Genomic DNA, 68887 nt, shown 5'->3' with positions numbered 1-68887 from the left:
CAAAGACATCCAGATGGCCAACTGACACATGAAAAGATGTTCAACATCACCCAACATCAGGGAAATACAAATCAAAACCACAATGAGATACCACCTCACACAGGTCAGAGTGGCTAAAATTAACAACTCAGGCAACAACAGATGTTGGCAAGGATGCAGAGAAAGAAGAACGCTTTTGCACTGCTGGTGGGAATGCAAACTGGTGCAGTCACTCTGGAAAACAGTACAGAGGTTCCTCAAAAAATTAAAAATAGAACTACCCTACAACCCAGCAACTGCACTACTATTTATTCAAGGGATACAGGTGTGCTGTTTTAAAGGGGCACATGCACCCCACTGTTTACAGCAGCACAATTGACAACAGTCAAGGCATGGAAAGAGCCCAAATGTCCATCGATGGATGAATGGATAAAGAAGACGTGGTTTATATATATACAATGGAGTATTACTTGGCAACCAAAAAGAATGAAATCTTACCAGTTGCAACTACATGGATGGAACTAGAGGATATTATGCTAAACGAAATTAGCCAGTCAGAGAAAGACAAATATCATAGGACTTCATTCATATATGGACTTTAAGATACAAAACAGATGAACATAAGGAAAGGGAAGCAAAAATAATATAAAAACAGGGAGGGGGACAAAACATGAGACTCTTAAATATGGAACAGAGGATTATTACAGGGGTCGTGGGAGGGAGAATAGGCTAAATGGGTGAAGGGCATTAAAGAATCTACTCCTGAAGTCATTGTTGCACTATATGCTAAGTAACTTGGATGTAAAATTAAAAAAATAAATAGCAAAAAATAAAAATAAAAATTAGGGGCGTCTGGATGGCTCAGTCCCTACAGCATTAGACTTCCTTGACCTTGGAGATTGCTTTAAAAAAATAAATAAATAATGTATTTTTTTAAAAATTAAAAGCTTTAAATACACGTGGCAAACCCAGTCATTAGTGTTGGTAATCTATTCTCCAAATGTTTTCAAAGCACATAAACGGTGCATTTTATTTTATTTTTTTTACTTAAGAAGCTTTCAGTTCCTGACCTTGAATAGAGACCTCTAAGAAAAGAAAGAAAAACGTGGCTGGGAAGAGAAAAGCCTGTTAGCGCCAGAGGCAAAGAGAGTGGGAAGGAAGGTATATCAGTGGCACTGGCATTTCAGGAACTGCTGCGAAAGGCAAGAGGAAGCACGGAAGGAGGGATGGTAAATGGGAAGGACAAGAGCTGACAGCAAAGAGTGTGTTTTGGCATCAACTGCCCCAAGCTAGAGACTAGGCGAGGAGAGAGATGGGGCTAGGGGCAGGAAACGGGGTATCTGGGGAGAAGCAGGGGCAGGGAGTGGAGGGCTGGGGAGAACTGGGGAACACAACCTGGACCCACATGCGAGGGAAAGACTCGGTTCAAGCAGAGGGCTAGGGTAGCGGGGTGAATTTGGAGAGCTGGTTTGCCGTCTGCAGGGCGGAGCGGGCCTCGAGTCACCAGGCCATGAGGGTCCCAGGCATCCCGGGACACAGCCCTTTGGGGCGACCTGGGGAGAGGAATCCGGTGGAGAGACCCCGGGGCTCCCGGAGTCATAAGACCCGGGAAGCGGAGTCTCGGGCGAATGACTCCAGGCCAGGGTGAGCGGAGAGCGGGACGCCAGGCTTGGGGAGGACACCAGTCGGGATTGGGGACCCACTGCAAAACACTGGGGCAGCAACAGGGGTTTTCGAGGGCGCTCCCGAGAGCGGGGAGGGAGGCTGGCGGAGGGACGCCAGGCGGGAGACGTCGACCGCGGCGTGGGCCCCGGCCCGAGCATCGCTGGCTACAGGGAAGGGCTGGCACCCCGCGTCTGGGAGAGCTCGCGGTCACCGCCGCCCCCGCCCAGCCACACTCACCTCAGCACCGCCGAGCAGCCGCCGCCGGGCCGGCCCCCACGAGCCCCACCCGCCGTGACCAGCCAATTCAACCGGAAGTGACGCCCCCACCCCGGGTCCGAACCGGAGGCACCCTCGGGCCGCTCTGGGAAACGGACTCCACGTCTCAGTAGTTAGTCTCCTTGAGGAACTGGAAACTCAGCGGCGGAAATCGGGGGCGCGGCCACTGGGTGGCAGCCTGGAACTGTCACCTCGAAGCTTCAGCTGGGAAGCAAGGGGAGGCTTAGAGACCGACTTTGGAAGACTAATACATTACAGCAATTTTCATTAAAGCTCTCTAGTAACCCCTCAGGGCGCTACCAACAGAAGACCAGGCCCTTTCCTTTACAGAGGCAAAGCCACGTGATCACCAAGGAAGATGCTTACTGGCTAACGCCCCTTTTGTTCAGCACACTGAACCCAAACCTTGTCCACTAGGATAAGGGCTTTCCTTGGGTGCCTGCTACTGGAACGAAGCCTTCCTAAGACCACTTCTTGCCCAGGGACCCAAACCACTTTATCCCAAAGATAAAGCAGTGGCAGGTTATTTTATAGGTCAGGTGACCAAGCCCACTCTCCCTACCCTTGACCAAGGCCTAGCCCTGCTAGGGTCACTGTCTAGGTGTCGTGGGTGCTCAAGAGGCCAGTGGAGCCCAGGAAAGCAAGACCTGGGGGCAAGGTTCATGCTATCCACAAGCAAGGAACCAACAAGGAGCCATCTGGCAACAAAAACGTCTTTCTGGTGAGAGACTGCCTACTGCATACAGCCTCTTAAATCCCCCCTCCCCCACCCCCAGGTGGGCCCCCTGGGTGGCTGTTGGTTAAGCATCCAACTTTAGCTCAGGTCATGATCCTACAATTTATGGGTTCAAGCCCCAGGTGGGGCTCTGTGCTGACAGCTAGCTCAGAGCCTGGAGCCTGTCTTCAGATTCCATGTCTCCCTCTCTGACCCTTCACTGCTCACATGGTCTCTCAAAAAAGAAAAAAAACACCTATAAAAAAAAAAAAAAACCACCGAAGTGATGGGTTCCAATGCACGCAGATGATCTCCCAAGAACTCAGTCCCTTGCTTTTCTGCCTCCAGTCTTTACAAGGGGCATTCTGCCTCAAGCAGCCACCTACCTGTCCCCAACCTTCCTGCTTCAAGTGATTCCTTATAGAGGCCTGTAGCCCTTGCTTTTTACATTGGCTCACAAAGGGAACCACTGGGGCAGGGGGCTCTGAGAAACAAGTGTCCTGGTGCTGAGGCACTGATGAGCCTCCACTACCATCTCAGTGCCAGGCTGGCTCAGCAGCATCTGCCTTGGTTCTACCATCTTTGATGAGCCTGTTCAAAGTTTGGGACAAGGTACACTGGGCCAAACAGGAAGCCCATTTGTTCTGAGAAAACTAACCTGACTGTCCTGGTCCTGGCTTCCCAGCTCTCCAGTCTGCAGGCTTCAGTAACACCACTCTGCCCCCAAAGCATCCACACTCACTTAGATCCTCCAAGCACTTGAGAAGTTAACACAAGATGTGGGTAGAATTCTCTGCTCTGTGTACTGCACGGAAGGGTGGCTTCCAGAAATCAAGGTGTGAAGATCCCTAGAACCCCCACCTCTTCTTCCCAGAGCTTTCACTATTTACTGGTGAATCTAACTTCATCTTCTTCCTCTCTACACAAAGGGCTACACGCAGTCCTCCCAGCAAGGACCCTTCCCTCTGAAACCATGAGCAAGCACAGCTTAGTGGCCAAAGGACAGATTTTATTGAGCTCCTCAATCCTAGTTCTCTTTCTCTTGCACAGTCTTGGTTCCTCGGAGACGCCCAGTCCGGCGGGCAGCAATAAGACCCACTTTGCGGCCAGCAGGAGCATCTCTGCGGATAGTAGAGGGTTTGCCAATGTGCTGGTGGTTGCCACCTCCGAAAGGATGCTCTACAGGCTGCAAGAAAAGTGTTATCAATAAGGGTGTGGATCCCACTTTTCTGAGGACTTGGTTAAGAGTAGGATCAACTGACATGTGCCAACAAACTGTACAATAGAGGCTCACATTACAGACTGTCTACCCCAGAAAGGGGACACTCCAGGAAGGGACCTGTCCATCCAGCCTCCCAGCCCCCAATCCCTGAACATCCCAACTGCCCATTTCGAGTTTACTTACGTTCATGGCCACACCACGCACACGTGGCCAGCAATTCCTCTTCGCCTTATACTTGTGGTAAGCACGCCCAGCCTTCAGAATGGGCTTGTCGATGCGGCCACCTCCAGCCACCACACCTGTTGGGGAGATCAGGTACCTCAAGGAGGTGCACCATACCCTCCCAGAACTTCAAGACCCCATCGGGCAGAGAGCATCCTTGCCAGCACCCCGCCCCCACACAAATCATCCTCTCCTACAGTCCTATACCATCACACAGCTCCCCAAATTCCATTAACACCCCAAAACTACCACCAACCACTACAGTCTTTGCAACCTAGCAGCAGACATTAAATTTCTTCCAGATTTCTCAGGCAGCCAAGCCAGGGCTTTCCCCACGGAATCTGTAATGTTGATCTCAACCCATGGTTCTCCAGGGAAGCCCCCATTTTGCCCTGCCTGAGGTCACTCAATCTAACCTCCAAACACCAATCAGATGGCTATCCCAGCCTGAGACACACATCTTGGCCAATTTTGCTTACTTTGTAAACATACACTCAACAGCATCCCTTGGGTTTGGCACAAAAATTCAAAGATGTTGCCCAAATAACAAAGTGAACAAACCAGGGTTCAAATCCTTTTTAAGGTACGTACTGGGTAGCTTAAAGAAAGTTAACACATCCCTGAAAAGGCTCTTAACTACACTGACGTGACAGCAGGAATTATGGAAGTGCAGATTATTAGGCCACACCACAGAACAAGTCTGCCAAGTCTGCCGAACAAGTCCCAAAGCCCGGGTCTAGCTGTTGACTGATCACAGGCGACCCACAGCAAACAGTATTCAACTGCTGCCTGCCACTCACCAACCACTGCTCTGTTGGCTGAAGAAATGACTTTCTTTGATCCTGAGGGCAGCTTCACTCGAGTCTTCTTGGTCTCTGGATTGTGGGAGATGACAGTAGCGTAGTTTCCAGAGGCTCGGGCCAACTTGCCCCTGTCACCAGGCTTCTCCTCCAGACAACACACGATAGTGCCCTCAGGCATGGTGCCCACTGGGAGCACATTGCCTATGTTGAGCTGGGCTGCAAGAAGCACCATAGGTCAGTATGGCAAAGCGGTCCTCCTTAACTACTGCTCATCAGAAACGCAAACTTGCTCGTAAGTCCCCAAGGCGGCCAGCACAGAGCACTCAACATCCAGCCGCCTCCAACGCAGCTCTCTGGGCACCGCATCTGGTATATGTAGCAAAATAGGTCTCACTAAGTGAGACTTATGCCTGGATGTTCCTCTTCTGACTTAGGATGTGAGCCTCCTCCGTCAACCACAGGTCCAGTCCCCTCCCCATCCTGACCTTTATTCCCAGAGATGAAGCTTACCCTTTTCTTTTTTTCCCAAACACTTAAAGTTTATTTTGGAAGGAAAAAGGCATTCTCACAAGCGAGTCAGGGACAGAGAGGAGCGAGAGAAAAATCCCAAGGAGGCTCCACTGTCAGCGTCAAGCCCACCGTGGGGCTCGACCGAGCCAACCTTGAACGACGAGGCAACCCAGGCGTCCGCGAAGCTTACCCTTCTTGCCACAGTACACAAACTGGCCGGTATGGATCCCCTCGGCAGCGATGAACAATTCCGTCCGCTTCTTAAATCGGTACGGATCCCGAAAGACTACCTTGGCGAGGGGAGCACCGCGGCCCGGGTCGTGGATGATGTCCTGCGGGCCGAGGCGGCATGAGCTGCGGGTTCTGGCGGGGCGCCCCGTGTCCCCACCCACCCGGGCGGGCTCCCCGCACCTTCACGATGCCTTTAATGTAGCCGTGCCGTTCAGCGAAGTCCACGGCTCGCAGACGCGCAGCTCCCTTACGGTGCTTCACGTGCGCGCGGAACACCGAGCCGGCACCCTTTCTCTGTCCACGGATGACGCGGCCCATGGCGGTGGTCTGGAAGCAGCTTACGGTCAATGTCCGGGCGGCCCAGGTACCCCCGCCACTCAAGCTTCAGGATCGCAGCTCTCCAGGATCCTCCCTCCAATCCCCGACCCTTTCCCACCCCCATCCCTGACCATGCGCCCCAGTTCTTTCTCAGGAATTCCACCGGGGTACCTAATGGGCCCCAAGGCAGCGGATGACAGCGGATGGTATCAGAGCCGCCACGCCACAAACACGTCCTACCTGCTGCCCAGCGCGGCCGGAAGAGGAGACGCGCCGGAAAAGAGCCGCTTTATCTTCCGGGGCGGGCCCGAGAACCCCTTCACTTTCCGGCACGGCCGTGAGCCCAGTGCACGCCGGGATTTGTAGTCATCCCGCGGTGTCCGAGGCTTTTTCCCGGCCGCCGTGGCCTCTGCACAGGCGCATTGGGATGGCACGTCCCTTGGAGCTGAAGGGTCCTGAGATCCCGCCGTTGACCCGACCTCCTGCAGCGGGGTCCGTGTGGGCGGGGCCCGGGAGGAGGCTGGGAGGAAGTCCGGACATGGAAGAAATCGGCCGAAGGGCGAGCGTCGCCCAATGAGCGGCCGTGGAGACCCACCAAGAGGCTGGGTGACTTTCCAGGGTTACGCGGCCCCTGATAGGGCGATTTACTCCGGGCACGAAATCGCAGGGCTCCTCTCTTGGCCTGAGGTTATTGGCTTCTTTGTAGGGCAAGGACCCCTGTCTAGGGTGAGGCCCTTCCTTGTAGGGTTGTGGGCCCCCTTTTAAAATGGGTGGACGGTTTGGGGGAACATGGTGGTTTACAGAAGACGGGGCTCTGCACGAAAGATAGCAAATGTTCAACCACCGCCAGGGCGGCCGCTTCGGGGACGCTGCGACTCTGTGCACTGATAGGTTTTCGGAAAGGTCAGAGTGGCCGTGCCTGGATGTGGGGCACTGAGGAGAGAATCAGGGGCATCCTGGTCTTTGCTTGGACGATCACGGCAGGGCATGGTTGGCGGGGGTCCAGGAGGTTGCCAGGGAGAGACGGGGCGACTGTAGAGGTGCGGGAGTCTCCGTTGCGATGGTGGGACCCCCGGGGAGGAGGAGTGTCGCCCTCCTACCCCCTACATCTCTCCCTCCCAGGCAGATGGAGGAAGGGAAGCGAGGCCAGGAAATGGAGAGGGGAAATCTGGGGGCTTGGGAAGAGGGGAGAAGAAGAGGGTGGACCATGTCTCTTACCGCTGGGAGGATAAGGAAAGGAGGACTGGTTAAGTGACCCTGAGGTGAGGGAACACCATGACCCTGTTCAGAACCCTATGGGGACGAGTGGGTGAGGTTGGAACTGAGAAAGGGAACTGCTGGTGGGGAACCCTGGGAGTGTGAGCTGAAGGTAAAGATCTAGTCGACCAGGGCAGGGAGACCCAGCCTGGCGAATGCTGCTGAGTGAGGGCTTCCCGGAGTTCTGACCCTGAGAAGTGGGAGGAGCCTTCAGGAGAGGGTGCCTGGAATTAAGACCTGAGGGATGGGACCCCTGTCTGAGTGAGAACTGTCCACGTGCAGGTTCTGGTAGAGCTTCTTGACTAGGGCTGTGGGTGTGCAGTTGAGACCAGTAGAGGGAGAGGTAGCAAGTTAGGGGAAGTGAGGGCAGGGGTCCCAATGGGCAGAAGCTTGCTCTCAGGACTTTGCAGTAGGGTGTGTGCTTTCACCAGTGCAGTCAGGTGGGCCTTGGAGGGGTGGTGGCAAGAAAGTAAGAAGAAGGAAGGAATGGGGGCCATGTGGCCATATGCTGAAGCAGAGGGGACTGGTGAGGCCCCAAGAGAGGCAACAGATGCGTTGGCAGGGATGGGGGCTCAGGAGGCAGCACAGCCCTGGCAGGGCCAGGGGCTGAGGGGTGATGTGGGAAACACCAGCAGAAAAAAATGGCAGATGAAATTAAATTTCCTTATAAGCTGCAACCCAGGGGTGCCTGGGTGGCTCAGTCAGTTAAGTGTCCGGCTTCAGCTCAGGTCATGATCTCATGGTTTGTGGGTTAGAGCCCCGCGTCGGGCTCTGTGCTGACAGCTCAGAGCCTGGAGCCTGCTTCGGACTCTGTGTCTCCCTCTCTCTCTGACCCTACCCTGGTCACGCTGTCACTCTCTGTCTCTCATAAATAAATAAAAAACATTAAAAAAAAAAGATAAACTGCAGCCCGTTGGCAAATACTTGAGGCAGGCAGAGTAAAATGTCTCTCCAGGAACTCCCTACCATGTTAATGCTTTGCTAGAAGTGAAAACAACCTTAGTTTGACAATAGCTAGGCCCCCAGTATCCTGTGAATCTTCTTTAGCATATGAAGATCTCATTGGGAACATCCCCTGGACTTTACCTCCCCCAGCTCCATAGTATATAACTAGTCTTTCCTCATCGTCCCTTTCTGCCCACCGGTCCTGTCCCCATGCTTTAATAAAATCACCTTTTTCCACTGAAGACATATCAAGAATTCTTTCTTGGCTGTCAGCTCCTGACCCCATGAACCCCATTATCACCCAAAAAAAAATTCATCAAGGGGCACCTGGGCCTCCTTGGGCAGAGTGAGGGGTTTTGAGATCAGCCCAGGATAGGCTCAAAGGACCAGAAAGGCACAGGGAGGTGGGGATAGTACTTGGACACTCAGGCGATGGGGTACCTGAGAAGGTCACGAGGTCTCTCAGATGAGCTATGGTGAGGAGAGCCCTCCACTTTCTCTTTGCCTTGGAGCTCAATGCAGCCAGAGGGGGCTAAACAGGCCTACTGCAGGGCATGTGTTCAGAGCCTTGCCATAGGCAAATGGGCAGTAATGCCAGCCCAAGATTTCCAGAGGATGTCTGGCAGCTGCGAGCCCCCATTGGGGGTTCTGGACCCAGGGAAGCCTCAAGAAGTGCTGTTCGGGGGGTGGCTTGCCTGCCTGGATGCTTCCTCCTGAAGGCCTCCCTGGAGATGGCAAGCACGGACTTACAGGAGAGCAGCCAGTTCTGGGGCTCTCCGAGGTGCGGACACCTGCCTGATATTTATTGGGACCCTGCCTCATGCTCAGTACATCTGTCCTTGCAGAGATGGGGGTCCTGGCTGGTGTCCTCCCCCTTCAAAGTCCAGAGACCTCTGACTTGGCTCCATCTCACTAGCCTGAATGTCAATCTCCATGTGAGAGGCCATCAAACCTGGCACACAGCAGGGATTCCACAAATCTGGGTCACCTGATGATGGGGGCCCCTCTAGAGACAGCCACACTGGGCATGGGTTTCTCAAGCCTTCAGGAGGGGCCCGTCTGCCTATACCCCCAAATGGGGTCCTCCCCACAAGGTACCTTTGCTCATGCTGGTGAGCCAGGCACCCTTCCCCCCTTCCTGTGCCATCCAAGGTCACCTCTTCCCAGCATTTCAAACTTTATTCACACAAGTTCTTTATTTTCTTTTAAAGTTGTTTTTAAAATATTTTTGTCATGTACACACAAGAATAATTTGGTATAAACATGCATGACCATGACTCTTATGTCTTGTTCCACTTGGCTCCCCACCCCCACATCAGCTTCCCTCAGACAAATAACAACACTACCTTCTATTCTTTCCTAGGGGACACTATTTCATATAGGAACAATAATACTGTCTTTCACAGGGTTATTGTGAGAGTTGAGTGAATATATACAAAACACATAAAGTACACGTACAAAAGTCATCAGGGCTAAAGAAGTCAGAATGGACACACTTAGGCACCATAGGAAAGGTGTTTTGAGAGCAACCAGAAGAGAGCCCTAGGAGGCTTTGAGGTCCCCAGACAAAATCAGCTTGTTGACATGGGTGCTAGCTTCACAGCGTTTTCAGGGTGTGAAAAATTCATCGGGCAGTATGCTGAAGAAAAGTGTGCATGAAAAACTGGTAAAAATTCTTGGGATGGTTTTAGACCTCCAAAAGCTGTGGAAGAGGTGGGGTCCGACTCTGTATCTCCAAGTAGAAAAGGAGAGCCCAGTTAATACCTGGGGTAAAATTGGAGTAAAAGATAATTATTATACATAAATATCCAAAGCAAAACAAAAATGAAGGAAAATATACATGTTGAGACAAACCAAATAAAATTTAAGTGAAAAAAGAAGAATCAGTTCTTTCATGCATGCTTTTACTACCTGAATATACGTGCTGAAAGATTAGAAGTATATGTAAACAGCCATACCTCATGTTACTGTGTTTTGCAGATACTGTGTTGTTGTTTTTTACAAAGTAAAAGAAGGTCTGTGGCAACCCTGAATTGAGCAAGTCTGTTGGTACCCTTTTTCCAACACCATTTGCTAACTTGTGTCTCTGTCACATTTTGGTAATTCTTGAACTACTTTAAACTTTTTCATTATTATTTGTTATAGTGATCAGTGATAGGACTCCCCAAAAGGTCAGATGATGGTTAGCATTTTTTAGCAGTTTTTTTTAAATTTTTAAAGTTATTTATTTATTTTGAGAGGGAGAGCACAAGCTTGCGCAGGGGAAGAGCAGAGAGAAGGGGAGAGAAAGAATCCCAAGCAGGTTCTGCCTTGTCAGCGTGGAGCCTGATATGGGGCTCCAACTCACAAACCATGAGATTAAGAATCAGACATTCAACCTACTAGGCCACCCAGGCACCCCTAGAAATAAAATATTTTAAAATTGAAGTATGTATGTTGCTTTTTTTAGACGTAATGCTCTTGCACACTTAGTAGTCTACTGCATAAACATAGCTTGGGAAACCAAGAAATTCATTTAATTTGGGAGTCTGTGTGCCAGGTTTGATGGCCTCTCACATGGAGATTGACATTCAGGCTAGTGAGATGGAGCCAAGTCAGAGGTCTCTGGACTTTGAAGGGGGAGGACACCAGCCAGGACCCCCATCTCTGCATGGACAGATGTACTGAGCATGAGGCAGAGTCCCAATAAATAAGAGTCATGGTCATGCTTTCTTGGGAAACCAAGAAATTCACTTAATTTGTGTTATTACCATTATTCTCTTTATTGCAGTGGTCTGGAACCACACTTGCAATATGTCCAAGGTATACCTGTATATATGTGTAAATTTCTTTGTGAGCATCCTGCAAAGTGTTTTCATTTTCTTTCAATTCCAAGTATGAGTTTCTCTTCCTCCCATGAGTTATTCTGCAGGTTGCTATTTAGTTTCAAGCATTTTTATTTAAACTATTTAACCATAACTAAACTTAATATCCTATTTTCAGATACTGTAGCTTGTATGATGCCAATTACTTGCAATATAGTTGCCTCCTAGGGCCGCTGGGAGGGTCAGTTGGTTAAGCGGCCAATTTCCACTCAGGACATGATCTTGCAGTTTGTGAATTCGAGCCCCGCATTGGGCTCTGTGCTGACAGCTCAGAGCCTAGAACCTGCTTCAGCTTCTGTGTCTCCCTCTCTCTCTGATCCTCCCCCAATCGCACTCTGTCTCTCTCTCAAAAATGAAAATAGTCATTAAAAAATTTAGTTAGGTTTCCTGGCTGAACCAGGCTGTAGGGAGCGCCGGGCCCGGGCCTGGGCATGGGCATGGGCCAGGGCTGTAGCTGAAGGCCCGCGCGCGCCTGGCCTGTCCTGCCATGAGGCCGCAGCAGGTGCCGGTGCCAGTGTCCGGGAAGGTATTCATTCAGAGAGACTACAGCAGTGGCACACGCTGCCAGTTCCAGACCAAGTTCCCTGCGGAGCTGGAGAACCGGATCGGTAGACAGCAGTTTGAAGAAACAGTTCAAACTCTAAATAACCTTTATGCAGAAGCAGAGAAGCTTGGGGGCCAATCATATCTTGAAGGCTGTTTGGCTTGCTTAACCGCCTACACCATCTTCTTATGCATGGAAACTCATTATGAGAAGGTTCTGAAGAAAGTGTCCCAATACATTTAAGAGCAGAATGAGAAGACATATGCTCTGCAAGGCCTCCTCCTGACAGATCCCATTGAGAGAGGACTTCGAGTTATTGAAATCACCATATATGAAGACAGAGGCATGAGCAGTGGGAGATAAACCATAGAATTAAAGATCCCTTCTCCAGCTGGGACCCTCATCTATCCACTGGCCGATCACAGAGTGTCCCCTACCTCCTCTCCAGAGCATCATTCCTTTGTATCTGCTGCCAAAGCCATGGTGCCATTTACTCCAAGGACTAACTTTCTAAAATTCCACACCTGGAGTGACCTCTAATCGCTCAGCATCCACTTTGTGTCTCCAAGTTGTTTAGGACTCTGTAATCTTTTGATTAGTTTCTGAGAAAACACAATGAAGGATTTCACTTTTTTTATTCAAAGCCATAAATAAAATAAGCCATTGGTCAGCCCAACACAAAGTTGATTTCTTCCCTGCCGCCAAGACAGTGGTTCCCTCGTTCCTGGGGCCAGCTTCCCAGGTGGCTTGAGACTTCAGCGAGTCCCCTCTCAGCCAGTGTTCAGTCCTCTTTCCCCCAAAGTCAGAAAATGCTTTTCTCCAGGATTTGGGAGAAAGGTAGGCTGTGTCTGTGGTTTTGCTAACACATCTCTCAGATCTCAGAGAACTACCAGTTTTGCCATGGCCAGAATCTTAAAGATCTATCTCTGCTGTTCGGTTTCTCCAACTGAAGTTCGTTGGAAAAATAATGTATCATGTTACTTGTTTTATTATAGCAATTATTCCTAATTAAAACAGTATTTAATGCAATTTCCAGTTATTTTTCTTTGGAGAATTTTATTATTGCATTACCTTGAATGTTGGGAAGATGTTGTGTATTCCTTACAAAAATAAGTAAGCACAATAAAGTGGATGCTAAACCAACAAACACATAAATGTCCCTGCTATGTCCCTGAATGTGTAATAAGTATAATAAATATTTTAATTATAATTTTGTTATAAATATAACTTATGAGAAAAAAATTTGATAGGAATAATACCATATATTGCTAATTTTTAACGGTCCCTACTGGCAAACCTTATTATTCATAGACTTTACTCATATACAGTATTCAGTGCACAGAAACCATAGGATTGGTTCAAGTACAGTAAGTTCCGTGAATTCCAACTAAAACTCTCAGTTCCACGTCCGTGTTTATAGTTCTTCTGGCTATATGTTCTTAGTGTTAGGGTTTCCTAGGCCCTTCATTCATCTTTGGGGTTTTGAGAGCACTGTATTTGCAAGAAAGTTAAGAAATATATTAGGAAAGAATGAAACAGTTTAAAGTTTTACTTTCATAGATACTGTAGGTGCTAAAACTGGATTTAATCTTTCAGATTTAGTTTCTTTTATGGATCTGTTAGTTATTCAGTAAATCCCATCAGTCTGTGTAATATTTTAATTGTATAAAATTCCTTTGTTACTTTACAGCCTGTAATAATGTGTCTGTCTGCCTTTTAGACATGTTGCAATAACTTTGCTGAAATAATAACATATTAGTAAAACTTTTCTTTAAAAAATTTTGTTTATTTTTAAATGTTTATTTTAATTAAAATATTTTTAAACGTTTATTTTTGAGAGACAGAGCATGAGTGGGAGAGGGGCAGACACAGAATCTGAAGTAGGCTCCGGGCTCTGAATTGTCAGTACAAAGCCCAATGAACCACCAGATCATGATCTGGGCTAAAGTCAGACACAACCACGGAGCCACCCAGGTGCCCCTCCTCCAAATATTAAAAATATAGATGCCTCCTTTGCTGCCTCCTAGATTTTGGCTGTTGTACCCCTCTTCAAAAAGTTGGTCTCTGCTTTTCCCTTTTTTTTTTTTTTTTAATAAGAAAACATGTAAAGAAAAACATGAGATTTCATCGCACGAGAGTAAATAGTTTTGTTTAAAATTTTTCTTAATTACTATATATGTCAGCATTTATTCCTAAGCACAGATTTGTGCGTTTGCTGGGTCACATTGTAAAGCATTTTTTTTACTGTGTCACAAAAATTTGAAAGACACAATCGTAGAGAAGCTTTTTCAGACTGTAGGGGAAGAAAGTGAAGGGTACACAAGACCTCTCTATACTGCCTTTGCAACTTGCTTGGTTATATAATTATGTAAAAATAAAAAGTTAAAGGGAGAGGGCGCTGCCTCAGAACCCGGCTGCCTGGAATGATGCTCGACTTTTCCATTGGCCTTTCTCGAGGTCTCGCGTGGTCGTGTCTGCTCTCAAGTTTGGGGACCGTGCGTCCGGGCCCCCGACTCCCGCAGCGGGCGCGCCCCTCGGACCTGAGGGATCCGGCCGGAAGAGCGCCCGACCTCAGCGGCCCTCTCCGTCACCAGCCTCGCGCCGCGGGAGCCCGAAGGCGCCCACCGAGGAGCGTGGTCCTCCGAGCCTCCTAGAGCGGCGCTGGGGCCCGTTTCCGGGGGCGGGCCGGAACGGACCGACTGCCCCCGGCGCCCTCCGCGCGCCGTTTCGGATAGCCTCCTGGGGTGAGGACGCCCCGGCGGGCGGGGACTGGAGTAGGGTGAGCGCGGTTCTCCGATTCCCGCCTGGCGGAGGCTGTGGTCCGCACAGAGGCCGCGCTGAGCACCGCGAGGGCGCTGACCTGCAGCCGGCGCCGCCCCCTCGCTTTTTCTTCGGTTCTGGGCCTTAGGGAGGGTCCGGGGTCCCGTTCCCTCCGGCTGGCACGGCAAGAGTGCGGGCCGGACCCCAGCCTTGCCTCCCCAGAGCCTGGGTGACGGCGCAGACCTGAGGCTGCAGGGGTGGGAGACCTGCGAGGACCAGTTCTGACCGGGTTGCGTCCCCCTTGGCCGCACGCCTGCAGTTGCCTGAACGCACCGGCTCGTGAGCAGCTGGTGCCCGCTGGCCATCCATGCACTGCCTCTCCCCTGCTCCCTCGTTTTCCAGCTAATTGTCAGCCCTTTCGCTGTCACGCTTTACCCTGTGCGGTTCTCCCCCCGTCCCCCGCCCCCTTCCCTCACTCATCCGGACAACAGCCATTCGGATTCCTTATCTTTTCCTGAGGACCCTTCTAGTGCTGGGGATACTGCAGTGAAGGTGCAACATCCCTGCCTTCATGGAGTATCTATTTGTAATAGAAGTGAGGCATTAATGCAATAGAGGCAACGAGTAAGAAAGTTGTTTATTTTGAGAGAGAGCGCCATCAAGAGGGGGAGGAGCAGAAAGAACCTTAATTAAGCAAGCTCCATGCCCAGCTGCGCTCCAACCCACCACCGTGGGAATTTGACCTGAGCTGAAATCGAGAGTTGGATGCTTAACCGAGCCACCCAGGTGCTCTAAGAAAATAGGTTTTGATCATCTTAAGGGCTATGAAGGAAATGAACCAAGAAGATAGGTTTGTGAGAGAGAAGGAGTTAGGGGTGGCTGTAGGTGGGCGGGGAAGGTCTCCAAGAAGTTAACATTTGAACTGAAACCTGGTAGCTGCCAGTCCTTGTTAATCCCTTGTAGGCAAAGGAAAGAGCACCAGAATGGCCCTGGCTAGTCTGAGTAACAGAGAATGCCAGCTTGGCTGCACAGGAGGTAGGTGAGGCAGTGGAGCAAGGTGCCCCAGTCCCCTGAGGAACCGACGTTTTCTTCTAAATTGGAGGGGAAGAATGACTCCTGCTGGTCCTCCCGGCCCCAATTAAATGTAATCTCCTTCCCCCACCCCAAGAAGCCCTCCCTGATCCCCCATCTAAGTTAGCACTCCCCTTCCGCTTGATATTTTCTCTCTCAGGACTCTGAGTAGGAACCTGATCTGTTTTATTATTATATCTCTTGCTCCACGTTTTACAACTCAGCACTGTTCTCACATTAAAGACATTCCCTTGTTCCAAAGGAAGGACTAAAATGAGGTCTTTTCCCCTCTAACCAGGGGGCCCCTCCCTGAGCACATGCATTCCCCAGAAATAAGCAAACAGACAGCATGGTAACTTCCCCTCCTAACTGTGGAGAGTGGTGTATGTTGAGTTGAGAGCCAAGTCTCCTCCTGAGATGCTCATCCTCATAAGATGCTCTGGCTGTCTTGTGGGGGTGAGGAGGACAGTAGCTCTGTCTACAGGGGCAGCAGCAATGGTCCACACACACTGCCCTAGACAGACAGCCCAGTGCAGTGTCTAGCAGTGATATGGCTCTACGCTTTGCATTCGCACAGATGACCCACCAAACCTCTCAGATCATCCTCTGTAGCGTGTTATACTCTCACATGTTAAAAGGGCTATCCTGCCAATGTCACCTCACAGCATCATAACTGCAGGATTTCTGCTGTTGCCTAAAAGGGGCAGCACTTTGCAAAGTGACAGCTACTTAGGAGGCTCAAGCCCCACAGAAAAGGGTATCCTAGATACCTCCACCCAAACACAGGAGCTCAAGTGTCCATTGAGGACGGGACACAGAGACCAGGGTCTATTCTGAACACCTAGCCAGAGCAGGATTGTATTTATTGGTTTTTAAATAATTTTTCCCCAACTGCAACATATATTTGAAAATAAACAATAAATCTTAGAGAATTCAGAAAAATGAGAAGGAAAATAAGAACTAGTTTGAAAGAAACTAAGGTTAATGTGCTGGAGTGTGTGCTGCCAGATTTATTTTTTCACTTACAGTCTGCTTATTTCATGTAGTAATATAGTAAGAATGTTTTCTGGTGTTCCACAACACGGTTTTACTGGTTGCAGAATCACCCCGTCATGGACCTACTCATTCATTCCACAAATCCTTGCTGAGCACGTGCTGTGTATAAGGCCCTTCCGCAGGCCCTGGGGTGCAGCATGAATAACCAGACTGCAGGCTTCATCTCATGGGGGAGGCAGTTAAGAAGCAAGTAAGTTGACTGCATTATGTCAGATAACAGGTGTTATGGATGAAAATGAAACAGGGAATGAGGACAGGGAAGGAATTCTGGGGTGGGGGTAGCATTTTATTTTATGTTTAAGTTTATTTTGATAGAGAGCACACATGTATTGAGGGGGAAAGGCAGAGAGAGAGGAAGAGGAAGAGAGAATCCCAAGCAGGCGCCACTCTTTGGAGCCCAATGCGGGGCTTGAACTCACAAACTGTGAGCCCATGACCTAAACCAAAATGAAGAGTCATACTCTTACCCAACTGAGACACGCAGGCACCCTGGGGGGTTGCATTCTAAGTAGGATGATCCCAAGAGGCCTCCCTGGGAAAATTGGGAGTGAGAGGTGGAGCCTTGTGGTGAGCAGGTCTCAGGTTGCTGCTTTTTGGGACGTGAGGGGTCGTTTAAGCTGCTCAAGATGTTCTTGCCCCATGTCTTACACTTTCCTGTCTCTTCTGTATCTGGGTGGTCCTGGGAGACAGGGACAGTGGTGAATGGGCCTTAGGCCTGGGCTCTTTCGACTTAACACTCACTATTCCCAGCACCTGCCTTTCCCCTGAAGGGGACCTTGGAATGGCGGTGCCACTGGCGACGCCCAGACTCCAGGTGAGTGTCCCCTTTGAGCCTTTTGGCTGCCTTCATCCCCATCCTCAGCTTTTCAGCCCTGAAGACCTTCCCAGGGGGCCCCAGGCCCACCCATGTAGCTCCCACTCCTGTAGGTGGATCACAGAGATGGATCAACCTTCTCCCTTTAAAGACTCACTGGCTCTGTCAACTCCTTCCTGAGGCTTTGGGCAGAAGTAGGCTGCCCATGGTCTACTGCAGCCCCTGAGCTTCCAGGATCAGCCAGCAAGGTCAAGGGACAAGGGTCCCTGTCCCTCCCCAGCACCTGCCTCCATCTGGTGTGAATGGTCGGACCTTGGTGCACACAGCTTTTGGCTTCTCTGCTAAGAGCAAAGAACCAGAGAAAGGATAGGAACACTCCTTGCCAGTGTGGAGGCTTGGCCACCAGCATCTCAAGGGTGCCCCTACCCAGGCCAAGGTTGAGACCCTCACTTCCCCTTTGGTGTTGGCAAAATGTTCCACTTTTCCTTTTCCTTGGGGAATGTTGAGGTGTCCCCTTTCCCCTGCCCCATGCCAGGCCTTGGGAATGCAGTAGTGACCATACCGAAGCCTTGACTTCCAGAGCCAAACAGGTGCCCTGAATATCCCTGACATGGTCTCCACATCTCCTGCCCAGATAGCCCAGACAGCAGGGTTTATGGTCGCAGGAAGCCGTTGTGTTTGAGGATGTGGCCGTGTACTTCACAAGAATAGAGTGGAAGTGCCTGGCCCCTGACCAGAGGGCGCTGTACAGGAACGTGATGTTGGAAAACCACAGGCACGTGGCCTCACTGGGTGAGGCTTCCCCCGTCCATCCTGGGGCTGGGCTCAGACACAACCCTGCTTCTTCCACCAGCCTCCTGGGGGAGTTGGTTCCTTTCCAAATTCTCATCTGTCCATGGCCACCTCACTGCCCTGCTCCTAGGAAAGTGGGTATTCTCCACCCGCTCCAAGTGTGTGTCCTCTGAGGCCTCCAGCCAGGCAGCCAGACCTCCCTCCTTCCTCCTGCTCCCTGGCACGTGCTGCTCTCCTCCCTGCACGTAGGCTTTCTTGTTGCCAAACCAGCGCTGATCTCCCTTTTGGACCAAGGGGAGGAGTCAGGGACCATGACCAACCGGTGCCCAGGTAAGTGCAAGGTACAGCAAGGCCTGGCCTTCACACAGCTCCTTGTAGTTCCCTGGTGCGTGGAAGGCTGTACGTTTAGCTCCTCACAGCATGGCCAAATTTCCTACTAAACACCTTGCTTGTCATACAGGGTCACCCAAGACTAACTTGTACAGGAAACCCAAGTGCATGAATATCCTTCCTGGTGCTCTGAGGTGTCAGGCCAGATCTGTGGGGAAGGGTGTATGAGGAGGACCCAGCAGGGAAGACCCTTCAGCTGCTTTGATTCTCCCAGTATCCTGTGGCTCACCTGCCAAAGCCTGAGCTTGGGACTGCAGAAAGGGAGGAGAGGTGGCCTGCAGTCCATGGGGCTTGCACAGGCAGGACCCTGACGTGTCTGCTTAGTGGATGAACTGTGGGTGAGTGCCCACAGGAAGAGGGGAGCAAAGGATGGCAGTACGCCACACACTGCAGGCCCTGCTCCTGCATCAAGGTGCTACCCCCCTCCCACCTCTGCCCCAGTACTTTGAGCCAAGCTGTACCCCCTCCCCTCCTCCTGATGCCCCTCCCTGCTCATGAGTTCCCCTCTGGAGCTAACCTCACACAGTGCTTAAACCCTTATTAACCTTCCTTTGGGTCCTCTTATACAAACCCTGATTTTACAGTTTTCTTTCTTGCGAGAAGTTCCCAAACCTCTCTACTTCTTTGACGTAAGGATTCTGTCTTCAAATCAGAGTTCCTTTTGTGAATATAGAGGTGAGGTCATCTTTCCATTTTCTGTTCATTCTTCCAGATTCTAGGATGGAGGCTGGGGTCAAGGAGTCTTCTCTAAGGAGAGTGTCCTCTAGGCAGTTAGGACTGTTGGGCACAGTTTGGGGGCACTTCCCTGAGGAGAGGAATGGCCGTCCTAAGGACGGGTCAGATGAAAGACCCCTCGACCCCCAGGCAGGCGGCTTTGGTGAGGAACTTAGCACATCCCCGGGGGCCCTGGAGGAAAAACAGCCAGGCTCGGGCCCTGAAGAGGCTGTTGGGGAGAGAGTGTACAGGTGTGCCTGTGGCAAGTACAACTCGCTGCTGCTCAGGCACCAGGTCATCCACAAGGGGACCAAGTCCTACCAGTGCACAGAGTGTGGCAAGGCCTTCAAGCAGAGTTCCATCCTCCTGAGACACCAGCTGATCCACACGGAGGAGAAGCCCTACCGGTGCTGCACACGGGCGAGAAGCCATTCGAGTGCAGGGAATGCGGTCAAGCCTTCAAGCTCACTCTGCACCAGAAAACCCGCCAAGGAGAAACCCTGTGCCTGCCCCGCAGGAGCTGCACGCGGAACGCGCACTACCGGCTCCACAGCGGTGGGAGGCCCTACAGGTGCCGGGCCTGCAGTCGGCTGTCAACCCTCATCCAACACCAGAAAGTCCACGGACCCGAGTGTTCCGGGAGGCGGGGGGGGGGGGGGGGGGGGGGGGGGGGGGGGGGGGGGGAGGAAAGATGGGTGCCCCACTGGGCTCCCTGTTGAGTTGATAAAAGGCGGTGAATCCATCCAGGAGGGGCCCCAAGGCAGAACGCTGTCAGTCCTCCCTGCTTGGCTGTACAGCAGGGCATCTGCCTTCCACGGAGAAGGGACAGGGCTGGAGCTGTGGTCAAGCAGCCTGAGGGAGGGGCGGTGAGGAAGGCTGAGCCAGAGTGGGTCCCCCCACGACTATTGAGCCCAGATGCCCACGGGAGAGCAGCATTTCTAAACCATCCAAGTCTGTGCCTAGAGGCGCATGCAGGCTCCAAACACATCAAACGGGGATTGCAGGTGGGTCTTGTTTTTCTCTTTCCACTCCTGTTTTCCAAATACTGACTTGTGACTGGGGACTGGGGATCTGTTGGCTTGTTTTGTTTTGTTTGGATGTTCATTTGTTATTAGGATTGACCAAGATCAAACTGTTTGCAGGGGACCCAGCCACCTAGGAGGAGGAGGAGGGGCATAGAACTAGAATCCACACAGCACCTGGCATGGGGTGCTTGGAATTCTCAGGTGGACCGTGGGTTTCTTGACAAGCCAAGGCACAGCTGGAGGGGCAGTGGCTGAAGCAAGAACCAGGCAGTGCCTCGGGAGCCCCAGCCAAGCTGAATGTGATCCCTCACCAGGCCTGTCAACAGAAGGTGTCCGCTGGAGAGGGAGGCCATTTCTTAGTGACCCCTTTTCATCATTCATCCCCCTCCCCCCACAGGAACCTGGCATCTTATAAAAGGTACGCCAGAAAGGAAGCCACCAGCCCCACGCAGAGCTGAAGATTTGACCAGTGAATGTGTAATTTTTAAGTCATTTCCCCCCAAATATAAATTTATTGTAGGATATTTGGGAAATGCAAAAACTTAGAAATGTAAAAACTTGCCCTTTGTCTCACTCTTCAGAGATCACTATTGTGATGTTTGGTGTGTTTTCTAGCCTCTTTAAAAAGTTTGGTTTTTTTTTTTTTAATTTTAATGCTTACTTATCTTAGAGAGAGAGAGAGAGAGAGAGAGCATGAGTTAGGGAGGCACAGAGAGAGGAGAGAGAATCCCAAGCAGGTTCTACGCTCTCAGCAGAGCTCCATCCCATGCAATGGGAGATCGTGACCTGAGCCGAGATCAAGAGTTGGACGGTTAACCAACTGAGCCACACAGGCTAGTGGTTGAAATTACTTTGAGTGTGTCAAGTGGCCGAGCTACACTGCCCCCATAATTCCTTTACAGGTGAATTCTTGAGTGGATGGAAATGGTGATCATTTGCAGCTCACACACCTACTTAATACTTAGACACTAAGCCAAATGCTGCTGTGAAGTGATCTTGCAGATGCGATTAAAGCACCGAATCAATTGATTTTAAGTATCCTGGTAGGTCTAGAGTAATCAGTTAAAAGGCCTTTAAAAGCTTAGGTTGGGGTGCCTGGGTGGCTCAGCTGGTGGTGTCCGACTCTTGATTTCAGCTTAGGTCATGATCTTGGTTTGTGGGATTGAGCCCTGTGTCAGGCTCCAAGCTGCCCTTGCCCAGCTCTCTCTCTCTCTCCCCGCCTCTCAAAATAAATAAACTAAATAAACAAATAAGCAAGAAAGCAAGCAAGCTTAGGTTTCCCTATGCCTCCAGCCTGTGGAAAAGCATCAGCTGGTGATCTTGTTAGCAAATCTCTGAGTATTTCCAAAATGTGGTTTTCTCACTAAATTAAGAATATACTTGAAGAGGTGCCGTTTTTCAAAGCACAAAGCCAATTTTCAGTCCTGACTTTTTTTCCAATTATTAAAAAAATTTTTTTTAATGTTTTTTATTTATTTTTCAGAGACAGAGAGATAGAGTGCGAGCAGGGGAGAGTCAGAGAGAGAGGGAGATTTTCCAATTATTTTTAAAACCTGTGGTAAAATATACATCTTGCCATTACAGCCATTTTTAAGTGTACAGGTTGGTGGTATTAAGTGTATTCATATAGTGGACCCATCACAACCCTCCATCTTTAGAACTCTTCATTCTCTTCCCTCAGATCCTGGTAACTACCATTCTACTTTATGTTGCTATGATTTTTGAACCTCATCTAAGCAGAATCAAAACAGTATTTGTCTTTTTGTGACTGCTTATTTCACAGAGTATAAGTCCTCTGAATTCATTAGTGTTGTAGCATGTGATAGAATATCTTTCCATTTAAAAAGCTGAGTAATATTTACTATTCTATTGTATGGATGGACCACATTTCCCTTAGCCCATTCATCTGTCATGGATACTTGCATTGCTTCTACCTTTTGGCAATTGTAACTAATATTGCTATGAACGTGGGTGTTCAAACATCTCTTCCAGACCCTGCTTTCAATTCCTTTGTGTATTCACCCAGAACTAGAATTGCTGGGTTATAAAGTAATTGTGTTTAATTTTTTGATGAACCTCTGTACTGTTTTCTACAGTGGCTGCATCTTTCTATACCCCGACCAGCAGTGCATGAGGGTTCCCTTTCTCTACATCCTTGTCCACAATTGTTTGTTGTTTTGATGGCAGCAATCCTAATGGGTGTGAGCCCTGACTTTTCGTGAACTGCAGTATTCAAACAGACATTAACAAGAAGCAGCTTTCCTCTGAAAAAGAATCCAAAAGTATCAGTGACATCTGGAAGAGTGAATTTTGTGAAAGGCCTATCTCTGAGTACCGCTTCAGCCATGTTTTTCCATATTTCGGTTCCATTCTAATTAAGCTCGAACTTCCATTCGAGTGAAGGAAATCCATATAATTTCTGGAAATCCTGTATTATAGTTTTTATGTTCCTTTAAAGAAAAATAAAATAAAGTAAAAAAACAATAAAGTAAACTCTGCAGACTCAGAGTTTACTCAGTCTTTCAAACAGGTTTCTATTGAGCGTGTGGTCGTTGAGCACAGAAGAGAAGCATGACAGAAACATCACAGGCTCAGCCTTTGAGGGACTTGCGCCTGAGTAGGAGAAAAGGAGTCAGACAGGAGAGGGAGGAGATGGGGCCTCAGGAAGAGCCTGGTGCTGATGCAGAGCCCAGGACGGGTGGGGACAAGGTCTCTCTGTGCTGGGCACAGGTCCTATCACCAACCTCCTCAGGCCCTCTTGGCACCTACTTCCAGCTCCCTTTTTGCTCCTAGGATTCCCAGCTCCTTACCTCCTCAGGTAACATTTCCATCATCAGGGGATTAGGGAAATTGCTTCTGTGCAGGGCCCTCGGGTCTATTGGTTTCTCCCACCAGCCATTGAGCCAAGCAGTCCTAGATCTCAAAGGCATTCACTAGAAATAGCAAACATCCCTTTAGAGCAAGGCCCTGATACAAGCCGACAAATCCTGAGCCCACAGGGCCAACTGTCTCCTTCATCAAACTCACACACAGCCTGCCCTAATTTGTCCCGGAGCCACTTATCAGGCAATTAGAAACCACCCTTATGCCCTGGAACTTGCTGAAATTATTCAAACTATCTGATCCTAATTTTACTTAGTGTACCTGCCCCACATTGCCCATTCCTTCCTGCAGAAACCCCAATAAAGGCTCTGGGCCACACTGTCCCCTCCTTCTCTCCTGCCTCCTGACCTATGCTGGTGCTTCCCAGTATGGCCCTTATGTCGTGCCCTGCCTTCTAGAGACCAGAGTATAATTGTCTTCCCTCATAACAATAACTTCCAAGTCTGCATGTCTTACCATAGCTGATTAAAAAAAGACCTAGGTACATTGTAGTACATCATAAGACTACTGAATGCCCAAGGATGGTGATGGCCTGTGGAAGGCATTATTGCTCTGGGGTACCTACTAGGATACAGAAAGTGTCTATCAAATCACATCTTCTTGTAAGTGATTAAGGTGGGCTTTTCCCCTAGTTACATTTATGATCCAGAATCCTATTCCCAGACTGGAAATAGCTAGAAAGCACTTGACTGGCTCAGAGAAGTGGCACTGGCCATTCATAGTGTTTAGGCCTCTGGCTATGAACAGTTGGTTTGTTTGTTCATTGGGCCAAGATTCAGTGAGGATTGTGGAACTGGGGTATGAAGGTCCTAGAATGGTCTGCAGTGCATAGAAGAAATCCTCATCACTTCTGCCCCCAGGCAGCACCCTCAGGGCCTTAGCACTCTCGTATCTGCGCCCCCAGCACTGCCCAGGTGTGCAGTGGGGGGATGCTCTGGACCAGGCTCTCATGTTGGCTGAAATAGCTCTGTCCTAAAGGTCTGCTGACCCACCTGTCATCTTTGTCTCCCCTTCTTGCCCTTTGTGTCATCGTGGGCATGAGCCCACCTACCCACCTCAAGCAGGCGAGCCTGGGGCCAGGGCTCACCCAGCTTTGGATTGTGCTGTGTGAAGCCTCTCCAGTAGGAAGGCTGCCACTAGGTGGGACCAGAAGTGTACTCAGTGCACCTGGTTTCTTTCTGGAAGCTCTTGGTTGGGGATTTGGACCTGGAGGGCGGATGGGAAGCAGGCATGTTCCCTGTCCTTCCCTATTCTCCATTCACTCGTTTATTCATTATTTGCACAGATGCTCCCTGTGCGTAACCGGAGAGGCTGTGCGACTGGTAAAGCTGTGTTCGGAGCGGCGGTGTTGCAGGGTGTGAGCGCTAGGACCGAGAGGCTCGGGAAAGGAGCCGATCTCTCCGGAGAGCCCCGCAAGGCCCGTTTTTCCCTAGGACCTTCCCTCCGAGTCGGGGCGGGGGTGGGAGTGGGGGCTGACTCGCCCGTTTACTTCCGTGAGTTTGTACCAGATTTCACCGCGGCTGTCAGGGACCCCGATATTTAGGTCATCCACAGGTGGAGTGTTAAGTCTCTTCCCCCGAAAAAGTTCTGCGCATTCTCTGCCCCGCCCTTCCCGCCGCCGGGGCGCATTCTTCCGCCGTAGGTGCCCTGCACCGCCGCCCAGCTTCAGCGGTGCCCGCGGCCTGGACCACGTGCCCCAACCACCCAGACAATACCTGCTGTCTCCACTCGGCTCTTCTGCCCTCCTCCCCAGCTAGCCGCTCCTCCGTGCCCACTCCGCCCGTGGTCCGGGCGTCTCCGTTGTCCGGTGCCTGGAACGTGCCCAGCGGGAGCCGCCTTCTGTGGAAAAGCCCGGGCACAGATCCGGTGTGGGGTCCAGCGTCCCTGAGGTGGGGGGGGGGGGTCAGGCCCGGGCGACCCCAGGCTCTCCACCCGCTTTGCCAGGATCCTCTCCACCCTTTGGCCTGCAAATGCTCCACCATCCCAGTCTGGGAGACGCCGGACCCGCTCCTCCCTCGACCCCAGCCCCGCCCCTTCTGCGCCAGGGCGGCGCGGCTGGGAACCATCGAGACAGCCGAGCCTCCGAGCCGCCCAGAACGGCCGGAAGTCCGTGAGAAGAAGCGGGAGCGTGAGTCCGAGGCCCGTTTCCGGTTTTGTCCCGCTTTTCGTCCTCGGGCGGCCCATTGGGAGGGTGAGTGGGCGCGTCGGGGCCGACTCGGGTCCGGGCACCTTAAGTGCTCATTGCTCTCGGGCGGAGTGCCAGCTGGCCGGTCCCCGCGTCCGCCCGCCTCCGGCACTGCGGGGCCCGCGATCTCCTGCTTCCCCGCTGGGAAGCACGGAGGTCGCGAGCGGCTTGGGGAGGCCACGGGCGCCTGGCGTGGGGGGCGGTCGAGTTGCGGCTACCTTGGCCGGCGGAGGCAGGTGGCGTTTGGCCGAGTCCTGCAGGTCCGGCGCGGGATCTACCCGCGGCCTTCCCACCAGCTGTAGGCCTGCTCGAGGGGGATCCCTAATCCTCCTCCTTTCTGCATAACCACGGCTTCTCGAGGCCTCTCTTCCCCTCATTTACTGGCGGGGAAGACCGAAACTAGGGACAGTGGTTAAAAAAAAGAGGGGGGGCTGTGTCTTCCGTAGGATGGGGTGTTTGCCTTCTCTGAATTCTGGCTGTTGCTCAGGGCCTGTCCTTTTCTACGGGGGACCTGGGATCCAGCGTTTCTAGCTTCACTCATGGCCCGTCGCAGGTGGGGTCACACCCGCTCACTACTGCCTGGGTCAGCCTCTTTGTACTCACGGCCTGGAGCTTCCGCCCACAAGCCACTTTCTGAGCCAGAAGCTCCCCCTGGGAAGTCCACTTCTCATTCAGACTGCCTAGGGGGATACCTGGGGATGGGGCCAAGTTTATGTACATTAGTGGGGTGGGGTGCGTTCCTGAATCCGCTGTTTTTCTCCCTGTAATCCTCTGTTCTGGCCTCATTCTCCGTCCACTTCCCCTTGCTGCTTGTGAGCAGCTCCACGGACTCGTTGTGCCCATTCTTTCTTCTCAGTCCCTTTGCACATGCCTTCCCAGCTGCCTTTGGTGCCCTCCCTACCTCCATCCCCTTGGCCTAGTTAGCCCCTCCGGGAAGTGACTCACACACTAAACCAGCGTTTCCTAGTTTAAATGCTTTCAGAGTTTTCTTGTACTGGGGGATGGTCATGGTTGTGATGTTGTGTTTGTGTAGGTAACTCTTTAGACTGTGCTTCATGATGGCATAGTTCTCCAGCATTGTGCACTGCTGCATCCCTGTTGCTTAGTCTAGCACTCGTCATGTGTGGCAACACCCCTTGTGTGTCTGTGGAGTGATTGCCACACACCACACACTCTGAGAGACGAAGCTTTGGTGGGGAGTGGGGGAAGATACCTAAGTGCTGTGGCTATGTGGGTTCCACCTTATGTCCTTGCTAATGAACATCTGGGCTTAGAGATAAAGGATTGGAGAAGGAACACAGTACGCTCTCAACTAGCCGGGAAGTCAGGGCTAGAGGTCCTCCACTACCCTGACCTCTGACCCTTTCATAACTGCCAACAGGTATCACCCAGGACACATGGATGCCCACCCACCGAGCCTCATGGTAGGAGCCTGACTGCTTCCATTCCCTCACTTGCTCTGTGAGGGCCCCTGCCTTTTCCTCTAAGAACCTACCTTGCCCACTTACTGGGCATCAGCCTGGTCCCTCCATTGGCCCCTAGTTGTGGCCATTCCCAATCTCAGGCAAGTCCATCCTCTGCCCAGACTGGGGCCCGTCAGAGGCCCTTGTGGGGGGAGGTTTGTAGGTCTGGCACCTTCCCCCACCTCCATACTGCCACTCCCCTCAATTTTAGAGCCAAAGGGGCTTGGTGACTCTCTTGCCCAACCCTGAGGTACACGTGGTGGAGACACACTGTGAGGTGGAGCCAGAATGGGGCTGGCACCCAGGTTTCTCTGGGGTGCTGGTGTATGTCTTTTCAGGAGGCTGTGACGTTCGGTGATGTGGCCGTGCACTTCTCGAGGGAGGAGTGGCAGTGTCTGGACCCTAGCCAGAGAGCCCTCTACAAGGAAGTAATGCTGGAGAACCACAGCAGTGTGGCTGGACTAGGTGAGGCTGCATCTTGGGACCCCTCCCCTGTGTCATTGGTCAGCACCCACCTAGCCAGGCCCTTGCCAGAAGCTGTGGATGTGGGGGCTGTGGGTCTTTGTGGGTCAAGAGCTGACCCTGGGGGGTGTCATGGTGAGATTTGTGCATTGCAAATACTTTTTCTTGTTCTCTTGTGTTCGTCAACTTAAAATTTTTTTAATGCTTATATTTTAGAGAGAGAGAATACAAGTGGTGGTGGGGGGAGGGGGGCAGAGAGAGAGGGAGACACAGAATCTGAAGCAGGCTCCAGGCTCTGAGCTGTCAACACAGAGCCCGAGGCAGGGCTCGAACCCACAAATCGTGAGATCATGACCTGAGCCTAAGTCAGACACTTAACCGACTGAGCCACCCAGGCCCCCCTGTGTTTGTTAACTTTGTGAGGTCAGATTTTAATGAAATCAAATTCATTAGTTTTTGCCTTTTGGATTGTAGCTTTGAAATTTTATTTTATTTTATTTTATTTATTTATTTTAATTTTTCACATTCTTTTGAGACAGAAACAGAGGATAAGTGGGGAAGGGGCAGAAAGAAAGGGAGACACAGAATCTGAAGCAGGCTCCAGGCTCCGAGCTGCCAGCACAGAGCCCAACGCATGGCTCGAATCCATGAACCGTGAGATCATGACCTGAGCCGAAGTCGGACGCTCAACTGACTGAGCCACCCAGGCGCCCCTGAAATTTTATTTACAAGTTCTTTCCTCCTCCGAGGTCATAGAGACAGTTTGTACATTCTCCTATAGACTTTAGAGTTTATCTGTTTTGCTTAGATCTCGGCACCACATATGTGTCTGGAGTTAAGTAGGAGCCTTGTTTTATTTTTGTTTATAAAACTTGAGCTATTTCTTAGCATCATCTCCTAAGCAGCCCACCCTTTTCCATTGATTTGTGGAGCCACCTTTTTTTCATGTGTGTAACTGTTTCTGAGCTGGCCTTGTCGTGTGTCCTAATACCAGATGGGACAACTTCCGCTTTTTATTCCCTTATGAAACTATGTTTACTTACTCATGAGTTATAGGGTAATTATTTCATATAAGTTTATAGTAAGTGAGGTTTTCAATACTTGGAACTGGAATTTTTATTGTGAGTGCTTTGAATTTCTAGAACTAACAAGAGAAGAACGAACCTCTTCCTCATTAACTGTTCCCATCCAAGACTATGGAATGTGTCTCTATTTATTCCACTTAACTCCTGTGTAATTTATTAGAGTTCTGGAATTTTCTCCAGAGTGGTCTGGTACCGTCTAAACGCTTTGTTTTTTGGTTGCTTTGTGAATGCATCTTTTTTATGTAACTAAATTTTTAACGAATTATAGCAGCTCTACAGAAATGCTTGTATTTGGCAACTTTGTTGAACTTCCTGCTGCTCTGGGGCTGTGCTAAGAGGAGTTACCTGCAGCTGAGCAAGCGGGGGTTTCCTGCTTAATGCCCCCAGTGCCCTACCTGTTAGCTGTGGCCAGAGCCACAGTGGTGTGTCAGACAGGACTGATGTAGGCATGCCTATTTTGTTCCTCATTTTATTTCTTATTTAATTTAAAAAAATTTTTTTAATTTGAGAATGTGTGCAAGTCAGGAAGAGGGGAGAGAGCGAGTGAGCGAGCAAGAGAGAGAGAGAATCTTAAGCAGGTTTGATACTCAACAAGGAGCCCTACTCAGAGCTAGAGCCCACAACCCTGTGATCATGACCTGAGCCGAAATCAAGAGTTGGACACTCAACCAGCTGAGCTACCAGGTGCCCTTTGTTCCTATTTTAAAGGGAATACTTGAGGTACCTGGGTGGTTCAGTCGATTGAGTGTGCAACTTTGGCTCAGATCGTGATCTCAACAATTTGTGGGTTTTAGCCCAAAGTGTCAAACTTCACACTTTATATTCTCTGTCTCCCTCTTTCTCTGCCCCTCCCTCACTTGTGTTCTCTCTCAAAAATAAATAAACATTAGGAAAAAAATCTAAAAGGAATACTTCTGGGGGCGCCTGGCTGGCTTGGTTGGTGGAGCGTGCAACTCCTTCATCTTGAGATTGTGAGTTCCAGCCCCATGTTGGGTGTGGAGATTACTTAAAAGTGGAAAAAAAAATTTTTTTAACGGGAATACATTGAACTAACATCAGAAGAAATTGCCTAATCATAATTGTAAACACGAATATTAATTTCAAATGGTTTCTGCGTCAGTTGAAATCTTTGTATTTTTAGCTTATTACTCTAGTAAATTTTATTAGCATGTTTTGTTGTATTTCTGGAGTAAACCCTACTTGAATTATGTTTTACATATAAACTTCAGTACAATTTTGGACTCAGGTAGGCAGTATTATATTTCAAATTTTTGCATCCCTGTTCATGAGGAAAATTGACTTAATATGTTTCTTTTTATTATTTTTGTTGTTTTGTTTTTTTAATGTTTATTTATTTTTGAGAGAGAGAGACAGAGCATGAGTGAGGGAGGGACAGAGAGAGAGGGTGACACAGAATCTGAAGCAGGTGCCAGGCTCCGAGCTGTCAGCACAGGGGACTTGAACACACAAATCGTGAGATCGTGACGTGAGCCAAGTCCAACACGTAACTGACTGAGCCACCCAGGCGCCCCAAGTAGCTAATAGTTTTGAGCTCCGTGTTGTCATTACTTTCACATCCAACTATGTTTTGGTTTGGGGGCACAGTGCGGTATTGCCCTGTGGACCCTGCCTCCTTTCACAGCTGAGGCCTTTACCCTGCAAGGTCTCTGCTTGCCCTTCTCCACCCGAATTAAAATCCATTCATTTGTTGGTTTATTTTTGTTTTTTCTATCTTGCTTCTGGGCCACTCCTGTCTCCTGGAATGTCCCTGCCCTCTGAACTGAGGGACAGGCCATCTGTGCTGAGGGAAGTGCTGGCAGTGCCTGGCTGCTTTCTCCCTAAGCTAGATCTGGCCTGCTCTTTGCAGATGCTCTGGTGATAGATCCCCTAAGGATCCTGGCCCTGCTGTGGATGGGCTGGGCTGGGAGTCCATGCATCTCTCACTGTCCAACCTCAGGAGCTGGAAAGATCTGGACAGAAAGGGCCACTGTGGCACTGTGTCCAAACCCACACTCCCTGATGTTCCCTTTGGAGGCTCTGCCTGTGCTCCAGCAGCCCCCTGCCTCTTTATCCCTGGAAACCAAGAGCACTGGGCCCTGGGATGTGCCCTCAGCCCTGCTGACATGCTGCCCTTCTCTACCATCCCCACAGCAGGATTCCTGGTCTTCAAGCCTGAGCTGATCTCCCGGTTGGAGCAGGGGCAGGAACCATGGGTCCTTGACCTGAAGGGAGTCGAGGAGAGAGAGGTGGCAAGGACCTCCTTTACAGGTGAGGCTTAGGCCTGTGGCAGAGAGGCTTCTGGGTAAAGGATTCAGGAGATGTTCAGAGAACCCATGCCCAGCAAGGGTTGAGGGTGAGAAGCTGAAGGCAGACCCCAGGGACCAGCCAAGAGGGCGTGCTGGGCTGCCTGGGAGCACGATGGGGCCACAGGTGGGTCTGTTGACAGAATCATAGCCTAATCATGAGTTTGTATTGGGAGAGCCTGAACTACAGAAAAGCAGGAACGTGAAACTCTTACATGTTATGGCAAAAACAGAGTTTGCTTTTCAGGCACATGTTGAATTTCTAATTTTACTGATGTTCTTATTAAGCAAAGTGCAAAGGTAACAATCCAAGGGGAGCACTAAGCTTGACCCTGAGCAGTCTCAACCGTCAGTCATCCCTGAGATAGCAGCCACCCACCGCCGGCAGCTCCCGCCAGAACTGCTTGGGGTCCTGGGTGACCTCAGCCTCTCCAGTCAGGTTTCAGGGCTGTGTTGGGTCCTAGGGCTCCTGCACCAAAGCACCACAAACTTGAGGCTTAAAACCACAGTGATTAATTGTCTCACAATTCTGGAAGCCACACGGTCAAAATCGAGGCATCAGCAGGTTCATGTCCTGAGGAATGAGAGTATGGGCGGGAGTGCTGGGAACCTCGACCCCAGCCTCCAGCATTCTTGGCTCTGTAATTGAAGGCCCTGCCTTCTGCTTAGACCCCCTTATGATCCTTCTTGAGAGAGAGGTAAAGCTGTAGGCTAGCCCAGTTAAAACCCAGCTCCTATTAAATATTTCCAAGGTGGAGGAGAGATTTCAAAGAGGGTAGCATGGCGGAAAAGCTAGCTGGAGCTGGCAGCATTGGGCAGTTCTCTGGGCTTATACGTAGTAAGTGGTCTTCATGGTGATGAGGCAGCAGCAAAGAAAACCTCCCCACAATAGATGTAGACCTGCCCACGAGCCTGAGACATAGGGCACGAGTACAGCCTCGCAGATGAAAACGGCAGGAAAATGTAAGCACCCAGAGGTGTTATCTGTGCCTGGCTGGTGCAGCAGGTAACAGGAGTGGCCCAGAGCTGCAGGAGGGCGCAGAGCCACACCCCTGACCCAACCACCATAGCCATTGTCCCCAGCACAAGAGATCTTAGTGCCTGTCAGCCTACAGGGACACACATCTGTTCTCAGGGAAAACCACATCCATTCTCCCTTTTTCGTTCATTCCCTGCAGCTGTTTCCACTTTTTTTTTTCCACTTTCTCTCCAGCTGCTTTTGGGGGGGTGCTTTTCCTGTACTCCCCCCCATCTCCAGCCTCACTCCGTAAGCAGAAACAGCTCCCTGCCCCCCCAGAACACCTCTCCGTGCCATGTACCCGCTGAGTTCTGTGGTGCAGGTCGTGCAGATTGTTATGTTAATCCTCAAATCAGTTTTCTTGGTGTGCAGGATGGATTAGTGTTGATCTGGCTGTATTTCCTGGATGCAAGACAGCAAAAAGGCTTCCATGCTGTTCCATCTTGGCACCTCCCAGGATATTTTTCTTTTAAGTTGGAGCCACTAGAGCAGGGAAAACCACTTCCAGAATGAGGCTCTATTTTTTTTTTAACATGTGCTTGTATCTTCTCAGATTACCCAGAGCTTGTAGAAGGGCCTTCAAGAAGGGTGAAAATTCTGGGCTTCAATTATGAGTCCCCAAGGAGTCCTGTGGTCAGTGTCATACATGGATAAGCACAGCTAGGCACTAGTTAAAATGGTGAGGATAGACTTTTATAATCCATAGTAATTAACTACAATGGAGAAAGGAGTCCAGCATCCTCGAGCTTAGTTCAGACGTGACCAGAGCGGGCAGCGGGTGAGCAGTGTTCAGCCAGAGCCAGGCAAGTGATGGAGGGAGCGGATCCTCTGACGCCTGCCTGGGCGTGCTGCCCTCCCACAGCAGTTGGGAGACCGCATGTCCCTCAGGTATGGCTGGAATAAGCAGCCTTGAGTTTTCTCTGGCACACACCTTAAGGAGGGCTAGGGTCATCCTAGGGAGGACGCCTTGGGGTGTAAGAAGCAACACTAGTCTTTTGTCCTTATGGGCCAATGATGAGGCTTGGTTGAGAAAGGCTTGGCAGAGCCTGGCTGGGCTGGTCAGGAGAAGGTCTTTGGCAGAGAGGGCAGAGAGGGTGTCACCAGTAAGTAGGGACAGGAAACACTGGGCCATACTGGGTGTTAAGTGTGACATGGACCCGGAGAGGGGAGGGACCATATGGCTAGCTGAGCCCAAGGGGAAGCCTGGTGTGTAAGGAGGCTCCTCACAGGCTTGGTTACAGTGGAGATACCACTACGGGCATCTCCACTGTGCTCTCACTTGGTGTCTGTGGGGGCCTTTGCTTTCCAGCAGGAGGCAGAGGAGAGCAGTACGTGTCCACCTTCTCATCTACAGAGTCCAGGGAGGCCAGAGGGCCAAGTGAGCCAGCACCACCATATGGCCACTCCTGCCCTGTTGAAAGAACAAGTTTGCCGAGGTTGTGTGATTGTGCCACAGGGGCCAGGCAGGAGATGCCCCGTGTCATAAGGATACAGAGAGGTTGAAGGGGCATGTGTTGGGGAACAGAACTGGGTCCATTCCTTCCTGATTGTTTAATTAGCTATGTGACTGGGGAACTGCATGCTCCTTCTCTGACCTACTACTGACCTCAGTGGATTGTCATGGAGACTAAGTGTTCTTTATGCACAGAAGATGCTCAGTGTGTGACGGTCTCTTCCGCATCCTGGGACTCACTGATCACCACGCCTGAGAGGGCACTGATGTTAGGAGCCACCAGGAAACCCGTAACTGGGCCCCTGGAGGATTTCACTGGGGTAGAAATGGGCTGGTTATAGTGGTTGTTACCGCACTGGTTGTGATGTTAGGTATGACCCTGGGTGTGATCACGGACACCAAGGAGGTATCTGACTTTAGCAAGGGTGCTCTCTGGGACTGCAGAGTAGGAGAGGGACTGACACTTGAAGGAAGGTAGATGTCAGGAAGGCCTCATGGGGGGCGCTGGGTAGGTGGACTGTCTGAAACCCCAAGGAATGAGAAGGCAGTATAGGCTATGGGGTGTGGCACCCTGGGAGCTGAGGGGTTGACTAGTGACAGACGGGACATGGTCAGGTGTGCATCAGAGAAGGTGGCTTGGCAGCAGCTGTCAGAAGCCGAGTTCAGGTCTGGGGTCCCGCTCAGTACCCCATTCCATTAGGCTCACCCCAGGTTGCCCCACAGCAGCTGTCCAGCCTCCTCTTCCTTGGAGCCTGCCCATTGTTTCTCCTTATCCCAGCTCTTCTGGACCCAGGAGCCTCTGGCACCTCAGGCTCATCCTGCCTCTCACCACACTGCCAGGCTCTCCAGCTCAAAGCTTCTTTATGGATTTCCACTCATACCGGCTCCCCACAGGATGGGCATCTGCTGACATATCCCCCCACAGGAGCACATGGTCGTTGAATGCATGAAGTAAAAGCATTAACAAAGCTAAATTTTGAGAACTGTTCAAAGCCTGAGTTCTGGTAGCGTTTTTCCGTGTGAGTGTACTCTTCCTTGATGCAGCCTGTCCTGGAGCTCAGTTCCCAGGGATGATCTGCAGCCCCCACCTCTGATCCTGGTCTTTTATCCTTTCTCTGAATGAGGGATAAGAACCATTTTATTTCCTGTTTATTTCAGATTCTGCAGTTGGGATTGTGAGTGAGCAGCTCTGTGAGGACATGGATGTTCTAAAATCAGAACCCTGTATGGCCTTGGTCAGACGTTCCCCACAAGGTTTTCCTCAGAATTTTGGCTTTACAGACACCTCTGATTCTGAGGTCTGGTCAGAGAATAAGCCAAGTTCCCTCTTCCAGAAAACCTGTTTAAACACTGGGACCGTGACTCCCAAGAAGACCTTCACCAAGGAGGGTGCCCACGGACGTGGCAAGCTGGAGAGCAGTGGCGTACTGGGTTGTCACCCTGACAAAAGTGAGGGAGGTACTGCAGAAGGGACATCCCGAAGTTGTGATATGTGTGGCAGGAGATTCAGATCTACTTCGGACATTGGTCTGCATCAGGAACTTAATACACCGAAGAAAACTAACAGATGTCCAGAATGTAAAAAAACATTACCTAATTGCTTACAGGGGAAATCTCGAAGTAACTGGTATGGAGAGAAGCCGTATGAATGTGAGGAATGTGGGAAAGTCTTCAGGTTGTGCTCACAGCTTAATCAGCATCAGAGAATCCACACTGGAGAGAAGCCATTCAAATGCGTTGAGTGTGGAAAAGCCTTTCGTCTGAGCTCAAAACTCATTCAGCATCAAAGAATTCATACTGGAGAGAAGCCCTACAGGTGTGAGGAGTGTGGAAAGGCCTTTGGTCAGAGCTCCAGCCTCATCCACCACCAGAGGGTCCACACGGGAGAGAGGCCCTATGGCTGTCGGGAGTGTGGGAAGGCCTTCAGCCAGCAGTCTCAGCTGGTCAGACACCAGAGGACCCACACTGGAGAGAGGCCCTACCAGTGCCAGGAGTGTGGAAAGGCCTTCAGCCAGAGCTCAACCCTCGCTCAGCACCAGCGGATGCATGCAGGAGAGAAACTTCAGCTTCCAAGAAGCCCAGGTAGTCCCAGCCACGTTCCACATCAGAGAATCCATGCTACAGAGAAACCATTTAAGTGTGATGAGTGTGGGAAGGCCTTCAGATGGGTGTCTCGCCTTAGTCAGCATCAGCTAACCCACACTGGAGAGAAACCTTACAAATGCAATAAGTGTGCAAAAGCGTTTGGTTGTAGCTCACGGCTTATTCGCCACCAGAGAACTCACACTGGAGAAAAACCATTTAAGTGTGATGAGTGTGGGAAAGGTTTTGTCCAGGGCTCACACCTAATTCAACATCAGAGAATTCACACCGGAGAGAAACCCTACGAATGTAGTGACTGTGGAAAAGCCTTCAGCCAGAGCTCAAGTCTCATTTACCATCAGAGAATCCATAAGGGAGAGAAGCCCTACGAATGTGTCGAATGTGGAAAAGCTTTCAGTATGAGCACACAGCTCACGATACATCAAAGGGTCCACACTGGGGAGAGACCCTATAAGTGTACTGAATGTGGGAAAGCCTTCAGTCAAAACTCAACCCTTTTCCAACACCAGATAATTCATGCAGGAGTGAAGCCCTATGGCTGTAGTGAGTGTGGGAAAGCCTTCAGCCGGAGTTCCTATCTTATTGAGCATCAGAGGATCCACACTCGTGCCCAGTGGTATCATGAATACGGGAATACACTGGAAGCTGCTACCCATGTGAGCCGTAGAAAAGTCAGCACTGTAAAGAAACTGCATAAATGTAATGAATGTGAGAAAATATTCAGGTGGCGCTCACATCTAATTATTCATCAGAGAATTCACACTGGAGAGAAACCTTACAAATGTAATGAATGTGGCAAAGCATTTAATCGGAGCTCACGGCTGACTCAGCATCAGAAAATTCACATGGGATAGACCACCTGTCTTTATAAACCTGTATAAATGTGAATAAACCTACAGCCTTAACCTTATGTATATTATATGGGATCGTTTATGCTGATAAGAATTTAGATTGTGGGGATAGATTCCGAATTGCTCCCTTAAGAATGAAAATGTCTAAATTCACACAAAGTGGATATTTCTTTGCTGGAATGTGTGACCTTATCCCACTCAGCACAGCCTGTGTCCCTCAAGTCAGGGTGCACATGTGTAGACTTTTGAGTTCACAGAAGATCCCAAGTCCTGTGGATGAGGAAGAATCATGGGAAAAGGCCCGTGAGCTCTGCCAGATGAGTAGCTTAGAAGTTGCCCTGAGCACCAATTCCTCAAACTGGCTTCAGCAGGAAGGATGTGTTAGCCCGTGTTAGCAGAAGCCAGAGAAATCTGCCTAGAACTCCTTTCTCCTGCCTTCTTCACCTGACTCCTTTTCTTCCAAGTCAGTCCCCATCAGAGCAACTGGGGATACAGCCAGAGGGCCTGGCACCAGCCTCTTCAGACAGGAGCTTGAATCAGTGCAGGCACTCCAGGAATAGCACCTGCATCCAGGGACCTGGTCTGTGACTCTGGGGTGTCACCGTCCTCCATGAAATCCAGAGTCTGCTTATCTGAGCATTGTTAACAGGGTGATGATAAGAATTGAACTGTGTGGGACAGCTTGCCCCCACCCCGCCCCTGCCCCACTGAGACCCAAGCCAGCGTCTCCAGTGGAACCCAGTGCAGACTTGGCCTCAGCACTGCGGAAACCGCTCATGTGAGCCCACCGGATGCCTCTGAAGGCCAGGCTGCTTACCGGAACTGCTACACAAACTGCCAGAACCGGGACGGTCTGCAAGCTGCAAGTGAGCCCATTGCCTTTTCCCAGAGGCTGGTGGAGGTGGCGACAGACTGCTCACTGGCAGAATGAAGCTAACCAGTGCTGATGGTGGCCCTGCCCTCAGGGTCCTGGACCCACCAACTGTGAAAAAATTCCAGGGGACCAGAAGTCTTACTCAGACTGGCTGCTACCCACAACCACTCACTCAAGACTTGCCGATCTTTGGTATCATTGCCAGTTATCAGAAGGGTGAAATTTGGGCCAGAGACCCTTCCCCGTCCCAATGGAAAGGCACATTTCTCCCACATACAGAAAGGTAACCCAAGGGACACTGGCCAGTCACTTCAGGATTTATTGCAATGCTTGATTTGGGTCACCATCACCTGACATGGTTAAGCCTGTGGGTAGGTCCCTGAGACACAGCCTCAATGGCCATGTGTGGTATAGTCCAGCAGCAGGTTGTGGATTTGAATCAGGTGAAAAATGGGCTGGCTGATCCCTGTTTCTGCATTGGGAGATCCCACAACTTTCTGGCATTAGGAACAGCAGAGTTCAGGATGGTGAAGTCCATGTGTTTGTGTTTCTAATACGTGGACAGGAGATCTCGGCCCTATAGCAGGTCAGCCCAACTGCCACCCACTGCTGCTCAGCCAGGCACTACGTGTGATGTGTTCTTAGGCCACAGTGCTAGTTCTAGGGATACAGATTGTCCCCCTGGCCTGTGCCTGCACCTTTGGAGGTGGTCCCACCCTGGGTGCCAGGACGCTGTGAAATCATTGTGCCCATTTCAGTAGCTGTAACTGCCTCTCCAGCTGGACCTACTCCACCCAGAAGTGTCTCCAAAAGGGTCAGGGCAAGAGGACCAGAGATTTTGTGGGCCCCCCCTTAGGAAGGCAGTTTGGTTACTGAATGTGCCACTCCCAGAAAGGAACCCTCTCTCTGCCACTTCTGGGTAATGATGGGACAAAGGGGTGGAAAGTGACATGAACGCTTCCGGATTCCAGCCTGAGCACAGTGCTTTCTGCCCTCTAATGGCAACCAAAGGTCAGCTATAAAGGGCCTGAGGATTCCACCTAAATCTTCAGCACGTGGATTCTCTCTTTGGATTGACATGTTTCTAGGTCAGGGGCTGGCATATTATAGCCTACTGGCTAAATGCTCTTTGCTGCCTGAGTTGATGCAGCCTGTGAAGATATGCACGAGGCCATTAGACTGGGTGGCTCTTAGGCCTTGGTGACTACACAAGAGACCAAAATCTAAGCCAGAGTCCGTTACTGTAAATGCACTCCTGTCTGAGAAAATGAAACAAGAACACCTGATCACAGTCAACTAAATTTTCCCAAATAAGGCAACTGCTTAAGCCATAACCAGTGAGTTTCCTAGTTTTGCCTCTGAGTCTTCTCTGTGAACACCTCCCCCTTGTCTCCTGCTGGCACAGGACTCCTGAGGTTTCAATGTGGTCCTGCCTGCTTCCTGGCCGTGTTTGTTCAAATAAACCCTTCAAAAATTTGAAGAACCTCAGTTTACCTCTTAAAAGGCCTAAAAGCTAAGAAGGGTTTTTACACTTTTAAATGGGAAAATGACTATTTTTTGTGACATTTGAAAATTCTATTGAAATCAGATTTCAGTGTGACCAAATAAAGTTTATTGGAACAGAGGTGGCCCTTTTGTGTGCAGGTTGGCTCTGGCTGCTCTTGTACTCAAGAGCCAAGTTCACACTTGCTGGTCTTGCCTTGTTAATTGGGTAAAAACTTTGTGCCCTCCAACCTTTGAGGAATTCTCTGTCCTCTCAACTCTTAAGTGTGTTTTGTTCATTTAAATGTCCCAATACAACCAAGAATTCAATAGAAACAACCCTACAGTCTTGCATTCCAGTCTAGCAGAAGTGCAGGCTGAGGTCTCAGCAGCGTCCATGTAAAAGAGATGCGTGATACTGGCCAGCCTGGTAAGACTTTGTGACATCAAGCTGCCTCAGCGCTTACAACGCGTGGGGCTGGGGATCCCTGGAGCCCATGAAGAGCGTCTGTGCGTGTCATGTGAGCTGCTGGCCCTTCTGCAGAGAGGGAGTGGAGGAGGGCCACCTGTAAGATAGTGCAAGGTTTTGGATATTCTGTTCTACTTTCAAACTATATTTCCCAATTTGGGCTTCAGTAAATGTAGCAGTAAATGTAGCAGTAAACGCTTCTAAGGCTACCCAGAACTCTTATCTCAGAGTAGATATTAAAATACCTTGGATTTTTCTTTTGGAGGCAATAAACCCATAATTTTGACCTGAAATTACTTTTTACTCAATCAGGTTAAGCTTTGATTATGACATTGGATTGGAACCACCGAGCTTCCTGGAAGCTTCACAAAGGTATAGGGGTGCAGAGCCCAGGTGAGTTTACAGTGTGTGTGGCTTGCACTCAACCTAGGAAATTTTTGTCGAATGAATGCTGCATTTGGGGCTGGGATGTTTGACACTCAGAAGAAAGGAAATGCACTGACATAAAGAGTTTCTACAGAAGGACACCCAGCTGGCTCAATCAGTGGAGCATGCAAATCTTGATGTTGGGGTTGTGAGTTCCAGCCCCATGTTGATTGTAGAGATAATTTTTGAAAAATCTTACCATGGAGATGTAAGTAAGATCAAGAAAATGGAAAAGGAGGGTGCCTGGGTGGCTCACTCGGTTAAGTGTCCAACTTTGGCTCAGGTCATGATCTCATGGTTAGTGGGTTCGAGCCCCATGTCAGGCTGGGCTTTGTGCTAACAGCTCGGAGCCTGGAGCCTACTTCAAATTCTTCAAATTCTCCCTCTCTCTCTGCCCCTCCCTGCCTCAAGCTCTGTCTCTCTCTGTCTCAAAAATAAAACATTAAAAAATATTAAAGAAAATGGAAAAGGATAATATTCCAAGTGCAAATGTCCATTCTCTGTACAAGACCTTGTGCAGACTAGAGACAAAGATGGACCTCAAGGCCTGTCAGTGGTAGGGACTGACCACAGATGAGAGTAGACAGTTGCTCCGTAGCTTAGGGGAGTCTTTTGGGCACACAGGATCCACCCGCCCCAGCATTGCTGGGTTGAGGGAGGTGTAGCAGAGCCACCAGCTGCCTGCCACCTGGTTTTGTATGTCCCCGGAGATTAAGAATGGTTTTTAAATGGCTGAAAACAAGGTGATTTTGTAACCTATGAAATTAAAACTTAAGTGCCAGTAGGAAAGTAAGAACATAGGTATGCCCATTCATTTACATAGCGTCTGGCCACTTTCAAGCAACGTTGGCACAGCTGACAATCCTTGTGACCTGGCAAGCTGAACTCCTCCCTCACAGCCGTCTCCTGCCACAGTGGCTCTGCGGAGCAGCAGGGGAAATGATGAAGGGCCGCCTGCAGGTGCTGTGGGAGGGACAGCCTTGTGTCAGGGCTGCCTTGTCCAGTCCACCATGGATGGAGAACAATGCTCCGACCCCACTATTACTGACTGAAAGACCAAAAGCACAGACAGTCCATCCCTGCTGGTAGGCAGCTGATGAGTGGGCAGAGCATTACACCCCTATATGTCTGGAGCCCAGTAGGAACAGATTACATGTGACCAGATGCTGGGCCTCCCAGAGTCTACTGGCTCTCCTTAGGCCCTCTAGGGTTCCGCAGAGTGGACACCAATGCACCAAACTGCCAGGCAACCCCAGTCAGGTGCACAAGGATGGGGTAGGGGGTGGTCTCTGCGACCCACAGGCAGAGAAATGGTGTGCAGATCTGGGCCCCTGACTCCTGTAACTCTGAGCTTCCACCAGCCTAACCATGAGTGGAAGTGTCCTCTACCTGCAAGAACTGCTGAGAGCATTGAGGTGGACTCCAAGCAAGAGCCTTGTCCTCCCTGTGAGGGCCTCTTGGGACGGGGCTATGTGTGTTTCTCATGGATGCCACCAATAGGGCGGCCTGGGAAGTGCCTCTCCTCAGGTAGGTGTATGATTTAGGACCATGGGGGCCCTGCCACACAGCCCTTTGGTGGCACCAGAGTGTGGAGCACCCTGCTGGGGGATAAAAGCCTGGCTCAGACTCTAGGGCTCCATTCCTGGTTGCACTTGCCAAATTTCAGTAATTCTGCACAGCAGAAGCCCCTAAATCTCCATGGCTTTCAGCCCTAACATCTGTTCTCATTCTGGGGCCAGTAGCCACTAAAGGCATGTGAGCCAGCAGGGAGAGCCTCTTGAACCTCCCCCCCCACTACCCACCCCCACCCCTGGCTGGTGATCCTCCTTGCCCCTCCCAGTGACTCGCCCAGTCAGTAGACCAGGGACACTTCCACAGGGAAGCCCCATCCAGATGGGGAGGGAAGGCTGATAGCACCCCCATTGGGCACTGACATTGGGCAAATCTCTCACCTCTGCATTATCACCTGTTAAGTGGGGGAATTTCACACTTGTGAGTTAATGTTGACACTCGGAAGTACTTAGCCTGGTGCCTGGCATGAGCACTTGGATCAGCACCTGTTGGTTACACCTGTAATTCCTCTGTGCTCACCGATGCGTCCCCAGGGACTGGCCCATGAGGGGCAGTTGAGGCAGTGCTTTGGGTCAGTTTGGCAAGAACATCAAGGGCTTTAAGGTGTTCATATTCTGCCTCCTCTGTTCCCACTTCTAAACAGTTTCAATATAAAATTGTTTTACCACTAACATCACTGTGATTTTTAATAGAAAAGAAATTGCAAAAGCTACTATGGTCTGTGTCCCCCCAGCCCCAGACCAAATTTATATATTGAAATCCTAATACCCAGTGTGATGCTCTGAGGGTTTGGGGCCTTATGGGAGGTGATTAGGATGGCTTCAGAGTGGGATAAGTGCTCTTAGAGACCCCAGAGAGCTCCCTCACCCCTTTAACCCTGTGAGGACACAGGGAGAAATCCACAGCCCTGAAGAGGGCCCTAACCCAGCCATGTTGGCATCCTGATCCCAGACTCCCAGCCTCCAGAGCTGTGGGAAATCAAGGTTTCAACCGCCCAGCTTGTGGTGTGTGTTTAGGTAAAAATCCAGCACGTCTGCCAAGGGGGATGGGAGGTTTTGCAGCCCCTAGCCACGACTGTCTTACTCAGGAGGGGTTAAATGAACAGAGCCGACACAGACACACCGCATAAGTACGAAGTCTGATAAAAACCGTTTCCATGGCTGTCTATGGGCAAAAGGACTTCTAAATTCTTTTATTCTTAAGATTTTTTGGTTTTGCTTTTTAGTTTTTTTAATTTTCATGTATCATGAGTACATATTGCCTGAACATGTCCCATAGTCATGAAAGAAACACCTAGCATAGAAAGCCTTTACTGATTGGGCAGATATGTCACTTGGCACATGCTTCTGGGGTGGGCCAGGTGGCACCTTGGATGGCCCAGTCCAGCTCCCATCCTTGGGGAAGCAGGGCCCAAGGATGGCAGCTGATGCTGAATGAGACACACAGTCTGTCCCTCAGTTTAGCCAGGTCTGGGCCCTGCCTGAAACCCTAACTCTGAGTGTGTCAACCCACCTTTTCGTCAGCTTCCCATGCAGCCGCCTCCTTTCCTGCCCATGGTGCACTCCTAACTTGCCATGACCCTGACTCAGAGACTCAATTAATGGAGATGGTGGGAGTGTTCTGTAAATGGTAGTGAGCAAGCACTGCTGATCTTGATGGAGCCTAGCACAGAGCAGGGGGGCAGAAAGGGGGTGCTAGGAAAGGGCAGAGTTTCCAACATAAATGCAACAGGGAGACTGATGGGCACCCAAGATCATTAGCTGTTTGCAGAGGAAGTTCCTACATGAGACTTGTGACCTAGTTGCCTAGCAAAAAGCAGACCATGGAGGCATGGACATGGCAGAGGGAGCACAGCCTTACAGCAAATGTCTGTGCAAAGACCAGGACCCCAAGTTCCCCTACCTGTGGGGGATGGTTATGCTGGAAGGTGCAAAGTATCCATGGGCTCCCATCTACCCCATACACTCTACTGCTAAGGACTAAATTGTGTCCCCTCGCCAAAGTTCGCGTTGAAGCCTTGACCCCCAGTATGACTGTTTCTGGAGATGGTGCCTTTAGGTAGGGGATTAAGGTTAAATGAAGTCATAAGGGTGGGGCCCTGATGCAACAAGACTGTGTCCTCAGTAAGAGGAAGAGAGCTCTCTTCTCTCACACATGCACGCTTCCTAAGGAAAGGAAAGTGTTGGGGCCCATCCAGCCAAAAAGCCTGCGGAGGTGATTCCACTGTGACGGCAAAGCCTCCGGGGGGGAGCGTATGTAATCGCAAAGTCTCTAGCCTTGTCTAGGAAGGCGCTACCCTGGATAACGGCCCTCCCCCCATTTGAGGATCAGGACAAAAGAGCAAAGGTCCTGGGAGACTGGGGTGCAGTGCTGTGTGGCCTATAGGGACCCTGCTTCCCCTGCTTGAAAATGTGTGCGCTTGACTGCTTGACCTAAGTGGATCAGAGACTGGGGTTAGTTCTCCTATTATTCATGCCTCTTGGTAATTGCGGTTTCAGTAAATGGGCAGATTTTCTGATTGAAACTTCCTCCCTAGTTAGAGGCACCTTACTCACAGACTATTGTTTGAACTTTTAAAGAAAAATAGCCTTGTCATAAGCTTCAGTTAATATTACACTATATACGCAAAATAAGACTCCCGCTGATGTATTTTTAGTGATAAATTATGTTTTTTGATCTTCTGTATTGTACTTCATTTCTGTCTTTAACTTTCTGTTCTCTCTTCCGTGAAAACAATGATCTATTCTGAAACGTGATTCCTAAGAAGTTACAAACAATGTGATCATTAAAAGAAAGATGTAATCACCTTTGGTATATAAGACACCAAGTTTCACTAAAGTGTGGTCTCTTCCACCATTCACGTTGTCTGTGTTCTTTCTTGTAGATATTTCGCCGACACCAACCCCCTACTCAGGGACCCTTAGACTCGGGTGCGTGGGCTGGTCCCCCGCAGGAAAGGCTGTCTGCAGGCTAGGGAGAAAGGCCTCTCACACTCTCATCTCCGACTTCTAGCCTCTAGAACTGTGAGGAAATACAATTCTGCTGTTTAAGCCCCTTAATCTGTGATATTTTGTATGGCAACCTGAGCTGCCCAGACACCCACCTAGAGGATCCCAGGAGAGGCCCCTGCTGCTCTCTCCTCAGACACCAACAACTGTCAGGGGCACCTGGGTGGCTCAGCGAGTTAAGCATCAACTTCTGATTTCCGCTCAGGTCAAGATCTCAGAGGGAGCTTGCTAAAGATTTTCTCTCCTCTGTCTTCCCCTGAATGCCTGTGTGCTCTCTCAATTGGGGAAAAAAAAGTTATTAAAAACAGTTGTTAGATCACACCCACTTTGCTCAGAATTGACGCCCTGGGGCCATGTCCTTCACATCCTCGTCTCCCCCCTCACCCAGCTGCAGCTACGCGGTCACGCGCTGCTAGCTGCCCCTCACCGAGAGCCCCCATTCCTGACTGCTCTGCTCCCTTGCCTCCTTCAGATCTTTACTGTTATACCATGTCCTCAAGGAGGCCCACCCCATGACCAATTTAAGATGACAGCCTAGGTCTTCCATAACCCTGCCTCCCTTCACTGACACGAGTTACACCGGGCATGTTTTATTATGCATTTTGTAATGTCTCCCCCTCAGCACTGGAATGTTGGCTCCATGAGGTTAAGGATTTAAGGCAGGAGAATGAATTGTCATCCCTAAAACATAAGGTTCACAAAAGCAAATGAACAGAGAGCTCAGATGCTACATGAGGCAAGGCTGAGTGACCATGGTGTCTGTGCAAAGGCCTTGGCCTTGACCCCAGGTGATAACCGGACCACATATGGCCTCACCCAGCAGCAAGAGCAACATCCAGGGGAGGGGTTTGATGCCAACCCAGGAGAACATATTTTTTTAATAGTTCCTTTATTTCCAGTAAAAAGGAAAGACAACGTTGTCTTTCTTAATTAAACAGAGGATGACATCATTACATCCCAACATCTCACTGAAGAATGCTTCCTGGAAGGACAGGCTTCACTTTGGAGATGCCTATAGGAGCCAGCTACCCCCAAGTGACTGGAATGGGATTGCAAGCATGGGTCAGTCCTGCAGTTTGAGCTCACACCTCTTCTCCAGGTCCGCCATCTCCTTCAGGACGAGGGCCACGCTGTACCGCAGCTCCTGGAACTTGGCTGTGGGGACCTCAAAGCGGTATGCTGACCCATCTGAAAGCTTGAGCTGCATCAGGACGCTCGGCTGCAGGGAGCGGGCCAGGGCACTGGTGGAGATTGCCACATCCACCCTCCACCACATGCTGGCAACATGGGGAAGCCAGGTCCCTTGCTGCCTGGCCACAGAGTTGAGGAGAGGCCGCTGGCTCCCAAACACCACGCTGGACAAGTCCATGGCCAGGTCCTGGGGGATGCAGAGCTCCTGGAGCTGGTCTTTGAAGGCGTCAGGCTTCAGGCTGGCTGGGGGCAGCCGGAGGGCCTGCTGGAGCAGTGTGTTTGTGCCGGCTAGGAGGGCACCCAGCCGTTCCTCCGGCAGGTCTGCGCTAGCCCTGAGGCGCTGCACAGCCTCCCGACAGTCCTCTCCCTGTAGACTGCTGACCACCAGCTTCAACAACTTTCTGAATGTGCTCCTGTCCAGGTCCCCCAGGAGCCGGGGCATTGCTGCCACTTCTGGGGGGAGCTGGGCCCCCAGGAAACTCACCCGGCTGCTGTGACTATCACCAGGGTGATGCAGGTATGGAGCTGCAGTCCCCACGGCAGACATTGCTGTTTCCTCCCTTTTGATCAGGCAGCCCAGAGGAAAGGTCCCAGCTGCAACTGCCAAGGGCAGGGGGGAGAAGAGAGCCCAGTAACTCCCATATCCTTTGGGACAGCAAACGAGGACTGACATGGTCTCTGCCTTGAAGAGGCTGACAGCATGAACCACTGATGACAGCCAATGTAATGGGAGGTTCCCTGAGAGCAAGTGGCAGAGGGGCCCACTTTAATCCCGGGAAGAGGAGAGCCAGGAGTGGGTAGGGAGGGGAGACAGGGTGGGGGAAAAGAGGGCCAGAAAACAAGAGACCACACATAAGATCTCCAAATACGTAAGAGAAAAGAATGCAAGAGAAGAAAAGTCCAGAGAACACAGGGACATACAGCCTCTGCTGCTGCCACTGACCACAGTAAGATCACTACACTGTGAACTGTCACAACAGCTCTGCAAGAGCCAGTTATTATCCTCACCTTGTCTATAAGGAAACCGAGGCGCAAACACAACAGCCCAAGGCCTGGAACCCAGGCCTATCAAAAGCTCCCACTGTTTTCACAGCACAGGGGAAACTAGACACAGCCACTCAGGCAGGAGGTGCTGAGGTACCTGGATAAAGGTCTGTGTCATTACTTGAAGGGACCGTATAATGTCACAACACACCTCAGGTGGCCGAGCCACACACCTGCTTATACAGGACGAGGGTGCACCGCTCATCTCAACCGCTCCAAGTGCTTGAACAGAGCTCGGCCGGACACACAGATCCTGTCCCCAAGGCTCCCACCAGGCCCAGGGCGAGATGGGGCACCGCGGAGCCCTGCGGGAACCGGGGCGGGGGAGGGCGGGGCACAGAGAGCCCTCTATGGGCATCATCGTATCCCATTCTCCTGGGAAGGCCAGACCTCCCCTCACCCTGTCTGTCAACGACCATCTGTCAAAACAGGGGTTCTTCCCCACTGCATGGCCACTATCAGGAACTGCCTTCCGCTGTCCCGGGCCGCCGCGCTGCTCAGACCCTGTTTCCCGAAGGCTGGCGTGCTGCTCCACGCTGACCCTCTAGGGGCCACCGGCTCCGAGGCAGGAGCTGACGGAGACGGCCCGATTGGAGTGGTGACCCTTGTTCTCCGCGGTGGCCCTGGCCACCTGTCGCAGCCAGCGCCGTCCGGCCCCTCCCCAAACTGCACCACATCTGCCTCCACAGCTCCCTGGATTTGCCGGCCAAGGAGCTGCGTCGCGTTCCTCTACCCCCGTCCGGAAAGAGCGATCCCATTTTCTGCACCCCAAAACCCGCGACATCTCCGCACCTGAACGCCCAGTCCGGCACACAGAAGCCAGGTGAAGAGCCGGACCACTGCCACACCGGAAGCAGGGCGGGGTTCTCGGAAGCGATCCAGAGACACTTCCGGGCAGCTCTAGGACCTCAGGAGGACCCGGCCCTCTGTGATCCCGGCTTCTGTGCGGAGGCTGAGGGCGTCGTAGCCTGCGAGGTGCACCTCCGGTCATCCTCCTGCGAGAATGTCAAAGGCTCCTCGTGGACCGGCGGATCCTCGTCTCCGCTGGTGTCCGGGAAGGGACCCTCACCCGCCCGGAGGGCCCAGGAAGAGATGGGCCAGCGGCATAGACTCCAGGGAGATCCGGAGCGGTGCCCACCGGAATGGAGTCCAGCCTGCACCCTCCGGGGACGGCCGCACAACCGTATGAACGTGCTTAGTCGCTCAATGGTTCATTTAAACTGTATGGTGTGGGAATTATATCTCAATAAAGCTGTTATTTTTAAAAGTCGATGAAAGGAAGGCCAACAACCCAATTAAAATGAGCAAAAGATTTGGATATTTCACCAATGATATAAAATGGCTAACGAACATAGAAAGAAATGTTTGCCATTGTCAGTCATTAGGGAAAGGCAAATTGAAACCACAGGGAGGTACCATTTCCTACCATTAGAAGCGTGATAATAAAAAAGATAAACCGGGGCACGTCGGTGGCTCAGCCAGTTAGGCTTCGGACTTCCTTCCACACATGATCTCGCAAATTACCAGTTGGAGCCCCACAGACTGTGCTGATACCTCAGAGCCTGGAACATGCTTCAGATTAGGTCTCTGTCGCTTTTGGCCCCTAACTCGCTGGTGTGTGTGTGTGTTCTGTCTCTCAAAAAACAAAAACAAACAAACAAACAACAACAACAACAAACCCACAAAAAAAGACAGGCATAGACTGAATGTTCAAGTTTCCCCCAAATTCTAAAATTTGTATGTGAAACCCTAATCCCAATGTGATGGTATTTGGAGATGGACCCTTAGGGAGGGAAATAGGTCATGAGGGTGGGGCTCCCATAAATAGGATTAGTGCCCTTTAAGAAGAGGCCACAGGGGAAACTAACTCCTACCATTATGTGAGGACACGATGAGAAGTTGGCCATCTGCAACCAGAAGAGGGGTTCCAGGGTTTTGCCATAACCAACCTGGCAGGCACCCTGACCTCAGACTTCCAGCCTCCAGAACTGTGAGAAAGAAATCTGTGTTTATAAGCCAGCCAGTCTATGGTACTTTGTAATAGCAGCCCAGACGGACTAAGACAAAAAACAAGTGTTGGCAAGATGCGGCAAAATGAAAACCTTCTAAGTTGCTGGTTGGAATGGAATAGAAAAGAGTCTTGAATTATCTCAAAAAGTTAGAAATATTTATATTACTCATATTGACCTTAAAGGTAAAACAGCCAGTTATTTTTCCAGCAAAATGGGTTTATTTGGTTTAAAAATTAATAAAAGGTAATATCCCTTAGAGCGGAGTCGAGAGGCCAGCAGTGGGCGCTCTGACCTCACACCGCTCTTCCCAGCCCTTTGCATTCCCAGCCCGAAGCCTGTACTTTCACACTCCTCCCCGGGGCAAAGAAGGTGTCCTGCCGCTCAGCAGCAGCCCAGCCAATGAAAAGCCACTGCACTTCCAAAGGACTTTCAGTGTACAACAGTTTTCCCAGCTCCCCTTTCCTCCTCCTTTGTTTGGGGGACTTAATGGTGGTTTGGTTTTATTTATTTACTTATTTGGTTTTATTTATTTAAAAAAATTTTAAATATAATTTATTGTTAACTTGGCTAACATGCAATGTGTACAGTGTGCTCTTGGTTTTGGGGGTGGATTCCCGTGATTCATCACTTACATACAACACCCAGTGCTGATCCCAGCAAGCGCCCTCCTCAATGCCCGTCACCCATTTTGCCCTCTCCCGCACCGCCCCACCATCAACCCTCAGTTTGTTCTCTGCATTTATGAGTTTCTTATGGTTTGCCTTCCTCCCTCTCTGTTTGTAACTATTTTTTCCCTTCCCTTTCCCCATGGTCCTCTGTTAAGTTTCTCAAGCTCCACATATGAGTGGAAATATATGATCTCTGTCTTTCTCTGACTTATTTCACTTAGGATAGATTACTTGTCCTGAATTGCAGTTCTCTATTCTTGAATGAACACATTAGTGCTGATGAAATAACTGATAATTTTATTTTTAAGGTCTATACCTGCTGTCAAGAATCAGTTCCTATTTTATAGTTTAGTAGATTGAATATACCACAATATTCTCTTGGCTCTCGTATGGATGGACAACAGAGAGCTTTCCCGGATTTGCCTGTTATAAGTAGTTCTGCTATGAATATTCAGGTTACAAGTTTTTTTGTGTACACATTTTCATTTCTCTTGGGTTAGGAATGAAATTGCTGGGTCAGAACAGGTGTATGCTTAGTTATATGAGAAAGTGCATGAGGGGCACCTGGGTGGCTCGGTCAGTTAAGCGTCCGACTTCAGCTCCGGTGATGATCTCATGGCTTGTGAGTTTGAGCCCCGCATCGGCCTCTGTGCTGACAGCTCAGAGCCTGGAGCCTGCTTTGGATTCTGTGTCTCCCTCTCTCTGCACCTCCCCTACTCACACTCCATCTCTCTCTGCCAAAAATAAATAAATGTTAAAAAAGAAAAAAAGTAAGTGCATGATTTCTATTTTTATTGTTTGGAGTGGTTGTACCATTTTTTTTTAAGTTTATTTATTTGGAGAGAGAGCAAGAGAGAGCAGGGAAGGGGCAGAAGAGGGAGAGAGAGAATCTGAAGCAGGCTCTACTCTCTCAGCATGGAGCCCAACTCAGGGCTCCAACTCACAAACCATGAGATCATGACTTGAGCTGAAATTAAGAGTTGGACACTTAACTGACTGAGCCACCCAGGTACCCCTATGGTTGTACCATTTTATATTCAAAAGTTTTGAAGAGTTACAGATGCTACATATCCTTCCCAACATTTTGGAGCTATCAGACTTTTTGTTTTTTGTTTTGTTTTTTAATACTTTTTAAATGTTTATTATTGAGACAGAGAGTGAGCAGGGGAGGGGCAGAGAGAGAGGGAGACACAGAATCTGAAGCAGGCTCCAGGCTCTGAGCTGTCAGCACAGAGCCTGATGTGGGGCACGAACCTATGAACAGCGAGATCATGACCTGAGCCGAAGTCAGACACTTAACCGACTGAGCTACCCAAGTCCCCCTTGTTTTGTTGTTTAATGGTTTTTGTTTTATATTTATGGTTTTTTATTATTTTTTTAATTTTTTTTAACATTTTATTAATTTTTCAGAAACAGAGACAGTGTGATCAGGGGAGGGTCAGAGAGAGAGAGGGAGACACAGAATTCGAAGTGGGCTCCAGGCTCCGAGCTATCAGCACAGAGCCTGACGCGGGGCTTGAACCCACGAACCATGAGATCATGACCTGAGCCGAAGTCAGACGCTTAACCAACTGAGCCACCCAGGTGTCCCTTTGTTTATATTTAAATTGTAGTTGGTTAACATACAGTGCAATATTGGTTTCAGGAGTAGAATTCAGTAATTGATCACTTACAAACCACACCCACTGCTCATCACCAGTGCCCTCCTTAGTACCCATCTCCCATCTAGTTCATTTCCCACCCACCTCCGTCCATCAATCCATAATTTGTTCTCTACTATTGAGTCTCTTGTGTTTTGTTTCCCACTCTTCACTTACCCCTTTCCCATATGTTAATCTGTTTTGTTTCTTAAATTTTACATATGAGTGAAATACATGGTATTTGTCTTTCTTTGATTGACTTATTTCACTTTGATTAATACATTCATGCTTCATTCACACCACTGCAAATGACAAGATTTCATTTTTTTTTGTAAAATGTTTTTGCTTTCGGGCGCCTGGGTGGCTCAGTTGGTTGAGCTTCTGACTTTGGTTTAGGTCATGATCTCACAGCTTGTGGGTTCGAGTCCTGCATCAGGCTCCATGCAGAGAGCTCAGAGCCTGGAGCCTGCTTCGGATTCTGTGTCTCCCCCTCTCTGCCCATTTACCACTTGTGCTCTGTCTCTCTCTCAAAAATAAATAAATATTAAATTTTTTTAATGTTTTTGTTTGGTTTTGCTTTGTTTCTATTATTTAGTTTTGAGAGAGAGAGAGAGAGAGCGAGCGAGCACAAGCAGGGGAGGGCAGAGAGGAGGACGAGGATCCGAAGCAGGCTCTGCACTGACAGCAATGAGCCCAACGTGGGGCTTGAACTCACAAACCATGAGATCATGACCTGAGCCGAAGTAGGACGCTGAAATGACTGAGCCACCAGGCACCCCATGGAATACTACTACTGAGTAGTATTCCATTAAATATATATTCCACATCTTTATCCATTCATCAGTTGATGGACATTTGGGCCCTCTCCATAGTTTGGCTCTTATTGATAACACTGCTATAAACATTGGGGTGCATGTACCCCTTTGAATCTGTACTTTTGTATCATCTGGGTAAATACTTAATAGTGCAACTGCTGGGTCATAGAGTAGTCCTATTTTTAGTTTATCGAGGGTTGTCAGACTTTTTAAACATCCATTCTGGTGAGTGTGTAGGGATATCTTACTGTGGTTTTTGTTTCACTTCCCTAATGACTAGTGATACACACTTTTTTTTTTTTACTTTTTCGTGTGCTCATTGGATATTCATGAACCTTTGTAAAGGTATTGTTAAAATATTTTGCCTATTTTTTTATTGATTGGATTGGCAATTGTTATTATTATAACCATTTTATTGAGGTATGATTGGCATGTAACAAGGTACATATTTAATGTATACAACTTGATGAGTTTGGGGATAAGTTTTCACTCATGAAACCTCCTGAAGTTTCCCCCTGGCCCCTGTATTATTGTTTTTGTACGTGTAGTGAGAACACTTAACATAAGCTCTAATCTTTTAGCAAAGTTTAAGTACGACACAGTATTGTTGATTACAGACGTTACACTGTGTATCACAGCTCTAGAAATCATTTACCTTGCAAAACTGTAAGTTTGTACCCTTTGACCGTCACCTCCCCCATTCCTCCCTTCCCCCAGCCCCTGGCAGCCATGGCTCTAATCTCTGATTCTAGGAATTCGGCTATTTTAGATTCCAAATATAAGGAAGACGATACAGAACTTGTCTTTTTTATGAGTCTGGTTTACTTCACTTAGCATAATGCTCTCTAGGTTCATCTTTGTTGTCACAAATGAGAAGATTTCCCTCTTTTTTGAAGCTGAATAAAATTCCATTGTGCATGTATATACACAAGTATTATAACACATATAGTTTGCATATATATATAAATGTGATATATATGTCACATTTTCTTTATCCACTTGGTTGATAGACAGTTTGTTTCTATATCTTGGCCATTGTGAACAATGCTGCAATGGACATGGGAGTGCTGATATTTCTTAGAGATCCTGCCAGTGGGTTTTTTAACTTTTTGAGGAATCTACTGTTTTCCATAACAACAGCTGTAGCAATTTACTTTCCAACCAACAGTGCACAAGGGTTCCGTTTTCTCCACACCCTTGTCAACTCTGGTTAGGTTCTTGTTTTGTTTTCTTTAGTAATAGCCACCCTAACAAGTCTGAGGTTTTGATTTACATCTCCCTGGTGATTAGTGATATTTGACAACTTTTTCATGTATCTTTAGCCGTATGTATAAGTTTTCTTTGGAGAAATATCTTTTCAGGCCCGTAGCCCATTTTAAAATCCAGTCACCTGGGGTTTTATTTGCTTCTTTTGTTTCATTTTGTTTTGTTTGCTGTTGAATTGTATGAGTTCCTTTTACGTTTTGCATCTGAACCCCTGTATGTGGTTTACAAATACTTCCCACCATTCCACAGGCTGCCTTGTCACTTGTTGATGGTTTCCTTTGGCATTCAGAAGCTTTTTAATGCAATGTAGTTCAACCTTTTAATATTTGCTTCCCTTGTTTATGCTCTTGGTGTCATATACAAAAACTCATCAATGACAAGGAACTTTTCCCTACGTTTTCTTCTAGGAGTTTTATGGTTTTAGGTCTTATATTTAAATATAATCCATTTAGAGTTGATTGTTGCATATGGTATATGGAGATAAGGGTCCGATTTTATTGCATGTGGACATCCAGTTTTCCCATGTGAAAGAAGAAACATGCCGGGTGTCTGGGTGGCTCAGTTGGTTGAGTGTCCGACTTTGGCTCAGGTCATGGTCTCACGGTTCATGGGTGATCTCTCTGTCCCTCCCCTGTTCACGCTCTGTCTCTCAAAAATATAAAAATAAAAAAATTTGTTTTAAATAAGAAACATATGTGTGTCTGCCCTGAGTTCCTGCTAATATTTAGTCTTTGACTGCAGTTCAGCACCAAGCTTCTAAATCCCTTGCAATTTATTTGTTTGTTTATTAATTTATTAAAATTTAGATCCAAGTTAGTTAGCATATAGTGCAATAATCATTTCAGGAGGAGATTCCAGTAAGTCATCCCCTACGTATAACACCCAGTGCTCATCCCAACAAGTGTCCTTAATGACCCTTATCCATTTAGCCCATTTCCCCACTCACAATCCCTCCAGCAATCCTCAGTTTGTCCTCTATATTTAAGAGTCTCTCGGGGCGCCTGGGTGGCTCAGTCAGTTAAGCATCCGACTTCAGCTCAGGTCGTGATCTCACAGTCTGTGGGTTCCAGCCCTGCGCAGGGCTCTGTGCTGACAGCTCAGAGCCTGGAGCCTGCTCAGATTCTGTGTCTCCCTCTCTCTCTGCCCCTCCCCCACTCACTCTCTGCTCTCTCTCAAAAGAAAATAAAGACATTAAAAAAAACATTTTATTTAAAAAAACAGTCTCTTATGTTTTGTCCACCACCTTGTTTTCATATTATTTTTGCTTTGCTTTGCTTATATTAATCTGTTTTGTATCTTAAATTCCTCATATGAGTGAAGTCATATGATGATATTTGTCTTTCTCTGAATAATTTACTGAGTTAATACACTCTAGTTCCATCCACGTAGTTGCAAATGGCAAGATTTCATTCTTTTTCATTGCCAAGTAATACTCCATTGTGTATATATACCACATCTTCTTTATCCATTCATCCATCAATGGACATTTGGGCTCTTTCCATCCTTTGGCTACTGTCAATAGTACTGTTATAAACACTGAGGTGCATGTGCCCCTTCGAAACACCACACTTGTATCCCCTGGATAAATAGCTAGTGGTATAATCGCTGGGTCGTGGGGTAGTTCTATTGTTAATTTTTTGAGGAACCTCCGTACTGTTTTCCAGCGTGGCTGCACCAGTTTGCATTCCCACCAGCAGTGCAGAAAGAGATCCTCTCCACATCCTCACCAACATCTGTTGTTGCCTTTAAGCCATCCTGACTAATGTGGGGCGGTGTCTCATTGTGGTTTTAATTTGTAGTCCATGATGATGAGTGATGTTGAGCATTTTTTTCATGTGTCTGTTAGCCATCTGGATGTCTTCTTTGTAGAGGTGCCTATTCATGTCTTTTGACCATTTATTCACTGAGTTCTTTTTGTTTTGTTTTGTTTTGATTTTGGGGGGGGCGTTGTTGAGTTTCATAAGTTCTTTATAGATTTTGGATACTAACTCTTTATCTGATATGTCATTAGCAAATATCTTCTCCCATTCTGTTGGTTGTCTTTTAGTTTTGCTGATTGTTTCCTTCACTATGCAAAAGCTTTTTAATTTTAATGATGTCCCAATAGTTCATTTTTGCTTTTGTCTCCCTTGTCTCTGGAGAGGTGGTGAGTAAGAAGTTGCTGCGGCCGAGGTCAGAGAGGTTTTTGCCTGCTTTCTCCTTGAGGGTTTTGATGGCTTCCTGTTTTACATTTAGGTCTTTCATCCACTTTGAGTTTATTTTGGTGTATGGTGTAAGAAAGTGGTACAGGCTCATTTTTTCTGAATGTCGCTGTCCAGTTTTCCCTAGAATCATTTGCTAAAGAGATTATCTTTATTCCACTGGATATTCTTCCCTGCTTTGTCAGAGATTAGTTGGCCATACGTTTTTGGGTTGATTTCTGGGTTCGCTATTCTGGTCCCATTGGCCTGAGTGTCTGTTTTTTGTGCCAGCGCCATACTGTCTTGATGATTACAACTTTGTAATACAGCTTGAAGTCTGGGATTGTGATGCCTCCAGCTTTGGTTTTCTTTTTCAGGATTGCTTTGGCTATTTGGTGTCTTTTCTGGTTTCATACAAGTTTTAGGAGTGTTTGTTCCAGCTCTGTGAAGAATGCTGGCGTTGTTTTGATAGGAATTGCTCCTTGTTATTTCCAGAGTGATAGGAGTGTCTGCTACAGACCCTTAATTCCCTCAGAATTTCCTGAATTATAGGAGTGTCAGGTGACTCCCAGTGTGCTCCTGAGTCGAAGCTTGGAATGTTTAGTCCTACTCCCTTATCCTCCAAAGTGGGGAGAAATGGAAAATAAGTTAATCAATGACCAGGCCCATGTGATGAAGTCTCCATTAAAATCCCCAAAAGATGGGGTTCAGTGAGCTCTGGGGTTGGTAAATACATGGAGATACAGGGAGAGTGTCACACCTTAAGAGGGCATGGAAGGCCCTGTCCCCTTTCCTCACCCTGTACATTTCTTCCATCTAGCTGTTCCTGAGCTATATTCTTCATAATAAACCAGGAATCTGGTAAACAAGGTGTTTTACTGAGCTCTGTGAGCCACTCTAGCAAATTATCAAACCTGAGGAGGGTCATGGAACCTCAGATTTATAGCCAGTTGGTCAGAAGTGCTGGGGACAACCTGATCTTGGCAATTAGCCTCTGAATGGGGGATTGAGCCCTTAACTTGTAGAGCTGCCCCGACTTCCCCAGTCTGGCCTCTGCCTTTGCAGAGGCTGACACGGCCATCACTACCCACACTACTCTGCTCTGGCACGTCATTCTCATGTGGGCCTCATGTAACTTCCCAAACATGTCTGTGCACAGACCCCTAATTACTCCCCCTGACTTTTATCTTTCATATTGAGAGAAAAAAAGAAGCAAGAATTGCATTAGCAAATATTTTCATTAGCAACTCCCTGACCTCATGTACTTTCCCTTTTCCCCAGCATAGGCAACAGATATCTTGCTTGGCAACTGTCAGGGTTCCCAGGAGAATGTTCCAAACACACCTGCAATTACAGAGACCTCATTAATTAAGGGCTCAGTGGTTGAGCTCTGAAACTTACATGTTTGTACAGAGGCCACACGTCCCAGGGCTGGTCCCCACCAGCTACTGAGCATGGCAGGGATACTAAGGCAGGTCCATTCCTGAAACACAGAGAATGCCAAGATGGCTGACTTGGTCTCAATAAGTTTGCTTAATGGCACAAGCTTGGGATGATTCTACCCAAATTTCTCTCTCTGAGCTGGACTTGAATTGAATAGCTCTCCCAATCTTCCCTGAATCCCTATATTCTCTCATGCCAGCTCTTTCTCTAATAAAACTTTTGCATGTTTAATCCTGTCTTGGTGTCTGCTTCTTGGAGGATCAGGCTTGTTTAGCACTAATGTATGAAACTTGCACAAGAATCTGTCCTGGCACCCAGTTCTTATTGCTCTGTCTTCCACTCCATGTTGGACCCCAGTGAGTATGTTTAGTGGGTAGTAACTTATACAGGTTCAGAACTCAGAAGGTCTGGTGTTAAAAGAGTTTAGAAAAGGGGATTTACATGTTAATAGTAATCAAAGAAATAGGACAGAATAAGCTATTTTTGGGGAAAAGGAAGAGTAAGATGAGGAGAAAAAACAAGGCAGACCTTCGGGGGAGGAGAACCTAACAAAAGAAAGTGAAAGGTTGGCAGAAAACAGGGAAGTATGGTAGTAATGATGATAAGGAGATAGAATGTTTAAAGAAGCATGGAGCCAGAGGAGGGTTTGGGGAGATGGGAAAGTAGGAAGCACCAGAAATCTGTCCCCCCACCTGAACAATAATTGCCCTGGCCAGATATGTTGTACTGTTAACTATTTTGGAACTCTGGAGTCTATTGAAGGCTTGCAACTTCCAGGGGAAAGGCTTAGACAGTAAGTTATGGTCAACTTCAATTTCAGCTCTTAGTATAGGAGCAGCTATGATTCACTACTCCCAGCCCCTTGCCAGGCAGCCTTGTGTACATTATATGCAGCTGTGTGGAAGCCAGACTAGACAGAAAGTACCTTTCCTCCAAATAGTGGAGATCTGTTTTGATAGAACGTTGCTGCTTCTGATCTCAGAGGTACAGAAAGAGGTGGGTAGCTCTTGTTACACCTTCCCCTCATTGTTGCAAACCTTTCCCCTCCAGCTAAAGTAACTTTCAGGGGATTTATAGAGCCAGAATCCTTTTGTTTTTCTCCTCTTAACTTTTTTCTCCCTTTCAAAAGCAACTGCATATATGGGGGGTAGGGATGAGAAGTTACCACACAAGCCCAGGAAAAGGCTCAGAAACGAACTGAGAAGACCTTAAGTTTAAATATTAGGGTGGTCCTTGGCATAGAGATAATAAAAGTAAAAATAAGGGGCGCCTGGGTGGCTCAGTCGGTTAAACCTCCGACTTCGGCTCAGGTCATGATCTCAGTTTGTGGGTTCGAGCCCCGCATCGGGCTCTGTGCTGACAGCTCAGAGCCTGGAGCCTGCTTCGATTCTGTGTCTCCCCCTCTGTCTGCCTTTCCCCCTCTCATGCTCTGTCTCTCTCTGTATCAAAAACTAAATAAAACATTAAAAAAATAAATACAAGTAAAAATAAGAACATAAAACAAATATGAAAACTAGCCAACCAAAAACAGCAAAATTTGGCAAATGGTGGAGAATCTGGTCCAGAGATATTACATTATTAGATTCAAATGTCAAGTTTTCAATAAAAAGTCACAAAGCACACAAAGAAAGAAGAAAGTATGTCCCATTTAAAGGAAAAAATAAATCAACTAACAGAAACTGTCCTTGAAAAAGACCTGATGGTGGATCTACTAGAAAAAGACTTTAAAACAATTGTCTAAAAGATACTCAAAGAAGTAAAGGATGACATGGAGAAAATGAAGAACACAATGTATGAACAAAATGAAAATATAAATAAAGAGAACACTAAAAAGAAAGCAGAAAGAAGGTCTGGAGTGCCTTCTTTCAATGTCTACCATGAAAAATTTACAGCGGGATTCAAAGACAGACTTGAGCAGGAAAAAGAATCAGTGAACTTGAAGATAAGAAAGAAATTATTGAGTCTGAGAAACAGAAAGAAAAGAGATTGAAGAAAAGTTATCAGAGCCTAAAGCACCTGTGGGACACCATCTGTGGGACACCATCAAGAAGCCCAACATATACATTGTTGAATTCCCAGAAAGAGAAAGGAGAGAGGAACGACAAAGAGAATATTTGAAGAAATAATGGTTGAAAACTTCCCAAAATTGATAAAAAGACATGACTTGTAGATATTCAAGGAGGTCAGTGAACTCCAAATAAGATGATTTCAAAAAGACCCAAACAGGGACACATTATAATCAAACTTTCTTTCTTTTTTTAAATTTTCATGTTTTTATTTATTTTTGAGAGAGAGAGAGAGTGTGTGTGTGTGAACAGGGGTGGGACAAGAAAGAGGGAGACACTGCATCCAAAGCAGGCTCTAGGCTCTGAGCTGTCAGTATGGAGCCCAACATGGGGTTTGGACCCATGAACTGTGAGAGCATAACCTGAGCTGAAGTCAGGCACTTAACTGTGCCACCCAGGCACCCCCCTAATAAACCTTTTGAAAGACAAAGAGAAAATCTTGAAAGGAACAAAAAAGAAGCAGTTCATCACATAAAATCGATCCTTAATATTATCAGCAGATTTCTCATCAGAAACTTTGGAGGCCAGAAGGCAATGAGCTGATATATTCAGATGATAAAAGAAAAATGTCAACCAAGACTACTATATCTGGACAATCTGTCCTTCAGAAGTGAGGGAGAAATTAAGATTTGCTCAGAAAAACAAAAGCTGAGGGAGTTTACTATTATAAGGTCTTCCCTGCAAGAAATACTAATAAAGTCCTGCAGATTGAATTGAAAGGACACTAGATAGTAACTCAAATCCATGTGAAAGAATAAAGATCTCAGTAATGATAAATACTTGGGGCAATTATAAATTCTAGCATTCTAACAACAGCTTGCAACTTCATTTTTTGTTTTCTACATCATTAAGATAAGTAATACATTTTTAAAAACAAATTTTAATCTAAAAGTTAGTATTCTTGTAACTTTGATTTTTTTAACTCCACATTTGTTTTCTCACATCATTAACTGAATTGCTGGAATGGAACTGTAAAGGAACAAAGTTTTTATAAGTTTGTATAAATTCAGATTAGAGTGTTATAACTTTAGGATGTTAAATGTAATTCCTATAGTAATCACAAAGAAAATAGCTATAAAAAATACAAAAGGAAACATTAAACATTTCACTACAAAAACTATCCACAAAAAAGACAGAAATGAGAGTCAAAACATATAAAACATCTTGAGGGGCACCAAGTGGCTTAGTTGGTTGAGTGTCCAACTTCAGCTCAAGTCATGATCTCATGGTTTGTGGGTTCGAGCCCCGCATCAGGCTCTGTGCTGACAGCTCAGAGCCTGGAGCCTGCTTCAGTTTCTGTATCTCCCTCTCTCTCTCTGCCCCTCCTGCACTCATGCTCTCAAAAATAAAAAAATAGAAAAAGTAGGGGTGCCTTGTTGGCTCAGTTGGTTAAGCATCCAACCAGCACAGGACATGATATCACAGTTAGTGGGTTCAAGCCCCATGTTGGGCTTGCTGCTGTCAGCACGGAGCCCGCTTCAGATCCTCTATTCCCCTCTCTGCTCCTCCCCTGCTCATGCTCACGCTCTCTCTCTTTCAAAACTAAATAAACTATAAAGAAATAAAAGCTTTGAAAATATTTAAAAGAAAAGACATCTGAAAAACAAATAGCAAAATGACCAAAATAAGTTCCTTCTTAACAGTAACTACTTTATATATACATGTATTAAACTCTCCAATCAAAAGACAGAGATTGGCAGAAAGGATTTAAAAAACATGATCCAACTATATGCTGTCTACAAGAGACTCACCTTATATCCAAAGATATAAATAGGTTGTGAGTGAAAGGATGAGAAAAGACATTCCATGCAAATAATAACCAAAGAGAGCAAAAATAGTATACTAATATCAGACAAACTTTAAGTCAAAAAGTTCATAAGACAAAGGACTTTATATATTAACAAAAACTTCAATATAGCAAGAACATAGAATAATTATAAACAATTTATATATCTTATGACAGAGGATTAAATATATGAAATAAAATTAACAGAATTAAAGGGAGACATAGACAGTCTTCCATACTCTACTCTCATGGATAAAGCAACCAGGCAGAAGATAGGTAAGAAAGAACACTTGAACAACACGTAATCTAACTAGATCTACCATGTACAGAACACTCCACACAACAACAGCATACACATTCTTCTCAAGTGCACATGGCACATTTTCCAGGACATACCATAAGTTAAGCCACAAACTAAGTATTGATAGATTTTTAAAAAATAGATCTTATACAAACTAACTTCTCCAACCACGTTTGAATAAATTTAGAAATCAATAAAGGAAGGGAAATTGGGAAATTCACAAATTTGTTGAAATCCACACATTTTTATTTATGTTTTAAAGTTTATTTTGAGAAAGAGGGTGAGTGGGGGATGGGCAGAAAGAGAGGAAGAGAGAATCCCAAGCAGGCTCTGTGCTGTCAGTGCAGAGCCCACTGTGGGGCTTGAACCCAGGAACAGTGATTTAATGACCTGAGCCAAAATCAAGACTCAGATGCTTAACTCAATGAACCACCTGGGCACCCCAAACAACACATTGTTAAACCATCAATGTGTCAAAGAAGAAATCAAGGGAAATAAGAAAAATACTTACAGATGAATGAAAATGAAACCACATCAAATTTATAAGATGCAGCAAAAACTTGCCAAGGGAGAATATATAGCTATAAATGCTTATATTAAAAAATGGGAGGGGCGCTTGGGTGGCTCAGTCGGTTAAGCATCTGAGTTCAGCTCAGGTCATGATCTCACAGTTCATCCGTTCAAGCCACACATCGGGCTCTGTGCTGACAGCTCGGAGCCTGGAACTGCTTCGGATTCTGTGTCTCCCTCTCTCTCTCTGCTCCTCCCCGATTCGTGCTCTCTCTCTCTCTCTCTCTCTCTCAAGAGTAAATAAACATTTAAAAAAAAAACCCAGGAAAATCCCAAATCAACAAACTAACTTTACAACTTAAGGAACTAGAAAAGAAAAACAAACTAAACACAAACCTAACAGAAGGAAGGAAATAATAAAGATTACAGCAGAGATAAATGACACAGAGAATAGAAGAGCAATAGAAAAAATCAGTAAAGTCTAAACCTGGTTCTTTGAAAGACCAAAAGTGAGAAATATTTAGCTAAATGGACTAAGAAAAAAGAAAGAAGACTCAAGTTACTAAAATCAGAAATGAAAGTGAGGACATTACTAATAATTATGTAAATACAAAAAGGATTATAAGAGAGTACTGTGAACAACTGTATGCCAAAAATGAACACATTCCTAAAACACAAAACTTACTCAGACTAAATCATGAAGAAATAAAAAATATGAATAGGCCTCATAACTACTAATGAGACTGAAGCAGCAGTAAAAGAATCTCCCAACAAAGAAAAACATGGACCTCAGGCCTTCACTGGTGAATTCCATTGAACATTTAAAGAAGAACTAACACCAATCCTTCCCAAACTTTTCAAAACATTTGAAAAGAGCAATTCCTAACTCATTGTTTTTTAAATGAAGCCCTGTCCTCAAGAAACTCTCAGAAGTGTTGAGAATCTTTAATTTTTTTTTAATTTTTTTAATGTTTTATTTATTTTAGATACAGAGAGATAGAGCATGAGAGGGGGAGGGGCAGAGAGAGAAGGAGACACAGAACTGGAAGCAGGCTCCAGGCTCTGAGCTAGCTGTCTGCACAGAGCCTGATGCCGGGCTCGAAACCACGAACATGAGATCTGACCTGAGCCGAAGCCGGGGACTTAACAGACTGAGCCACCCAGGCGCCCCCTTAACTCATTTTTGAAACCACCATTAGCCTGACACTAAAGCCAGACAAGACACTACAAGAAAACTAAAAATCAATATTCCTTATAAACATTGATGCAAAAACTCTCAACAAAATACTAGCAAGCTGAATTCAGCAATATATTAAAACTATTATATACCATGACCAATTGGGGTTTATTCCTGGAATGCAAGGGTGTTTCAACATACACAAACCAATCAATGTAATATACTACAAGAATGAAGGAGAAAAAAACCTACATGATCACTATAAGGCAGGAAAAGCATTTGATAAAAATTAGTAACTATTCATGATTAAAAATACCCAGGGGAGGGGCTCCTGGGGGGCTCAGTTGGTTAAGGGCCCCACTTAGGCTCAGGTCATGATCTTGTGGTTCCTGAGTTTGAGCCCCACATCAGGTGGTCTGCTGTCAGCACAGAGCAAATTTTGGATCCTGTCTTCCTCTCTCTCTGGACCTCCCCTGTTCGTGTGCTCTCTCTCTCTCAAAAAAAATAAACATTAAAAACAAACAAACAAATCCAGGGGCATCTGGGTGGCTTAGTCGATTAAGCATCTTGACTCTTGATTTCATCTCAGGTAATTATATGGTATGTGAGATTGAGCCCCAAATTGGGCTCTGTGCTGTCAGCATAGAGCCTGCTTGGAATTCTCTCTCTCTCTCAGCTCCCCCCCCCAAAATAAATAAATAAACTTTGCAAAAAAATCAATTCAAAATGGATCAAAGACCTTAATGTAAGACCTAAAACTATACAGCTTTTAGAAACAACATAGGATAAAAGCTTCATGATATTGGATTTGCTGGAGATTTCTTGGATATGACAACAAAGGCCACAGGCAACAAATGAAAAAATAGGCACATTAGACTTTACGAAAAAAAATTTAATTGTGCATCAAAAACACTATCGACAGAGTAAAATGGCAACACACAACATGGGAGCTCTCCTTATAAATCATAGATCCGACAAGGGATTAACATCCAGATCATGTGGTTCACTCCTAAAACAACAAAAACAACAAAAAAACCCATGACAACTTGATTTGTAAATGGGCTAATGACTTGAATTGGCTTTACTCCAAATAAGATGTCCAAATGGCCCATGAGCACATGAAAAGAAGTGCAACATCACTAATCATTAGGAGAATGCAAATCAAAACAAGCCCACACCCCTTAGAATGGCTATGGAGAAGAAGGAAAGAAAGAAAGACAAAGAAAGAAAGGAAGAAGGAAGGAAGAAAGGAAGGAAGGAAGAAGGAAAGAAAGAAAGAGAAAGAAGGAAGGAAAGAAGGAAAAGAACACATGTTGACAAGGATGTGGACGGATCTGAACACTTATGCACTGTTGGCAGGAGTGTAAAATGGGCAGTTGCTATGGAAAGCAGTGTAACAGTTATTTAAAAAATTAAAAGTAGAGTTACCAGCTGATCCAGGAACTCTGAAACAGAGCAGGGAGTGGACTCAGGACCCCTCAGCCCTGAACACAAAATCCAGCATTCCTTGGCTGCTTCTAATAAGGAAAAAAGAGCTAAAGCTCTACGCCTTTTGAGTAGCATACCTCAAGGAACACAGAGAAAAGATGCTTAGTGAAAGGAAGATGTTTACTACAAAGACCGGCAAAGAACACTTCATAACTCACACTCCCACCTTCGTTAGTGACTTAGGTCTATAGTTAAGTGTATTACTTGTTTATTCCAGTCCTTTCCCCAAAAATGTTCTCCATCAAGTCTTGGTTGAGTGGAGTTTATCTTTTTTTTAAATGTTTATTTATTTTTGAGGGAGAGAGAGAGAGCGCATGTGAGCAGAGTTCGAGCAGGGGAGGGGCAGACACAGAATCTGAAGCAGGCTCCAGGCCATGAGCTGTCAGTACAGAGCCCAATGTAGAGCTCAAACTCAAAAACCGTGAGATCATGACCTGAACCAAAGTCAGACACTTAACCGACTGAGCTAATCAGGCACCCTGGGTGGAGTTTATCTTCTAGTCATTTATTCAGAAAGGCTATTATGAATAATAAGCCCCAAATTTGTCCACATTCAAAACTGGTTGTATGAAACCATTAGTTTCTAAAGGTGGAAGCTTTATTATTGGTTTGAGATATTTCTTCTAGGCATTTAAAGTTACACATTTTCTTTAGGCACAGGTATAGACACATCCCGCAAATTTTTAATATGTAGTATGTTACATTTTCATTATCCTTGAGTTCAAAATATTATCTAATTTTTCTTGTGATTCCTTCTTTGACCCAATGATTATTTGGACATGTGTTTAATTTCCAAAAAGCTAATGTTTTCCTAGTTACCTTATTGTTATTAATTTTAATTTAATTCTATTGTGGTCAAAAACATACTCTATGATTTCATTCTTTTTACATTTATTTATTCTTGTTATATGACCCCAAATTTGGTCTCTCCTGGTAAATGTGCCCTGCGAACCTTAAAAGAATGGGGATTCTGCTATTACGGGGCTATGTACAGATGGACTAAGAGAAGGCATTGCTGGTGTTGTTCACGTCTTCTGTGTCTCAGCCGAGTTGTCTAGTTCTTTCAGTTGCTGAGAGAGACATGTTAAAATGTTATAAAATAATCTGTTCCCACCTTTACTATGTTTGTTTGCTTAGTGTATTTTGAAGCTGTGTTATTTGGCTCATTCACATTTATGATTATCATTACCAAGTGTCCCTCTTTATCTCTGATAATACATTTTGTTTTGAAATACATCTTATCGAATGCTAACATAGCAACTCCAGGTTTCTTACGCTTATTGTTAGCATAGTAGGCCTTTTTTTAAAAAGTTAATTCATTTATTTTGAGAGAGAGAGAGAGAGCCAGTGAGGGAGGGGAAGAGAAGGAGGGGGGCAGAAGATCTGAGGCAGCTCTGGATGACAGCAGAGAGCCTGATGCGGGGCTTGAACTCACGAACCATAAGATCATGACCCGAGCCAAAGTCGGATGTTTAATCAACTGAGCCACCGAGGTGCCCCAATGTGTCTTTTTTGTTTTTAATGTTGTATTTATTTTTGAGAGAGAGAGTGCTGGGGGAGGGGCAGAGACTGGGGTGGTGGTGTAGAGGATCCGAACCAGACTTTGCGCTGACAACAGAGCCTGATGTGGGGCTCACACTCCCAAACCGTGAGATCATGACCTGAGCCACCCAGGTGCCCCGTATACATCTTCTTCCAACTTTGTAATCTAACCTAGCTGGGTCTGGACTTTAAGTGAATCTCTTAGCATGCAGATGGGTCCTTTAAAAAAAATTTTAAGCCCATCTTGGCAATTCTTGTCTTTCATGTGGAGTGCTTAGTCTATTAATATTTAATGTCATTATGATACAATTCAGAAAGGCATTTGTGAATATCATTTTATTTCTTATTTTACACTTACCTGTTTTGTGTTCCTCTGTGCTTTCTTGCCTTTATTTGGGTTATTTGAATATTTTTTAGAATTCCGTTTTGCCTGTTTGCTTTTTAAGTTATCTGTTTGCATTTTTATAGTGACCTCCCTAAGGATTACAATTTACATACTTAAGTTTCACAGTGTAGTTACAATTTATTATGTACTATTTCACATAAAATCCAGAAATTTTGCAACCACCACCCCACGTATATCTATATACATCTTTAAACTCAACAAGAAAACGTTATGTTTAGTTTGAAACAGTTATATAGTAAACAAAAAACTAAGAGAAAAAAGGCCCACAAAGCAGTGTTTTGCGTTTACCTCAGAATCTCCGTGTCCAGTGCTCTTCACTCCTCTCTGACAATCTGAAGCCGACTGGCTGTCCCTTCCCTTCACCTGGAAGAGCTGCCTTTGGCATTTCTTATGGTGCGCACCTGCTGCATCGATTCTTTTCATTTTCTTTTATATGAAAATACCTTTATTTTCCTTTCATTCTTGAGTGATATTTTCTTTGGATATAGAAGTCTGGATTTACAGTTTGTTTTACATGTAGCGCCTTCAAGCCGTTTCCTTCTGTCCTGGCCTCCATGGGTTTTGATGAGGAGTCAGCTATTAATTACATCATTGTTTCTCTGTATATAATAAGTTTTTCTCCTGCTTTCAAGATTTGCTTTTTGGGTTTCTCAAAAAAATTTTTTTCTAATGTTTCTTTTTGAGACAGACTAAAAATGAGTGGGGGAGGGGCAGAAAGAGAGGGAGACACAGAATCTGAAGCGGGCTCCTGACTCTGAGCTGTCAGCACAGAGCTCAATGAGGGGTTCAAACCCACAAAATATGAGATCATGACCTGAGCCAAAGTCAGATGCTCAACCGGCTGAGCCACCCAGGCTCCCATAGAAGTTGTATTTTTGATTTCTAAAATGCCCATTTAGGGGCTCCGGGGTGGCTCATTTGGTTGAACATCCAACTTTGGCTCAGGTCATGATCTCACAGTTCATGATGAACCGCGTCAGATTCTGGGAATCTGTTTCAGATTCTCTGTCTCCCTCTCTCTCTCTATGCCCCTCCCTTGCTCATGTGCTTGCGCAAGCACATGGGAACTCTCTCTCTCTCTCTCAAAAATAAATATTTAAAAAAAATTGTTCTGGGGCGCCTGGGTGGCTCAGTCGGTTGAGCGTCCGACTTCAGCTCAGGTCATGATCTCACAGTTTGTGGGTTCAAACCCCGCGTTGGGCTCTGTGCTGACAGCTAGCTTAGAGCCTGGAACTTATCTTCAGATTTTGTACCTATCCCTCTGACCCTCCTCTGCTCACGCTGTCTCTCTCTCAATCTCTCTCTCTCTCTCTCAAAAACAAATAAAATATTAAAAAAAGAAGTTATAAAAATTGTTTATAAATCCCTGCAGGGACTTCCCAGTTCCCTCAGATTTTCATTCTTGTTTTACTTCATTGAGGATAATTATAATAATTGCCTTAAAATTCCTCTCTATTAATTCTAATAACTGGTTCATTTCAAGGTGACTTTTTTATTTTCCTTACTCATGCCAAGTGAGTGGAGTGGAGATTCTGGATTGTTATTTTTCTATGATGAGCACTGATTTAACAGTATATTTTCATGGCTAGGCATGAACTGAATACTTCCTTATGCTGCATCTCTGGTATCTTCTTTGTTCTTAGCTGGGCTGCTTTGGGTCTGTTTTGTGCATATGTAATGCAAGGGTCAGTCAGAGATATGGGTGGAGAATATGGGGTGCCAGAGTCCAGCTCCAGCAGGGTCCCCTGAAGGAGAGACGGTGTCAGTGAGAGAGAGAGAGAGATGAGAAAACCGCACGTTTCTTTCTTGGTCACCAGGCAGACATCTCCGTTCAGTCTGCTTTGGTGTCTTTTTTTTTATTGGTTAAGCAATAACATGATATCAGAAAATAGAAATTGTTTACAGTTCCTAACTCTTAGTGATAAGGTGTTTTAATCATCAAAGGTGTACAGAGACAAGTTTTACAGAAGTATTTTTGTAGAACCATTCCAATTTATTTTTGGCATCAGTCCCCAAGGTTAAGAAAGTAACAAATCCACCTTATTTTGTACGGGTTGGGTTTTGGCCAATAATTATGACTTTTTAAAAAATTAACATGTTATAACCAAATCATGTAATGCACTTACAGTAATGTTAAGTAAATTTTACAATCAAGAGAATAACAAGATGTTTTTAGTAAAAAACAGGATATATCCATATTATTTAAGTTAGTAATACTAAAACTAAAACATAGGTCAAATTGTATATAGATAGGCTGGGAGTCATTTTATCTAGCTAATAAACCACAAGAGAAAGAATGTTTGTTAACAAGTTGCTAGAGAAAGCCCTTTCTTTGATGTAAGTATCACAGGGGACCTGTGTGTGTTGACCTTGCCCCTGGGCTTCTAGTTTCTTATCCATCCTCATAGCTGAAGACAGTAGAAGGGAGGGTATTTGTGACTCCAATAGCAAAAATATATGCAGCAACTTATGTCTGGTCCTTGTCTGTTTCTTATCTGTAAGTTAGGCTCTTTTTCACTAGGCCAGAGTATTTGTAACTCTTGTGTTCTTAGCCCCCCGATGTTTTGGGTCTGCAAGTCTCACTAGAAGAGCCTTTTGTCAAGTATTCATAATGTTTTGATCCAAAATCTTTTATGCAGGGACAGGAAAATGCCTTTTCTTATGGGGTAACTGTGTGTGGAATATCGGCCTGATTTGGAACATTGTGAGGCCTAATCAATAGCAATAGGCTTAATTTCACGTGAGCAGTAGTAGCAGAAGGAGATGCCAGTTCCGCCTTCCATGGCAGGAGCCATGCACGTCTGCCATTTCCTTACTGTGACCGTGTCACTCAGCAAGGCCGGTGTGGCTCCCGGCAATGGGGTTCCCCTTTCTGACTCTTTCCCTTCTAGAATCCCTCCATTATCTTTAGAGTTTGCAGTGCCTGGTCTCTCACCTCTGGCTCCCCAGGCCAAAAACGCTGTGTATTTTCCACATGTGCCCCTGTCTCTGCACACAGTAGACGGCACTCAGCTTCAGGCCACAGGCTGTGCGAATGGACCTTACTTGCTTTCTCTTTGCTCTTCCTGTAAGGATGTCCATTCCGCACCTGTGCACAACAGCTTCTGTCCACTCCAGATTCTTCAAATGATTGCTTTTGTGTTCTGTTCAGGTTTTTTGTTTGTTTGTTTGTTTTTTAGTTTGTTTATTTTGAGAACAAGAGGGAAAGAGAGAGGCAGAGAGTGACTCCCAAGCAGGGATTTCGCTGACAGCATGGAGCCCAATGTGGGGCTCGAATCCATGAACTGTGACATGTGACGTGAGCCAAGACCAAGAGTCGGACGCTTAACCAACTATGCCACCCAGGTGCCCTCAAAAGTACTGTTATAACTGTTGTATTTTATTATTGCTTTTGTTAATCTCTTATTGTGCCTGAATTATAAATTACACTTTATTATCTGTGGTTTCAAGCCTCCACTGGGGAACGTAGAACATATCACCCATGGATAAGGGGGACTCCTGTACTTGCTCCACTTAACGTATATCCTTCAGAAAAAGTACCT

At 47.4% G+C, this 68887-nt stretch overlaps 5 protein-coding genes, 1 long non-coding RNA gene and 1 pseudogene across 13 annotated transcripts in view; 3 read left to right on the top strand and 4 right to left on the bottom strand.

The window, feature by feature from the left end:
* Window positions 1-1983, bottom strand: part of ZNF34 (zinc finger protein 34) — a 14616-nt gene extending 12633 nt beyond the window's left edge. Inside the window, exon 1 of one of the 2 annotated variants that reach the window (XM_029923097.1) lies at window positions 1882-1983. The gene's annotated coding sequence lies outside the window, so the exon portion shown is untranslated. The remainder of the gene's footprint in view (window positions 1-1881) is intronic. The other variant, XM_029923098.1, reaches the window with a different exon arrangement.
* Window positions 1984-3623: 1640 nt separating this feature from the next.
* RPL8 (ribosomal protein L8) lies at window positions 3624-6284 on the bottom strand. The gene is made up of 6 exons (XM_029923124.1): window positions 6182-6284; window positions 5804-5950; window positions 5583-5724; window positions 4880-5098; window positions 4041-4156; window positions 3624-3821 (listed from the first exon to the last, which is right to left on the bottom strand). Exons 2-6 carry the CDS (start codon window positions 5939-5941, stop codon window positions 3663-3665), a joined length of 774 nt encoding a protein of 257 aa, XP_029778984.1. The 5' UTR covers window positions 5942-5950; window positions 6182-6284; the 3' UTR covers window positions 3624-3662.
* Window positions 6285-11494: 5210 nt separating this feature from the next.
* On the top strand, window positions 11495-12020 carry LOC115278655 (annotated as a pseudogene).
* A 5199-nt stretch (window positions 12021-17219) lies between these two features.
* Window positions 17220-20631, top strand: ZNF517 (zinc finger protein 517). Its single transcript, XM_029923360.1, has 6 exons — window positions 17220-17252; window positions 17918-18044; window positions 18294-18374; window positions 19147-19555; window positions 19666-19719; window positions 20571-20631. The coding sequence occupies exons 1-6, from the start codon at window positions 17220-17222 to the stop codon at window positions 20629-20631; spliced, it is 765 nt and encodes a 254-aa protein (XP_029779220.1).
* Window positions 20632-21713: 1082 nt separating this feature from the next.
* On the bottom strand, window positions 21714-25118 carry LOC115278658. The gene is made up of 3 exons (XR_003903013.1): window positions 24772-25118; window positions 22984-23106; window positions 21714-22786 (listed from the first exon to the last, which is right to left on the bottom strand). It is a non-coding gene; the product is annotated as an uncharacterized LOC115278658 (long non-coding RNA).
* Window positions 24696-38478, top strand: ZNF7 (zinc finger protein 7). Of its 6 annotated transcripts, none has more exons than XM_029923075.1 (5): window positions 24696-25247; window positions 26623-26665; window positions 27043-27169; window positions 30403-30519; window positions 34184-38478. In XM_029923075.1, the coding sequence occupies exons 2-5, from the start codon at window positions 26639-26641 to the stop codon at window positions 35980-35982; spliced, it is 2070 nt and encodes a 689-aa protein (XP_029778935.1). In that variant the 5' UTR covers window positions 24696-25247; window positions 26623-26638; the 3' UTR covers window positions 35983-38478. The 6 variants fall into 6 exon arrangements, with proteins under 6 accessions (XP_029778935.1, XP_029778933.1, XP_029778936.1 ...); XM_029923073.1 differs by having other exon boundaries at window positions 27010-27169; XM_029923076.1 differs by lacking the exon at window positions 24696-25247 and adding an exon at window positions 25483-25501.
* A 6202-nt stretch (window positions 38479-44680) lies between these two features.
* COMMD5 (COMM domain containing 5) lies at window positions 44681-46928 on the bottom strand. Of its 2 annotated transcripts, none has more exons than XM_029923122.1 (2): window positions 46838-46928; window positions 44681-45601 (listed from the first exon to the last, which is right to left on the bottom strand). In XM_029923122.1, exon 2 carries the CDS (start codon window positions 45546-45548, stop codon window positions 44874-44876), a length of 675 nt encoding a protein of 224 aa, XP_029778982.1. In that variant the 5' UTR covers window positions 45549-45601; window positions 46838-46928; the 3' UTR covers window positions 44681-44873. The 2 variants fall into 2 exon arrangements, with proteins under 2 accessions (XP_029778982.1, XP_029778983.1); XM_029923123.1 differs by having other exon boundaries at window positions 44681-45595; window positions 46838-46914.
* Between the last annotated feature and the right edge of the window lie 21959 nt (window positions 46929-68887).

Source organism: Suricata suricatta, chromosome 15 (genome assembly GCF_006229205.1).
Source record: "Suricata suricatta isolate VVHF042 chromosome 15, meerkat_22Aug2017_6uvM2_HiC, whole genome shotgun sequence".
In the NCBI taxonomy this organism is placed as follows: domain Eukaryota; kingdom Metazoa; phylum Chordata; class Mammalia; order Carnivora; family Herpestidae; genus Suricata; species Suricata suricatta.
Note: the sequence above shows the minus strand (reverse complement) of the source record. Positions and strands in the feature narration are given on the sequence as shown.

Excerpts from the sequence above, each read along its gene's own strand:
- RPL8 (XM_029923124.1), bottom strand. The coding sequence starts at position 5,941 with ATGGGCCGCGTCATCCGTGGACAGAGAAAGGGTGCCGGCTCGGTGTTC. Across the intron at positions 5,099-5,582 it reads TGTGTACTGTGGCAAGAAGG|CCCAGCTCAACATAGGCAAT; the intron begins GTAAGCTTCGCG and ends TGCTTCTTGCAG. Across the intron at positions 3,822-4,040 it reads TGCGTGGTGTGGCCATGAAC|CCTGTAGAGCATCCTTTCGG; the intron begins GTAAGTAAACTC and ends CTTTTCTTGCAG.
- ZNF517 (XM_029923360.1), top strand. The coding sequence starts at position 17,220 with ATGGCGGTGCCACTGGCGACGCCCAGACTCCAG. Across the intron at positions 17,253-17,917 it reads TGGCGACGCCCAGACTCCAG|GAAGCCGTTGTGTTTGAGGA; the intron begins GTGAGTGTCCCC and ends TTATGGTCGCAG. Across the intron at positions 19,556-19,665 it reads ACGGAGGAGAAGCCCTACCG|GAGCTGCACGCGGAACGCGC; the intron begins GTGCTGCACACG and ends CCTGCCCCGCAG.
- ZNF7 (XM_029923071.1), top strand. Across the intron at positions 26,666-27,009 it reads CCCACCCACCGAGCCTCATG|GTTTCTCTGGGGTGCTGGTG; the intron begins GTAGGAGCCTGA and ends GCTGGCACCCAG. Across the intron at positions 27,170-30,402 it reads CAGCAGTGTGGCTGGACTAG|CAGGATTCCTGGTCTTCAAG; the intron begins GTGAGGCTGCAT and ends CCATCCCCACAG.
- COMMD5 (XM_029923122.1), bottom strand. The coding sequence starts at position 45,548 with ATGTCTGCCGTGGGGACTGCAGCTCCATACCTGCATCACCCTGGTGAT.